Source organism: Elgaria multicarinata, chromosome 8 (genome assembly GCF_023053635.1).
Source record: "Elgaria multicarinata webbii isolate HBS135686 ecotype San Diego chromosome 8, rElgMul1.1.pri, whole genome shotgun sequence".
Classification (NCBI taxonomy): Eukaryota; Metazoa; Chordata; class Lepidosauria; order Squamata; family Anguidae; genus Elgaria; species Elgaria multicarinata.
The window spans coordinates 73,536,746-73,608,834 of NC_086178.1; the positions used below are offsets into that span (position 1 = coordinate 73,536,746).

Consider the following 72,089-nt stretch of genomic DNA (forward strand, 5'->3'; position numbering starts at 1 on the left):
TATACCACTGTTAAAAATACAGAAGCCCTGTCCTCGTTTTCATACGGTCACCCTATACACAATACAGTTGTGCAGTAGCCCCGTAATGGAGGAGAAAAGCGATTGTACACTGGAAGTGACAAAAGCACGTCTATGGAAGACTCATTCTCTCAGACAGGCTCTAAGGTCCTTGCTCTGGGTCTAAAATGCCACTGTGTTAGTACAACAACTATAGGATCAGTCTATAAAGTTGCAATGTCTAAAGACCCTGTTCAGGCACTTACCCAAGAAAAGCTCCATTAGGGCACCAGCCCTTGTTTCCACTACGCATTTACAGCAAGCGTGGTGAACTTGCAGTCCTCCATATGTTTTGGCCTATGACTCCCATCAGTCCTAGCCAGCATAGCCAATGGTGAGCAATCATGGGAGTTGTAGGCCAGATACCTGGAGAGCCCCCAGCTCCCCACTCCAGACTTACAGTCATGTGCAAATTGGGACATTGCAAATATGAGCCTCCGCATGGAGCACTTGCATCCCCCAGTCCTTTAAGTCAGTCCTCCCCAACCTGGTGCCATCTGGATGTTTTGGACTTCAACTCCCACTGGACCCAGCCAACATGGCCAATGGTCAGGAATGCTGGGAGGCATAGTGCAAAACATCTGCTTACAGGCATTGCAGTGGGCATGAATCACCATCTAAGTAAGTCTCTGAACTGGATCAAGTGTGCCTTTGTGTCTAAACATGCATTGAATATGCTGGTCCCTTAATACCTTTCCAAAAAAAGGTTAGCAGAGTCCTGCTCCTTCCCAAAAACATTCAGTGAAGACTCCAAAGCTTATACAAATGTCACTGTAAAATAAAAAAAACACCCAAACAAACCCTAAAAATATTCACAAAGAAACCCACCCGCATTCTCATTTACCATATTTTAGTCAAGCTTATTTCTGATATTCTTAAGACAATTCAGTATGTTTATAACAGCAAATACACATATTTGTTATTAAAGGCTCTGTCACTATTTGCAAATGTTTGACAAGAAAGGTACTGACAGTAGTGCATTTTAAAATGTAATACTTTCTCTGCAGTATTGATTGGAATATGCTCTCTGAATATATAGCAGGTAGCAGGAGAGAAATTGCACTCATGTAATATTGGGAAAAAGAAATTATCCATTTCCCCTTAGCAGCCACCGAGTAATCGTCTCCATATTTTGCCCTGCTGAAGAAAAGATACCCTAGGAACAGCAGTTTCCACCACTCTACTAGTCCAGTTTCCTCTCAGCCACTTTGGCAAAAAAAGGCCATAGGTAAGCCAGAGACTAAAATGCATATCTTCAGTTCAGAGTGCATACCCCTACTGGCTAGACTAAAACTGAGGTTTTATATAACCAGAGCTTCCTGAGCCCTACCCAGGGCTCAGCTGCAGTGCATTACAAGTCCTCCAGCAAAACTCCTACTCAGGAAGAGGGCCTTGTTCCCGAGGAGTCATCCTTTTGCAAGGCATCAGTGATGTCATGGTGCCATTTTTGGTGTTTGTTTTTGTTTCTGTTTCTTTGTTCATGCCCACAATCCTACAGAAACCACAAGGAGTAAAAGGAGGAGGCAAAATACATGAGATGGGGAGAAGAAGGCAGCATAAAATGTTGCAAAACAGCTTCAAAGCTACTCCTACCAGTAAGAGTTATGTAATACTGCTAGGTTGGAACATACACGTCTTTATAGCACACGGAAACTGTAATTTACATTAGCTCTAGTGTCTAATTGGATGCTGCCCATTGTGTCTTCATAGTGCTATCCAAGAGTACTCTTCTATGTGGTCAACAGCCAATTAGACCTGGCAATAAGGATATCCAAATTGAGACTATGGTTGCCCACTAAAAAAAAAGAAGAAGAAAAAGAGTGAGATTTTAAAGCAAATTCTAGCAAGCATTCAGAAGATGAGTCAGATGGTGTCTGGAGACCTAACCTGATATTTTATTTTCCTCCACAGTCACATTTTGTAGTTTTAATGGTTGCATTTTAATTAATTGGTGTTGTTGTGGTTACATGGTTCTGTTTCATGTTGCTCTTATAGCTGTAGGCTACCCTGGAGATCTTTTTAAGGCCATGTGCTGGAACATAAAATGTAACAAAATAAATAACAATAAAATAAATAGAAACCAAGAGACATCACCTCATGAGTTATACATAAAATCTGCTTTCTTACATAATACTTTACATAATATATTATAACATGTTGCAATCCTATAACATAATCATCTGCATGATTTTTACATGAGCAGCCCAAAAACAAAAAAGGGTACGACATCCCATCTCACAGCTGGCTATGGTCAGATCAAGCACATGATGTTACAGCTGCAGCTGCCTGACTTGAGTACAAAGCAGAGACAAAATTGTCCTTTTGAGACAAAATTGCTCACTTGACATTTACATGCCGTCTCCCGCCATGAGCCTATCTTTGTGCCCTGAGACAGTCCATGCTAGCGACAAGGATAAACTTTCTCCTCGTAAAGGTTTAAAGTAGAAGCAGTTAAGACACAGGCTTCATGGGATAGATTTCCTCCCGTTCAGGTGGCAATTTGCCAGAACAAAATAGCACGGCCTGTTTCACACCTTAGAGAAAAATGTTTGTCAGCTGTCAGAAATAGTTTGTGCTAATAGTTATCCAACCAGCAAGGAAGACAACATCATCATCATCATCATCATAAGTAAAGAAAGAAGACATTTCTAGGAAACTTGATTTTAATGAACCCTAAAGAGATTTGCTAATCAAAATAGTGCTGCTAATACCAAATGTTTCAAACTTGGGCTTGTAGGAGGATGCCACACTTCCCAAATAGCTAACTCAAACCTGCCTCACTTCAGCACTTTACTGACTACTTTACTTAGTCCAGAAGCTGCTTTGAGATACATATAATCCTGACAGGAAATCAGGGATTGGTCAGTTTTCTGGTAGTCAGCTGGTGCTGTGCTACTCCAATGGACTCAGAGAAATTTTAACAGAACTGAGTGATAGAGCTTTCTTTGAGTGGCCTCTGTGGGCTGTAGATGAGAATTTTCAGCAGAGCCAAGGGAGGAGGGAATCTTTCTCATCATAGAAAAATAGTCTGTCAAGGAGGAAGCTAAGCTGAAGCCTTTTCCCTGACCTGCTAGTGTTCTTTGTGCTAAGATATTGCTTTGTTTTTAGGCTGAAACCTTCAAGACATTATCTCCTTCCAGCAGCCTGAAGTAATACAGTCTACAAACAGGTTTACCACTTGAGTCTACCGAATGTGAACCTGACTGCAACCCTTAGTATTGTTTTCTCTTGCTTCTGCCTTTTTAGTTGGCATTTCTGCCATCTCTGGCTATAGGTTACCATACGATCTCTCCAGGCTGGGAGAATGGGCATCCAAATGGCAAGTGCAGTTGAATGTAAGTAAGTGAAAAGTGATGCATGTTGCGGGGTGGGGGGAGATCCCAACTTCAAGTACAACCTGACCAATCAAGAAAGAGACCTTGGGGTTGTGGTGGACAGTTCGATGAAAATGTTGACCCAGTGTGGACCACTGGAAAAAAAGGCAAACTCCATGTTAGGCATAATTAGGAAAGGAATTGAGAATAAAACTGCCAGTATCATACCACTTTTATACAAATCTATGGTGTGACCACACTAGGAATACTGTGTACAATTCTGGTGACCACACCTAAAAAAGGATATTGTAGAGCTCAGGGCCGGCACCAGACTATATTGCACCCTAGGTAGGTGCGTTCTGAAGCCTCCGCACCCGCCCGCCTGCTCCCGGCTTTGAAGCCAGGACGCTGGGGTTGGGGGGCAGGGCGGAGGCTTCGAAGCGGCGCGCCCGGAAGTGGCTTCCTGGAGCGCCGTTCTGAAGCCTCCACCTCCAACCCCAGCGTCCTGGCTTTGAAGCCAGGAGCGGCTTCCGGCCGGGTGCTGGCTTCAAAGCCAGGACGCTGGGGTTGGGGGGGTGGCCGGGGGGGCAGCTTTGGAACAGCGCGCCCAGAAGCCGCTCTAGGAGAGCACCTTCCGGGTGCACCATTTGGCACCCTCGTTTGCTTGGAGCTCTAGGCTGCCGCCTGAGTTGCCTCTATGGCAGCGCCGGCCCTGTTAGAGCTGGAAAAAGTGCAGAGGAACATGGGCTAGAGCAATTCTTATATGAGGAAAGGTTGGACCTGTTTAGCTTGGAAAAATTGCAAGTAAGGAAACACATGATAAACATGTGCAAAATTATGCATGGTTTGGAGAATGCAGATAAGAAGGCCTTTTTCTCCCTTTCTCATAATCCTAGAACCGGGCTCATCCCATGAAGCTGATCAGTGGGAGATTCAGGACAGATAAAAGGAAGTACTTCTTCACATAGCGGGTTGGATAAATTCCTGGAGGAAACAGCTATTAATCCTGATCGCTCTATGCTACCTCCAGTATCATAGGCATTAAGCCTATGTACACCAGCTGCTTGGGAACATGGGTGGGAGGGTGCTACTGCACCAGTGTCCTGCTTGTGGGTGCCTGGTCGAAAGCTGCTTGGCCACTGTGTGAACTGAATGCTGGACTAGATGGACTCTTGAACTGATCCAGCATGACTCTTATGTTCTTATGCTGTAGTTCTATCCATCTCTAATCTTTAATCCACATTACTCTTCACCTCATTCAGGCTAATTTTCCAGCACAGATGCTCCTTTTGCTTCAGATAGAAAAAAGTGTTCTATCTGAAACGAAAGCAGCATCAGTGCAGGCTGAGGATTATGGGAATTGCAGTCCTAGATATCTGGAGGGCACCAAGTTCGGGAAGGCTTCTTGAAGGCATGTGTATCACTTAGCGGGGTAATGCTTATTACGTACATGCATTAGCTATCATCTGTTTTTATCCATTTTTGAGAAAAAATTAATGAGCTGCTAAGACGATTCACATCACCAACCCAGAAGAGCATAGTCAGGATTGATATACAATCTTGCCAATTAACTGGTTCCAGAACAGAAAAGAGGCATCTGCAAAGCCATAAATTAAGAACTTTTAAACAGATTTAGAGATTCTTCGGGGAAGATAAGCTACCTGATAACAGATGTTGACCTTACATATTTTTGAGCAGTGGCTGGCCAAAGAATTGCCTGAGGAGGAATCAGATGTGCCGATATTAACCAACTGATTGATTTAAGCAATCGTGTTTTAAATGCAGAATGTAACAAAATGGAGCTGTTGAACAAATGAACACAGTAAAACCTGTATGTTATAATTTACCCATAGTGGGCCCAAATTTCAAAGTAAAACAGTTTTGGAAAGTCAGTTAGAGAAAAGGACAACGGTTGGGAATGTGGTATCAATGAACCACTGTGGTGTAGTGTAATGGTTAGAGTGCTGGAGGAGGACTGGAGAGAATTGGCTTCAATCCTAATTCAGCTCTGGCTGACTGGATGTTATTATTATTGTTATTATCTTCCATTTTTCCAATACTGAGACTCAAGGCGGTTTTACAAAATTAAAACCCATATGGTTAAAACATATACAGAGAAATATATAAAAATTAAAATAGAATTAAACCAGCTGTAATGTTAAACGTTTAAAAAATTTAAAAGACAAACGACAATAAAAAACCCAGCACAGTAACAGAGGTCCAGACTATTCCCCAAGGCCTGCTGGAACAAAAAAGTTTTTGCCAGTCTCTGGCAACATAGCAAGAAGGGAAGCAGTCTCACCTACCTTGGAAGGGAGTTCCAGAGCCTTGGAGCAGCCACTGAGAAGGCCCTGTCCTGCATTCCCACCTGGAGTGCCTGTGTTGATGATGGAACTGACCCGTTGGTTCTGCTGGACCTCTCAGTGGTGTTCGATGCCATTGATCATGGCATCGTTCTTGGCCACCTTGCTGGGATGGGACTCAGAGGCACTGTTTTACCATAGCTCCATTTCTTCCTGAAGGGGTAGACCGAAAAGGTGGTGCTGGGGGACTTCCGTTTGACTCCGATTTTGATCAGTTTCACTCCGAGTTTTCTGCCAACATCACTCTAGTCGCTTTTTCACTCATCTTGTCACTGCCAGCTCCCTAGAAAACTAGGGGCTGGTGTGGCTCCAATTCATGAGAGAGGTTGCTCAGGAACTATCACGTCCACAGCCCTGGTCATTTCTCCATTCCAGAGGTTGACCAGGGCTTCGACAGAATTGCTGAAGCAACTGGAAAATCCTCAAGAGCTGTCAGGAAACCATTCAGATCCATCAGCTTCCTGGGACCAGTTACTTTCCATCAGCCTCCTTCGGCCAGTTACTTTCTCTTGGCCTATTCTACCTTTCACAGTTGTTGTGGGCATAAAATGAGGATAGGAAGGAAATGGGGATGAGGAAGCTCCTTGGAAGGAGACAAAAAAAGACAATGAGTAACGGGTCCTGGTTGGGAATGTGCATCTTCATCTGCCTTAAAACGTGTATCCAGACAGTTCAGTAGGGACCAAATAAATATTATGGTGTGGATTTAGCCCTAAAAGTATTTTGAAAAATAGTGGACAGCTGTAAACTGTGACTAACTGACAACTATTATGTAAATCCTTACTGGTATTCAGCTTAATGTTAGACGAAGTATTGCTGCCACCACAGAAGTATCCTTTATAATGTGGCACCTTGGAAATCTCCTGTCCCTGCCGTGATCTCTTAGCTTCTTAGAGAAATAGGTCAGAGCTTGTTTCTGGCAGAAATCCCTCCAAGCCAGCCAGCCGTTGTACAGCATCACAGAAAATGTTAGCAAAGCAGTTAGTCTCTTCCAGGGTCACAAATTCAGTGAATATCCAGGACCCCAAACAAGAAACACCTTATAGGGGGGGGGGGTGGATTTTAAAAAGTAGCCTGAAACAAATTATAATGTGGCAAACACCATATGATCGTTAATTACTTGAGTAGAATGAGAAAATCAGGGAACAGAAAGTTCAGGAGTAGCTCCACATGGCAAGCAGTTGATAAGAAGGAGGCTCCATATGGCAGACTATTTCTGTGAAGTGCCTCCCTGTACAGCTCTGGAGATTTTAGCCATGTCACTGCAAATAGTCAGGGCAGGGGGGAAGAGGGATGGATTGTCTTAGGCCTCATCTACACCTAAGAGGCCTTCCAAGATGGGGGAGAGGACCCCAGGTTTACCTGCTTCCGGGATTGTCGCCCTGCATCTAAACGCCAGCATATCATCCTGGAAATGAAGAGGGATGTTCCTGGCACGCGGTTGTTGATGTTGTTGTTGTTGTTGTTTGGGAGACGTTTGCGCAATTGCGGGACCCTGATCCAGTGCTGTGCTGAGCTATTTTAAAAAATTGGAAAAATTCGGTGCCCCAACACACCAAGCCAAATGCTCCCCCCCACCCCCAATGGGCACGGCGCCTGCCCCCCTGCACAGCTCCATGCCCGTTTGAAGATCCCCGTTACTTACAGGGAGGAGGGAGGACCCAGGAGCCCATGGCTCAGAGTTGCCTCAGGTCCATGGGAAAAATCGGGATAACTGAGGGGTCATCCCTGGTTGACCCCGGAATCCCTTGTGCATCATTTGGATGCACAGGGACAACCTCGAGCTGACCCTGGGATAAATGGCAAGTGTAGATTAGGCCTTGGTTGAAATAGCCGTAATTGCATGGGTTCTTTGCCATGTGCAGCTTCCTCCATGCTGCTTGAAATTAAATTCATACCACAGTATGCATGAATTAGGTATGAATTGCACTGGATGAAGTAAGAACTGAGGAAGAGCTGTGCTGTATCAGTTCAAATGCCTATCTAGTCCAGCATTCTCTGCACACATTGGCCAACTAGCTGCCTGTGGGAAACTCACAAGGAGGCCGTGAATGCAATTGCACCCTCACAAAGGTGACTGAGGAAGCAGTGCCCACTTGGGCCTCTGGCCATGCCTGCTGCTGGCATGTGGGAGGAGCTGCAGCCCAGAGGCAGAACACATGGTTTGCATGCAGATGGTCCCAGGTCCGATCCTTGGCATCTCCAGATAGGTCAGGAAACCTCCTTCCTGAAACCCTGGAGAGCTGCTGCCAGCTAGTGTTGACAATACTGGGCTAGAAGGCCCAGTAGTTTGACTCAATAAGGCAGCTTCCTATGCCCCTATGTGGCCTCCAGGAGATTTCCCGGATGGCAATCCAGCCCTCAGGCTGAAAATGGTTCCCAAACATAGACTATTAGACAAGGGAGGGCAAACATGTTTGGTCCAGGAGTGGCTTACTCCCCCACCCCATCCCAGACCTAGCTAGTGGACTGGATGACATCAGGTTGATTTGGAGCCCAATCCACCTGGTGTCAACCCAAGCTCCACGCCTCTCTTTGCAAGGAGAAAGGGACTCAGCCGAATTGGGCTCCTCCTTCCTGCACCACTTGCATCTGGATTGGGACACAAGCAACGTGAGAAAAGATTCAGCTGGAGGTTTGCAGGACCAGCTCCTGCATAGCACTCAGTAGCACCAAAGTGGAAAATTTGAGTTTGCTACAAAGCTAAATTTGACATTTTAGCACTCTGTAGTCCCTACAGAGTGCCATTTTGGCCTTAGCTAGACCTAAGGTTTATCCTGGGATAGTCCCAGGATCATCCCTGCCTGCTCCCGGGATCCCCTGTGTGTCATTTACAAGAACAGGGATGACCCCGGGACGATCCCAGGATAAACCTTAGGTCTAGCTAAGGCCTTTGTTTCTTGAAAAAACTGGGGATTGGTGAAGAGCGGAGCTTACAATGTGGAAAAATGGAGACGGGGGCTGAAAAATCATCAATATGCTCAAAATAATTAACATTCACTCCCCTCACCTCATTTCATCAGATCCTAAAATGCTAGTGGAAACCTTGATCCACTGCTTGGCAGTGATGAAGGACTGGATGTGGGGCAATAAAACAAAACCCAGTCCAGATAACATTGAAATACTGTTGGCCAGCAGTCAGTTGATCTGGAGTTAGTTATTCAGATAGCTCTGTAAGAGGTTCCACTTCATCTAAGACAGGGATGAGCAACTTGTGACCTTCCAAACGTTTTGGCCTACAGCTGCCATCAGCCCTAGCAGCATTGCCAATGCTGAGGGATCATGGGAGTTGTAGGCGAGAACATCGGTAAGGCCACAAGTTCCCTAACTCTGTCCTATCATGTCTATTTGCAGCTTGGGGACATGCCTTCATCTGCTGCTGCTCATGGTGGTGGTAGTGACGAGGAGTGCCCTTCAGCTGGCGTGCCAGCTATGCCCTTTTCCTGAAAAGATAATTGATCCTTCTGCAGTCATTCCTGCTTTACATTCAGTATTGGGTTACTAAGGCCACAGCTAGACCTAAGTTTATCTTGGGATCATCCAGGATTCGCCCCTGCCTGAGCACTGGATCCCCTGTGTGTCACCTAGATGAACAGGTTTGACCCCTGGACAATCCAGGGATAAACCTTAGGTCTCGCTATGGCCTAAGTCTGGTGGCAGCATTTGGATCAGTTGAAATTTGCAGACACTTTTCAAGGGTCAGCTGACCCTTGAAAAGTGTCTGCAAACTTCAACTGGTCCAAATGCTGCCACCAGACTTTTGTCGGGAGATGGCCAGACATAATACATCACTCCAGTCTTTTAAGAACTTCCATGGTTTCCTCTGTTTCTGGGCTCAGTTCAAGGTGTTGGCTCTTAGTTTTAAAGCCTTCAGTGGCTTCACAGCCTTCCCCCAACCTGATGCTCTCCAGATGTGTTGGACTGCACTCCCATTGGCCATGCAGGCTGCAAATTGCAGTCCAATACATCTGGAGAGCACCAGGTTGGGAAAGGCGGGTTGAGGACTTTGAAAGACCACTAGAGTAATAGGAATAATTAAGTTAAATATTAAGCCTTCACTATATTGAGTTGGAGCTAAAGACACCACCCTCCAACTGTCCTTGAGTTTTACTTTACTTTTGCTGTTCTGTTTGCTTGTTCTGATGATTTGGGCCTTCAAACAGCTGGTGATTTTGGCCTTCAAAAAGTGCTGCCTTTTCTAAAAGTGAGGAATATAACAACTGCCTTACTCCATACATGCCTCCTTGCACACTTTGCTCATTGGTCTGAGGACTTTTTCTGAGTGCCTCTGCTGTAGGAAACTTGGTAGAAGGATACAAAGAGCAAGGCTTCCTCAGTTGTGGCAACAACATTATGGGATTTCCTTGGCAGGAGAGCCTACCTAATTTAGGGTAACCATATGAAAAGGAGGACAGGGCTTCTGTACCTTTAACATTTGTATAGAAAAGGGAATTTCAGTAGGTATCATTTGTATGTGTGCAGCACCTGGTGAAATTCCCTCTTCATCACAACAGTTAAAGCTGCAGGAGCCCTGACTAGCATGACCAGATACAAAAGAGGGTAAGTCCCCTGCAGCTTTAACTGTTGTGATGAAGAGTGAATTTCACCAGGTGCTGCATGCATACAAATGACACCTGCCGAAATTCCCTTTTCTATACAAATGTTAAATGTACAGAAGCCCTGTCCTCCTTTTCAAATGGTCACCCTAACCTAATTACTTCCTTGTTTTCTTTTTGACTTCATCAGGATTTCCTTATCTCATCAAGACTTTTGGAGAGGCTGATGGCTTTTTATGTAGATTCCATTGTGCTTAGTTTTTGAACTTGCTCTTCCTATTCTGTTCCTTGCTCTATTGCCAGTTTGGATAACAATAGCCAACAACAACAACAACAACAGTTTATTGCAGTCAATAGACCATTCCTAACAATAGCCATTTAAATTTGTCGTGTTCTTAATAGCTTTTTATGGTATTGTTTTTATTTTACTTTTTTTGTAAACTGCTTTGGATTATTTCTAAGAAAAGTGGGATAAACATGTTTTAAATAAATGGCGCCACATGACATTTGAATGATCTTCTGCAGCCTGTAAGATGTGCAATTTTTGCTTCAAGTAGTTGCTCAGAGATGTGTTTTTTAAAAAAAAAAACTGTACATCTCTAGACATAATTTTGAAACAATTTGAAATGTCAGTTCTTCAAAACAATCTACACTTTAAAAAATACCTCTCTCTGTTAGCCAAGCAACAGCATTTTTCTTTTACCAGGAGTATGTAATAATGGTGTTCAGAATAGCTTCACTCTTACCTTAATAGCAATTTTTAAAAACTGAACTGAATGTGCCATTTTTAAAAACTAATTTCATGGCTCTTTTCATGATTGCATGTTGAAATAAGCAGAGAGAACAGAAAAACCTTATTGATGGCTCCTTGGAACTCTGCAGACCATTTCTAAGCACATATTATTTGGAAGTAAATTCTTCTGAAATCGATAGGATGCTGCCATATAAATGGGGGAAGGAGTAGGCAATAATGCAAAAGGTCCTGCGGCACCTTAGAGACTGATTTAATTGGAGCAGGACTTTCTAGAGACAACAGCCTACTTCATCAGGTGCATCTAAAGGAGTATTTGAAGCACGGAGGATTGACCAAATCAATAGGGTGAATATTAGAAATAACAGGAATGAAATACACACATCCTGGAGTGCTAAGCAAGGGTATAACATATCATCGAAACATTTGAGCTTCAGAATGTTAACAATGTACAGTTAGTTTAGCACTAGGCATGAATGAAATTTATAAACAAATGGGGAGGTAATTACTTTTTGTGATGAATAGCCATTTGTCTAGACCAAAGCCTTTTCTGTTGTTATGGTCCATGTGATTACAATCATGTGGACCAGAAGAGCAGAGGTGCACCCATTCGTCATGCCCCCTTTATTGCGCTCCTGACAGCCCAGCCCCACCACTATCCACAGGTTAGCCCAAAGGTCTGAAGTGGTACGTGAATAAGTTCCTCATGCCATTTGGAGCTGTGCACAGTCAGGTAAGAGGCTCAATGCCCACGTAGGGCTTAAGAAGGAGCAGAGTCCTTGGAAGAGAAATGGAATAATCTTTCATATAACCATCTGCAGACACTTCAGCATTCAGTGCTTGGAGAATGCACACACAAACATCTCTCCTTCAAATTAATGGTGAGTGGGGTGTGGGGAATAACTAGAAATTAATCGTCAAATAAATGGAGCAAGGAGTGATCCAAGAAAGACACATCACCCGACTAGGGTTCATAAGAAGGATACGTACCCTGTTCTGGTCTGGAGATGAGTTGGCAAAAGCTAAGGGAAAAGGTCATAAGATGGCCTTCAGCCAACCTCATACCAGGGATGGGGAACCTCCAGTTTGTGGGCCAGATTCAGCCTGCGGAGGTTCCCCATCCAGCCTGCAAGCTACTTCTGCAGTCCCTGCCCCTTCTCCCTCCATCACTGTGCAAGAAACTTCCATCTTATTTCTGATAAGAGCTGGGATTTCCCCCCAAAAGTCAGTCTTTCTTCAGAACAGTGCGGGGAAACCCCACTGTTATCTCCGATAACTGATTGGAGATAACATTTAAATTTGAGAACTGAGCTGTTCTTTGCAGTACTGAAAGCTGCTGCACTGGGGTTTTGTATTTTTCTAACACTATAGGTAATGGCAGATCAGACCATCTGAAACTCTTCTAGCTGGTCCACTGACAAACACAATTAGTAAGTGGGTAAAATTATCCCAGATTACTTGTTTCATATCACTTACAAGAAAAATCCATTTTTCCAGATGAACCACTATTATAGAGGAGCAATCATACATGCTTTGCATATAGAAGATCCCGTTTCAATCACTGGCACATGCAGTTAAAATGGATCAAATCCATTGAGAGCTGCTACCCCAAGAGTATACTGTACTTTTCTCCATAGACAAATGGGTTGATCTGGTATATAAGAAGCTGTCTATGTAACTATTGCCCCAAAGGAGCTTGCTTCCTGGGAAGAATATGTCATGAGCTTGTTTTACATTTCATACAGCTGGCTTCCCTTTCTTTTCTCACTTCTCTTTTCAAACACAACCCTGACAACTGCCTGTGAATTAAATAACTGCTACAACTCCAAAGTAGATGAACAGGCATCCATGACGAAAACAAAAGCCCAATATTCTAGAGTTGGACATTCAAGTCCCAGCTTTTCAGCACCACGAGTAAATTTTTGACAACTTCTTCATTGTGTCCCCAGGCTCCCTTTTATTGGTGTCATAGATTAGAAGAAGCAAAGGCATACAACACATTTATTGAATTTTCTCAGAGGTAAACTTTTCGCCTTCTCCTCCTCCCACTCAAAGGAGTATTTTGACTACACCAAGCAGGATATAACAGTTTTAAAACGGTATGAAAACTGTATATGTAATGCATCCTGGGCCTGAACAGTTGTCATAACCATTATAAACCGTTATAAGCAGTAGTGTTGATCCTCACAGTGACTTTCTGTAAAGGGGGAAAAGAAGAAATACAAGAAAGTTGCACATCCCACATTTATTTCCTAGGCCAGATGTACAGTAGCACTATGAAAGCAGTATGAAAGTGGTATATGGCATGTGTCAATGGGTCCCAACAGTTCTCAGTGCACTACAGTACCGCTATAAAGCAGTAGTGTGGCTCCTGCCTTTTATATACTGCTTTCATACCACTTCCATAATGCTCTATCCCTAAAATCCCTAGCGTCTCAGAAAAGGAGCCAGTACTGGTACTTTTCTTTAAGGAGAAGATGCACAGTTCCATCTTGGGAGTTTCTAAGCTCCATCACACCGAGGGGAAACAGCTCCCTACCATCACTTCTCTGGCGTTGTTTTCCTTCCTCAGTTACTTCCTCTTTCAAAAGAGGAAGTACACAATGAGCATGAAGCCCCATTGAGTCTGCTGTTCTAATGGCGCTGCTTCTCCTGCCCACAGCAGGAGAGAGCAGCAATTCCATGTTTAAAAATACATCAGACTTAATGAGGGGGGGTTGTCACGAAAGGAAGGCACATGGGAGGCAGACAACGTCATGTGAGGGACCTGAGCAAACTCCGTGAGTGCCCAACGAGCATGCAATAAAACATTTTTGTGAACCGCCCAGAGAGCTCCGGCTATTGGGCGGTATAGAAATGTAATAAATAAATAAATAAATAAATAAATTTGTCAGATGGAACTTTCTGAAGAAATGATAGAAAAGGAAGCACAGCTCATTTGCAGGGGTTCATTGGCCCTGGTTTATTTAGAATGTCTGGAGTTACCCACAGTTCTGTTTTAATAGAGGAACCAGTGTGGACCAGCGTACATGTTGTTGGACCAGACCAGAGAGTGGATGAAGCAGGGCTGACTGAAACCCAGAGCGGATTCGCCGCCCCACTGACATCAGAGCCATCAGCCTCCATTGCTTTGCTTACTTCACAATATATGAAATCAACATGTGGTAAACTATCACATTTGGCAACCCCTCTGCTCATTCTGCTGTGTGAGGCCCATAAGAACATAAGAAGAGCCGTGCTGGATCAGACCAAGGGTCCATCTAGTCCAGCACTTCTGCTCCAAAGTCCTGCACTGGTTGTACAGTTCTAGTTTTAAAATATATTTTCTCAAGTGGACTAGAGCAGGGGGGAATGAACTGTACATGCTAATTTAGAAATGCAATTTCTTTTCCAGTTCTGGTACAGATTAATCCCACCCAGCTGTACCAAGACATACAGCAGATAAATTGTAGGCAAAACAACCATGGAAGGAAAAATGAATATTTCCATCTCAGTATTGGCTTTATATGAAATATTAGTGTATTTTTTCACCTGTAAGCCAGGAAAAATAACCTGACATTTGAGGTTCGTTCCTCTGTGCTGTGTTTGGTATAGTGTGTGCTCAATAAAGCATTTACAGTCATATTAGCTTCCAATGCTAGTTTTGGTGGGCACCTGTTATCCTGTGTGAGGGATACACACCTGTCATTGGACTGCTCTGCTCCTCATTGTACAGAAGAGGTTGAGAATGAGGTAACGTAACAGTTTCAACGCCCCATCCCCCGCCCCAATGCATGGATAAATAAATGCACTTGGTAGACAGGAAGATAGAATTATCTGTGTCAGGAACAAAACTAACAGTGAGCAAGAGAGATGGCAAACAAAGGATATATTTTTCCAGCCATTATTCAACCCCTTGGAGAAGTCCAATGAGCTACTGCCCCAAGACTATATTGCAGATGGCCAGATATGTACGCAGCCTATTTTCAGATCTTGTATCGAACTATCCATGTACTCAGTGCAAGTATTCTAATTGATGCAAGGTGAAAACCATGATAAAATCACCGGAGTGAAGAGGGGCTTTTTTTTAGGGGGGTGGGTTAACCACTTCTAGAGCCTTGTGTGGCGCAGAGTGGTAAGCGGCAGTTACTGCAGCTGAAACTCTCCCCACGGCCTGAGTTCGATCCCAGTGGAAGCTGGTTCTCAGGCAGCTGGCTCTGGTTGACTCAGTCTTCCATCCTTCCAAGGTTAGTAAAATGAGTACCCAGCTAGCTGGGGGAAAGGCAACTGCGACTGGGGAAGGCAATGGCAAACCACCCCGCTACAAAGTCTGCCAAGAAAACGTCAGCGAAAGCAGGCGTCCCTCTAGGAGTCAGTGACTCATGTGCTTCCACGAGAGGTTCCTTTCCTTCCCTAACCACTTCTAGATTGATGTGTGTTTGTTTGTTTGTTTTGTTTTGTTTTGTTTTCCCCATCAACGTGTCCCAATGTGCTCATCAGGAGGCTCACAACAGTCATCATAATAAATCATCAAGAGAAAAGCAAAAAAGAGGGGGGAAATGTCAAACCAGCCAAAATACTTAACACCGTTTAAAGCAAATGAATTGGGAGCATGACCCAATAATGCAGGGACCCTCCTGATAAATTTCACTATGTCCATACGAAGTGAGCGCATTTTGCACAATGGCTCTTGAGTGGTAAGCGAGGAATTCAGTTTGCTACACACAAATCTAAAGCAAATGTAACCCATCTGTACACTGATGGTGCTATATAAATAAATTAATAATAATAATAATAATAATAATAATAATAATAATAATAATAATAATGTTTACTAAATGTACAGGTCATGAAACTGTCCAAGGCTTTCACTGGTCGGAACAACCTGGGATAAGGTGTTTTTCCCTAGATATCTTTTTTATAGAATTCTACTTTTGTCTAGTTGCCAGAACTGGTGAACAAAAACCCATATATAATTCCAGCTAACACCTTTTTCTATGCACAGGAATGCTGCCAGAATGCACACATATGTAGGAAGGGGCCCCTTGGACACATAAGAACATAAGAAGCACCATGCTGGATCAGACCAAGGGTCCATCTAGTCCAGCACTCTGTTCACACAGTGGCCAAACAGCCATTGGCCAGGGACCAACAAAGCAGGACATGGTGCAACAGCACCCTCCCACCCAAGTTCCCCAGCAACTGGTGCACACAGGTTTACTGCCTTGAATACTGGAGATCACACACAACCATCAGGGCTAATAGCCATTGATAGCCTGTGCCTCCAGGAATTTATCCAACCCTCTTGTAAAGCCATCCAAACTGGTGGCCATCACTACATCTTGTGGTAGTGAATTCCATAATTTAACTATGGAACTCACTGCGCTGTGTGAAGTGCCTCCTTTTATCTGTTCTGAATGTCCCACAAATCAGCTTCATGGGATGACCCCGGGTTCCAGTACTTTGAGAGAGGGAGAAAAATGTCTCCCTATCCACATTCTCTATACCATGCATAATTTTGTACACCTCAATCATGTCTCCCCTTAACCTCCTTGTTTCCAAGCTAAACAATCCCAGTTGATGTAACCTTTCTTCATAGGGGAGATGCTCCAGTCCCTTAACCATTGAAGTTGCCCCTTTCTGCACTACAGCTGTGTTGGTAACATAGTACACTCTGCATGTGCTGTAACAATGATCACGTCATTGTACCATCATGACAGGTGCATGAAGGTGTCTCGCACATTTGGTGCATTTGGCAAGGTTGTAAATGTACACAAACATGTGTACATACTTGATCTTAGAGCTGCCACCAAACAGACAGCACGACCTGGCCTCAGCAGAATCCTTCCACTCAGTTGAACAACTGCCTGCTCTCTTGTCCCAGCCTGCCTCTCACCCAATACAGTTCCCAGGGGCCTGTTACCACTGTAGGCACACATGAGGAAGTCAAAACACAGGATATTAGAGAGCTGGACAATCTCCAACCAAATGAAGGAACGTTCCTTACATTAAGAAAATGCACTCCATATGTGTTGAAGGACACCTTGTCCTTAGATGTTTTCAAACTTCGTTCTCTTATTGGAAAAGAACACTGCACGTGCTCAGAGGCACTCAGCCTGTTGTGCCAGAATGTTTAAGATGCGATTGGCAACGTATTCATTTACAGGTTCCGCAAAACTAATTATAGTTCATGTTCTCTTCAAGATTTGATTTTTCACAGACGTGGTCAAAATAATAATGGAAGCTCATTTCGCTGTCTCTCAACATTAGTCTTTGGTACGATTTTTAAAATTACTTTTAGCAACCTCATTCTGTGCATTGATCAAACTCCAACTCAGTTGAACTGGCTAATAAGGTCACCCAAAATAACAGCAGAGACATCTGGCAGTATAAACTGATCCACAGTTCACTGTTCTCTTTAGCAACATGGTAATGTGGGTGATGTTCGCTGCATTCAAATGAGAATGCCATGCCGACATCAAATATTCTTCTCGCAGCACCATCTTGCTGGCCAACACTTTGTGCATTCATTAGAGAAATCTGCTGTATCCAGTTTTCTTGATGCATTAAAAGTAGGAGAATCACATCCTGCATGTTTTTGCTCAGTCAGATGCAAACCGTACTGCTTCTAATGAGCAATTTCAGTAAGCAGTAAACTCTAAACTGCTTCCACCACCTCATCCTGCAGTCAATTTACTCACATTTATCAAAAGAAGCATTACTGACTGGATTTAAAGCAGTCTGGCTGGGGGGTTGTTTTTCCCTCACCCACCTAGCTCTATGTGCATGGCTGTGCTTGCATTTTTAAAATTCAACTTTTTAGGAAAGAGGCAGTTTTAGATTTGTGCACATTTATATGAATCTACCACAGCTCAGTGGCGGAGCACCTGGTTTGCATGATAAAGGCCCCAGGTTCAATCCCTGTCGTCTCCAGCTAGGGCTGGGAAACACTTCTCTCTTAGAACTTATGTATATGCCCTGTTCAGCCCAGGGAGGCTGTGAGTGGGCGCTGTGTGATGCAGGCTTGCAGCCACTAAGCCCCACCCCACCCCCCAAAATGGCACTTTTTAAAAGTTGATGACTTACCACAAGTTTTTCCTTTCCTCTGAAGTCACCACCTTCTTTTCTCCATCTGTTGGTGGTGACTTTCCTTCAGATTGAGGCTGGGAGCATATCGAGGCACATGGTAGGTCGGGGAAAGCACGGGAAGGCCAGGCAGAGGGCACGGGGTGGACTCACAAGTGGAATGACCACTCTGTCTTGCTCGCTCTCCTGCCATGGAGATTTGCCAGCCCCACCCTGAAGCTGCGATGCCGCGGGGTTGTGAGGGAATGAGCGGCAAAGCAATGTCACCAAGATACTGCCTGGAACTCTAGACAGTTGCTACCAGGCAGTGTCAACAGTACTGAGCTAGATGGAACAATGGTAGGTGACATGAGCAATAGGAGGGCAAGGCTTCTTTTGAAAGGCAGTATCCCTACCCTTAGGACCTGTGTATGTTTAAGCTACAGGAGAGAAATGGAATATCCAGTCAAACATCTTTTATTTTTATTTATTTGTTTGTTTGTTTGTTTGTTTATTACATTTTTTTACTGCCCAGTAGCTGAAGCTCTCTGGGCAGTTCACAGTTCAAACCATAAAATACAACATGACAAGAAATACTATGATATTTATCGAAGTTTAAAAGTCCCACATAAAACCAAAGTAAAACCTAGCAGCAGCTACAGCCCAGGGAAAGCCAGCGTGAAAGGATGTGTTTTTAGAAGGCATTTAGAAGATGTCACTTTTTCTTAGGCTGACTATATGGAAAGGAGGACAGGGCTCCTATATCTTCAACAGTTGTGTAGGAAAGGGAATTTCACCAGGTATCATTTGAATGCATGCAGCACCTGGTGAAATTCTCTCTTCATCACAACAGTTAAAGCTGCAGGATCCCTGCCCTCTTTTGTATCTGGTCACTCTAGTATAGCTCCTGTAGCTTTAACTTGTGATGAAGAAGGAATTTCACCAGGTGCTGCCTGAATACAAATGACACCTGCTGAAATTCCCTTTTCTATACAACTGTTAAAGATACAGGAGCCCTGTCCTCTTTTTCATATGGTCAGCCTACATTTTCTGTATCCCAAACTGCACAAGGATGGGTTTTCCAAAGTGTGGGTACCGCTACAGCAAAAGCCCACTGTCAAGTTTCTTCATGGTGACAAGTTCTGTTTGTTTCAGAATGACCAGCAAGGACTGAAACTGTTTGAGAAGCTCCAGCTTTGACCATATGAAAAGGAGGACAGGGCTCCTGTATCTTTAACAGTTGTATTGAAAAGGGAATTTCAGCAAGTGTCATTTGTATATATGGAGACCTGGTGAAATTTCCTCTTCATCATAACAGTTAAAGCTGCAGAAGCCCTGCCCTCTTTTGTATCTGTTCAAGAGGGCAGGGCTTCTGCAGCTTTAACTATTGTGATGAAGAGGAAATTTCACCAGGTTCTCTGTATATACAAGTGACGCCTGCAGAAAATTCCTTTTCAATACAACTGTTAAAGATACAGGAGCCCTGTCCTCCTTTTCATATGGTCACCCTATTTTAATGTGCTTGTACAGAGACACACGGTAGAATTGTCGTTCCTCAGGCTTCAGCATTTACCCAGGTCTCTAGAAGTTAAATCTCACAGCAGTTGGGAATGCATGGAGATCTAGTATCAAGTGTGCATGCATGTAAATGCATGCAGATAAACACAAGCAGTGTGTTGTGATGTGATGTTAGTTTTGAACTATTAATGTTAGAGGGGGAATATATTTTCTAGTGTCTTTAACAGAAGAACAAATATTGTGGGATAAATTAACCATTTTTTAAAAAAAATAAAACTGCTGATAAAAAGGATCTGACTGGAATAGTAATAGTGAAACATGGAAAAAGCATGGGGAAACACAAGGAAACAACATCTTGGCAACATGTAGTTGCCCCAAAATGTGAGTGAAAAAAGCATTGGCAATTCTTGTATGGTGTGGAAGTATTACAACACTCTGCAAAACCTAAACCAGCCACCAAGGGATTAGGTACTTGTAAAACGGATCAAATTTGAATTTATATATTAATTAATTTATTTATATCATGCCTTTCCACCAAAAATGGCACTAATTTCCTTTCTTAAACTGCATGATAAATGGTTATGAGCACAGACATCTATAGCTTTAATTGGGCCTAAAGATTTGTGCCAGATTTTATTAAATACATTTTTAAAAATACCAGGAAGTCTGTAATGGAATTCCTCATTAGCTTACATTTCTCCTGCAAACAAAATATATGTTTTCTGTCACACTTAGAGGACTAGATGCTGCTTCTCTTAATTGGGTGCATCAGTTCTCTGGAATAGGCAGCCAGTTATAACAAGCCATGTGTCAACAGTGAGGAAGTGACTAATTGTGATCAAGTGAAGTTCATCTCAATCTCAGCCATCCAGACACATTGCTTAATTTGTTTGTAGAGCAAATCGTGTCTTGTTCAGCTAATTCTGAAAAGTACCAACTCTGAATTCATTTCAAGCACAGCTGACACTATGATGAATAAGAGCTGTTTTGCAAAAACGTTTCCATATCATGCTGTTCTGGTCCAGACCTTTCCAATCTTGTCTCAAAAATGTTCCTTCTACCACCTCCCAGTAGAAAGACAGCTTCTATTTTTCTGAAGTTTGCCTTTTCTAAACTGATCTCTTGATTTTTCTTGCTTGCTTTTCTCTTTTATATACTACAGCTCCTTTTCTATTGGCTAAGAGTGTCCTCAGACGAGCGTTTTATCACACACTTGTTACTGGCCACTCACAGATGTTTGTGAGTCCTTTTGACGACGACATCCATCTCCTGCTCCTTCTGCTCATTTTTCCATCAAAAAAAAAAAAGACCTGGAAAATCTATTTTTGGGAGCTGTAATGAAACTTGCCGCCATTTCCTACTGTGTGCAGGAGAAGCAGCGCAATAAAAACACCATGCTTGCTTCCTCTTTCTTTCCTGTGTAAAGAAAGAGGAAGCTGTTCATCCCTATTGTGGGACAGAAGCAGGAGACAAAGCAACAGTAGGGAAATGCAATTCCCGCCCCCTCTGCCATCGGATGATCCTCTAACTCTGTATTGCTTCTGCCTCTAAGCAAAATCTGTCTACAAGTGAACTATTTCCAATGCCCAAGACTCCAAAACAGAGACGACAACATTCTCATTTTAAGAAGAAATTCCTGTGAAATATATTTTGTGAGAATTAGCCTTTATTCAGCATCTGCATATTAATTTTAACAATCCCAGATGAACCTTATGAACGTGATAGAAATCAGAGACACAATCTCATGGTAACAATCTTATGTAGAAAATTGTCAGCATTCACTTTTTGATGTCCAATATGCCAGAACATAAACTAATAAATGCTAACATTTTCTAAATTTGACTGGGATGGTCAAATTTACATGTGAATGTCAGCATTCACAAAATTGTGGCTATTTATATCTAGATGGATTGTAATACCTTCCTCGTGTACTCTTCTGAGAAATGATACTGCTTCTGAAAAGGTCTTAGCAAAAGCCAATATTATTAGGACTGTCAGCCAAAGGGTCCCACAAGGAAAGTAAAAAGAAAAAGAAAGTAGAATTGAAGAACTGGATCATCCACATTTTTCTCTAGAGGATGAAAAAAGAAAGAAAAATGGAGCCATGGAGGTCTGTAATATCTAACTTCATGCCATTCTACCCTAGCAACAATATATTTCATATGTTGCTATTTGGGAGTGGGGAAAATAAGAGTTGGGTAGATGCTCAGAAATGCTAATTTCTTTCTCCCCTTTCTCTCTGATTGTACAAATTCCACATAGATTAGTAATTTGCTGCCATTTTTCATTCTGTTTCCTGTCAAAACATTCCTCAGTTGTTATTCGGTTTATTTTGGATGCACCATTTATTTATTTTTGACATCATTATATTTCTTTCCTTCTGTTTAGCCAGTGCGATTCTGGACATCTTAAACTCACAGCTATATGACTTAAATGTAGCAGGAAGAACATAATCACTGCTGTGGAAGAATAAATAGAGCATATGCCATAATGCCTCAAAGTAGTAATATATTATAGCTGACATACTAAGTAGTCTACATATGCTAGTATGATTAATTGTAGCATCCCTGCAGCGAAATTGGGCATCTTTCTCTCATTAGTTAATGTTGTTGATTTATGTATACACTGTACTTCAATTTTTCAAATAAACCCACACATAGAGGAAACTGGCTGTTATGCAATAGAGACACATGAAAACAAGGCTCTTGGTTTAGGTGTTTCCTTTTACATGAAAAATGATGGTCCAATAAAAGAAAAACAGAATCTGGATAAGTTTCATTTATGTTAATACACATCTGAAATTAGCACTACAGTATATATTGGGATATGCTTTACTTATAAGTAGATCTGTCTTGCCATTCCAGTTCCAAAGAGAGACTGCTCACAGCAGATTACACAAAGTACAAACAATGAAAGCCAAATACACATTAAACTGAACAACAACAAAATACTGTTAGTTTTAATCTACCCTGTGCCTGTTTGGTGCATCCTCTTCCCCTTCTTATTGTTTTATTATTATTCTATTAGAATGTAAGCCTATGCGGCAGGGTTTTGCTATTTTATTGTTTTACTCTGTACAGCACCATGTACACTGATGGTGCTATATAAATAAATAAATAAATAAATAAATAATAAATAAAACAAGAAACATAGCACAATCCTACATGTCTACTCAGAAATAAGTCCCATTGTGGTCCAGACCTTTCCAATCTTATCTCACAAATGGTACTTCTGCCACCTCCCAGTAGAAAGATAGCTTCTATTTTTCTAAAGTATACCTTTTCTAAACTGAGCTCTTGATTTTTCTTGCTTATTTTTCTCTTTTATCTACTACAGTTCTTTTTCTACTGGCTAACTCTTTAATTGCTTCTGTCTACACAAGTGAAATACTTCCAGTGCCCCAGACTCCGGAACAGAGACATCATTCTCATTTTTTATTATTATTATTATTATTTATTTATTTATTTATTTATTTATATAGCACCATCAATGTACATGGTGCTGTACAGAGTAAAACAGTAAATAGCAAGGCCCTGCTGCATAGGCTTACATTCTAATAAAATCATACTAAAACAATAAGGAGGGGAAGAGAATGCAAACAGGCACAGGGTAGGGTAAAACTAACAGTATAAAGTCAGAATTTAAGAAGAATTTTAAGAAGAAATTCCTATGAAATACGTTTTGTGAGAATTAGCCATTCTTCCGCATTGAATTGCAGCTTCTGCTCCTCCCCTCCTTTTCAGGTACTTCAAGCCTCCAGTTTGCTGCAGTTTGCAACTTGAAGAGGAGAAGCAACTTAGCTCTCTGAGAAGCCATTGAGCAACATTGACTAACTGCCATTGGTCTGTTTGAATTGCAGCTTCTGCTCCTCCCCCCTCCTTTTCAGGTACTTCAAGCCTCCAGTTTGCTGGAGGCGCGAGCCTTCGGCGCGAGCGGGGCGAAGCCGGTCAAGCGGATCCTCTACTCTGGAGGAAAAACCCCAGCCACGGTCCGGTCGCTGCCACTTTCTGATTCAGGTCATGATCTTCTCATTGTCTCCTCTCAGTTCTTTTCTCCTCATATCTGTTCCTTATGGCTCGTTCCAATCTCGTCTCTCCTAACTTAGTTCCTATCCGGTGTCTCCCCTCTTCTCAGCTGCCTTTTTCGTGTTCCTTATGGAACTGTCGCTCTCTTGCTTCTAAGGCCCCTGTCATCCAGGACTTGTTTATCTCTAGGTCCCTCCACCTCCTTGCTCTTACTGAAACCTGGCTTCCTGCCCATGATACTGCCATCTCTGCTGCCCTCTCTCTTGGAGGATTCTCTTTCTCTCACACTAGTCGCCCAGAGGGTCGGGGTGGTGGTGTGGGTCTTTTATTATCTAGTTTGTGCCAGTTCCAGCCTCTTTCCATTCCACCTTCACATTGCTTCTCCTCCTTTGAGGTACATGAGGTGAGGCTCTTCGCTCCACTGCGACTGCGGGTTGCAGTTCTGTACCGCCCCCCAGGCTCGTCCTCTAAATTTATCTCTGATTTTGATTCGTGGCTGTCCTTTTTCCTCTCTGACAACTGTCCTACTCTTATCCTGGGTGATTTCAATATTCATGTGGATGACCCTCAAGATGCTGCAGCTCTACGATTTCGCTCATTATCTTCCTCTTATGATCTTAAGCTTTGGTCTGATGCACCCACACATTCCCTTGGACACTGTCTGGATCTTGTTCTCACTCGGAATTGCTCTGTGTTGGACTTTTCTACTGCTCACTTTCCGCTGTCAGATCATCACCTAGTTTCTTTCAATATTACTCATAATCCTCCTCCTTCACGTCCCGCTTCTCGCTCTTGTCGTGACTTGCAATCTATCAATTACGAGGCTTTTTCCCAGTCTCTAGCCTCCTCCCTTCCTTCTGTCTGTTCGGCTGTCTCCTTCTTTAATTCCTCCTTATCTTCAACTCTTGATAATCTTGCTCCATCTACAACTCGGATAGTTCGCCCTTCTCAACCCCAACCGTGGCTCACCTCTTCCCTCCGCTACCTTCGCTCTTGTTCCCGGGCAGCTGAACGCCTTTGGCGTAAGACCAGGGACCGGGCAGACTTTGTCCATTACAAATTTGTACTCTCCTCTTTCTCTTCTGCCATCTCACTGGCCAAACAGCAGTACTACTCAACGCTGATCCAGTCAAATGCTAGGCATCCTCAGCGGCTCTTTGCGTCCTTCAATTCTCTTCTGAAGCCTAATCCACCATCTCTCCCCGCCTCTCTGTCTGCTAATAACTTTGCCTCTTTTTTCAATGCTAAAATCCAAACTATCCGCTCTGATCTGGCCAGCTCTGCTCCTCTTCCAGTTCCTGTTCCTCATCTGTCAGCTCCTCCTGCAAATTTCTCTGCGTTTCCTTCGGTCTCTGCGGATGAACTGTCTACAATACTGCGCTCTTCGAAGCCTTCCACTTGTTCTCGTGATCCGATTCCTTCTCGCGTCTTTATTAATCTTATTCCTGCTGTCCTCCCTTCCTTGCTACATATTATTAATCTTTCTCTGTCCTCTGGTTCATTTCCTTCTGCTTTTAAACATGCTACAGTCTCTCCCATTCTCAAGAAACCTACTCTTGATAGGCTATCTCTGTCTAACTACCGACCTGTCTCTTTGTTGCCGTTTGTTTCAAAGATCCTGGAGCACGCGGTCTACTCTCGCTGTCTTGACTTTCTTTCTAGTAACTCTGCTTTGGATCCATTTCAATCTGGATTCCGTCCTCTGCATTCCACCGAAACAGCCCTTACTAAGATCACCAATGATCTCCTTACTGCCAAGTCTAAAGGCCATTATTCCATTCTTATTCTCCTTGATCTAACTGCAGCCTTTGACACGGTTGATCATGATCTTCTCTTAGATTCCCTTCATGACCTTGGATTTTGTGGCTCTGTCTATAACTGGTTTGCCTCCTATCTAGCGGGTCGCTCTTTCAGCGTGTTGACTAATGGCAGCTCGTCTTCCTCCTTTCCCCTTTCAGTAGGGGTTCCGCAAGGCTCGGTGCTTGGCCCGTTGTTGTTTTCCTTATACATGTTGCCCTTGGGCAAGCTTATTCAATCTCATGGTCTCCAATATCATCTGTACGCCGATGATACACAACTATATCTGTCATCTCCGGAACTTTCTCCTGATGTTCACGATCGTATCTTGGCATGTCTTTCAGATATTATTATTATTATTATTATTATTATTATTATTATTTATTTATATAGCACCATCAATGTACATGGTGCTGTACAGATAACACAGTAAATAGCAAGACCCTGCCGCATAGGCTTACAATCTAATAAGTTGTAGTAAACAATAAAGAGGGAAGGAGAATGCAAACAGGCACAGGGAAGTGTAAACAGGCACCGGGTAGGGTGAAGCTAACAGTATAGAGTCAGAACAAACTCAATATTTGAAGGCTATAGGGAAAAGAAAAGTTTTTAGCTGAGTTTTAAAAGCAGTGATTGAGTTTGTAGTTCTCAAGTGTTCTGGAAGAGCGTTCCAGGCGTAAGGGGCAGCAGAAGAAAAAGGACGAAGCCGAGTAAGGGAAGTGGAGGTCCTTGGGCAGGCGAGAAGCATGGCATCAGAGGAGCGGAGAGCCCGAGCGGGGCGATAGTGTGAGATGAGAGAGGAGAGATAGGCAGGAGCTAGACCGTGAAGAGCATTGAAGGTCAGCAGGAGAAGTTTATATTGGATTCTGGAGTGAATTGGAAGCCAATGAAGAGATTTCAGAAGTGGAGTGACATGGTCAGAGCGGCGGGCCAGGAAGATGATCTTAGCGGCAGAGTGGTGGACAGATATCTCAGCTTGGCTGCTTCATCGTCGCTTGAAGCTTAACATGGCAAAGACTGAATTGCTTGTTTTTCCTCCTAAACCTTCTCCTCATCTCTCATTCTCTCTTACTGTCAATAATGTTACGCTTACTCCGGTCAAGGAAGCTCGTAGCCTTGGCTTTATCTTCGACTCCTCGCTCTCCTTTATTCCTCATATTGAGGCAGTAGCTAAATCTTGTCGATTTTTCCTGTATAATATTGCCAGGATTCGATCATTTTTGTCTGTCTCTTCTGCCAAGACGCTTGTTCATGCACTGGTTATTTCACGGTTGGACTACTGCAACCTTCTTCTCTCTGGCCTTCCTTCTTCTCACATCAGTCCGTTGGTTTCTGTTCACCACTCTGCCGCAAAGATCATCTTCTTAGCTCGCCGCTCCGACCATGTTACTCCGCTTCTGAAATCTCTTCATTGGCTTCCAATTCACTTCAGAATCCAATATAAACTTCTCCTGTTAACCTTCAAAGCTTTTCACGGTCTAGCTCCTTCCTATCTCTCCTCTCTCATCTCACACTATTGCCCCGCTCGTGCTCTTCGCTCCTCTGATGCCATGTTTCTCGCCTGCCCAAGGGCCTCTACTTCCCTTGCTCGGCTTCGTCCATTTTCGTCTGCTGCCCCTTACGCCTGGAACGCTCTTCCAGAACATTTGAGAACTACAAGTTCAACCACAGCTTTTAAAGCTCAACTAAAAACTTTTCTTTTTCCTAAAGCTTTTAAAACTTGATGTTGTGCAGACTTCTACTGTTACTTTCTACTGTTAGTTTTTCCCTACCCTGTGCCTGCTTACCCTTCCCTGTACCTGTTTGCATTCTCTTCCCCTCCTTATTGTTTTACTATGATTTTATTAGATTGTAAGCCTATGCGGCAGGGTCTTGCTATTTACTGTTTTACTCTGTACAGCACCATGTACATTGATGGTGCTATATAAATTAATAATAATAATAATAATAATAATAATAATAATCTGCATATTAATTTTAACTATCTCAGACAAACTTGGATAGCAGTCCCAGAAGAGAGGCAGATTTAGAACACACACAAGAAGCAGAAACAATGTTTAAATAATATTAAACACTTGCTGGAAAAGTAGGGTCATCAGCTGATGGCAGGTTGCTAGAATATTAGGTTCATTAGTTGATAGCAGGACTGTCGAGTAAGAGGTGAGCAGGTTTTTTTAAAAAAACAAACAAACCAAAAGTTCAGCTAGATACCAGCAAAGAAGGAACTAGAAATGGGCCTCTCAACCTGAGCTGGCCAGGAGCTGCAGGAGGAAAAAAGAAGGAGCCCTCTCAGAAGTTGCTGAGGATCTGAGTCTGAGACATCTCGTGGGAACAGCATGCTGGAATGCCAGTGAGGAGATGCAGGACTGCTAACAGAGGACCAGTTTCATGATGGAAAGAATGCTGTGGACTTCTGCATGAAAATCATGGAGGGACACCCAAAGACTTTGTGGGGAGCAATGGAAATTGCTGCTGAGATAGAAGATGCTGGCATAGTTGGGCAAGGTAGAGAGCATGACTCTGGAAGCCTAAGAATGGAGCAATTTCCTTTGCCTAAGCCGGGTGACTTCACAACTATGGCTGCTGAAAGCAGGGACAATACAAACGCACAATGCATTAAGAGGCCTCAAAAGCCAGAGGACACCCCAAGGAATAGAGCTCTGGGTTGGCTTACAGACTGAACTCTATCTTTGTTCTGATCATTCGTAGTGTTACTGGGATTTTTTCTGATTTTTGTTGGAACTATCCTGGTTTTGCTAATAGATTCTTCCATGTTTTTCTTAACCCTGTGTATTTGTGTCTTACAGGGAAAACTGTTATTATGAACTGGCTGTTCATTTGTTTTAGTGATTTTGGGTCCAGACCTCTTCAGAAGAGGGGGGATAGTGTTATATGTTTGGGGTCAGTTTAAATTAACTCCAGAGGCCCCTTATAACTCAGTTTCTCTGAGTAAAAGAGATTGAGCATTTCTCTCTCTCTCTCTCTCACACACACACACACACACACACTGTAATTCCTAAATGGGAAGCTTTTTGTTCTACAAGGATGAGGGCGTAGGGGAGAGAGAGAGAGAGAGAGACTAAAGGTGCAATGCAAGTTTAGAGAGGGGGGGGGAGGCCTACAATTCCCAGCATTCCCCAGCCAGCATGGCTAGCAGCAGAATGTTGGGAATTGTAGGACTTTTTTCTGGCTAAACATGCATAGGATTGCACCATAAGTATTTTAGAATTACTTTGTTACCCTTTTTTGTCAAGAACTAACATGTTTTTTGAACCACGTTCCAAATTTACAGCAAACCTCCACCTGATCACATCTCGCATATGGAATCATCAGATTTCTCATATTAAGCACAAAAATGTTTACAATTGTACATTAATAATATAAAATAGAGGAAAATATGCAAATACTAATTGGGCAGAACTAAAGAATTGTTCTCAGTTGAACTTGTCTGCACTTTCTGACTTTTATTTAGTTATTACTATGATTTTTATGGTGAAGTAGCAAAATCCCCTATTGGCATGCAAGGGATTGAACAAAATAGGAGCATCACAAACTGGTTTTTAAAACTGCTTCAAGTTTTGAGAAGCAGTTAGCAATGAAAAAGAGGACAGCTGCTGTTGGGACAATGACAACAGGAGCCCCAGCATAGGCACATATTTAACCTCATCCTTCTCTAGAACGAGACTTGCCTTATGGATAATTTATGGAAGTATTAGGCCTGGAATAAGGAAAAATGAAAGACCAATAGAGGAAAAAGTCACAAACGAATTCACTTGTGTCTCATTGTTTCTGAGGCGCCAAATTTTTCAAAGGGGAGCGGTATATAAATATAAATAATAATAATAATAATAATAATAATAATAATGGTTTTGTATCGAGGTTAGGAGAAATGCAATACATCTCAACATCATGAGGATGATTGTGAACACGTGAACTGTGCGCCTCAGGGATCCCCAACACGGTATCCCCGGGGACCTCTAAGGGCACCCATGAAGCTTTCGTCTCCTTGCCTCCTTCCCAAAAAATGTCTCCCTAGCCACTTTCTCCACACCATGCATCGTTTTGTACACCTCTATCCTTAGCCTCTTCTTCTCCATTTTATCCTCACAACAGCCCTGTGAGGCAGGTTCGGCTAGAGCCTTCTTGGTTATGAGTGTCTCTGGCCATATTCCTGAGGAGCGTCTGCCAGTCAGAGCATGCAGTACTTGGCTAGATGAACTAAAAGTCTGATCTGGTATGGCAGCTTCCCATCTTCTATCTTCATTTATTTCATTTCAAGGTATTTATTGCAATTTCTAACAGAACTCTCAATTTAAAGCTGTTTCCCAGCATTTTTTAAAAATCTATTGTACATTAACATTTTAATGGTATTTCACTGGTTTACACAATTCACATCCAGGCTTTCCACGTCATGAACATTCTGTATCATTATCCTCCTCATGACAGGTCTGGTTGAGAATAATAGAGAAATGGGATACAATATCAGAAACCATCAGCACACAGAAACAACTCAGTCTTTAATGTGGAAGGCATCATTTTCCTTTCATGTGTGCTGGAGGAATAAAAATAAAAAACCAAGGAAATTAAATCATTAAAACCCACAGTTAGTTGTCACAAGGGACCATAAACATAATTTTTCACTGTTCATATACAGTATGAAATCATGGAGAAGACGCAAGTGGGCAACAGGAACACACTGTTCTTTTCATGGTGTTATTTTGGAAAATCAAATGCAAACATGTTTGGAGTTTCTTGTTTGATAATCACTCCCAAATTCGACACTGGCTCATAAATAAGACGGGAAACAGCTGCGTAGGAAGTGAGGAGTGACATTGGTCCTAATGGCTGTAATTTTGAAATTCAAGTCCATTGCGCTTATAATGTCATTGGTTCCAATGTGATATGTCTTCTTCATGCCACCTCCCTCCAGCATGTTTTCTTCTTTCCTCCGCAGTGCCAAAGCAGCATTGAACACACACATTGACTGGAGGGGCAAACAATCTAGTAAGTCTCATAATTCCATTTCGGCAGTCACCTCCACATCCTTCTCCAGCCTCAGAAGCCTTGCCCTGAAGCTCCACAGAGAATCTTTCCAAGGTTGGAGTTAGGGATGGCCCAAGATATTTTGCTGCCTGACACAAAGAACAAGATGGTGTACCCTCCCATTCTATATAAAAGCCAAATGGACTAGCGGTTGACTGTTTCTTCAACACTGACAATGGGACAGTGTCCACCACCACACTTGAAGCCTAGCTTAAGGGCTGTAGGGCACATTGTGTGGGTCATAGCTCTCTCCTCCAACATCTTGCTGCCACCTCCCAGTATCTGCCACCTAAGGCAGGACCAGCCCTGACTAGAGTATTATTCTTCAGTGCTAGATGTTATCCTGCTCTTAGGATATCCTATGTGTCTTGGACAACTCATTTAAATTGACCTAATTTACCAGATTGTTTCAAGGATTGTAAATCACTCTAAACCTGCAGTCCCATGCCCCCTCAAAGGGCATCTCAAGGACTATAGGATAGAGCAGATCTCGATTTCTGACCTTGGCCCTTGATTAGTGGACACCAATGTCTGGAGTCCTGAGGCAAAATACCTAGAAGAGTTGCATGCAGAGAAGTGTCAGCGATATGCACTCTCTATGTGTGTTCATCTGAGAGGCTCTTTTATGCAATGTGCCCACCCTTATTCCAGTCACCAGAGTTCACCAGTAGCTGGTTGGAATGAAGAGCTTTTCCCTGCTAGTCAGTGAGAAAAGACATCTTTGTCACTAAGCAGCAGGGGAAAGCTCTTAGCTCCAATTAGCTGATCAAAGATAAGAGCTTTTTCCTGCTAGGAGAGGGAGGAAGCTGCTGAGTGATTCAGCCCAGCTTACATCTGAGACTCGCCCTGCTTACTTGTAAGGATGACATTTTGACCACAGCCATGCTGCCTTTGGTCACATCCACATTTCCTTTGCACATTCCCATAGATAGAATGCAGACCCTGAGACCATTCCCAGCTTGGAATTAAGACCATGGAATGAACAAGTTCCCCCACTTCTGTGTTAAAGGGATAGCCACAGGAGCTGGTTCAAAAGTTTAACAAGATAATATTTGCAGAAGACATGCTTATTGAGAAAACAGTGGTTCACTCAGGGTGGGATACTGGAGCAGGGCACAAGCCCGGTCCCAGACATTTTACTGCTTGAGGCAAAGAACAAAATGGTGCCCCTCCCATTCCAGGTACAAAAGCCTTTCTTCATGACTGAACATCTTTCTTCAACACCAATGATGGGACAGCGTCTTCTGCCACACCTGATGGCAGCAGGCTAGCTTAGGTGGCATAGGGAAAGCCACATGGCATACAATTCTCTCCTCCAACACCTTTCTGCGTCCTCCCCTGAGGCAACCACCTCTCTTTGCCTAATGACAGGACCAACCCTGACAAAGCAGAACAAGCAGGAGGGCCCCTAACCACACCTGGGCTGGCTTTTGAAGTAAGTAAAGCAGTGGTGCAAATCCCATCAGCTCTAGTCACCATAGCCAATGATGGGAATTGCAGTGCAACGACACCTGGAGGGCACATGTTCCCCACCCATGAAGTAAAGTAAGACACATTACCATCTAAAGAGCCTTTTCACATAAGACCATTAAGACCAGAGTCTAAAATTACCTCAGTTTACTACAAAGGAAAAAATAGTTAGAAATAACTGGACTAAGGAAAGGGGGGGAAGGCAGGTCTTTGTCTTGTTTGGAGTGGGAATTCCTCCCTAACCACACAAATGGCTGCCAGAGTCCATGTGAGAGCACAGCCAATCCAAAAGGAACTGAGAGCAAGAGGGCACAACTCTATACCACACAACTTCCTGTGTACAGTTCCTGCAGTCTCTCCCATAAATCCCCAAATAATATGGGAAAAACATCTTCTTGACCTCAGTGAGCCACAACAGATGACCAAAGTGGATAATCACATGGTATCTTTTCTAAATTTAACCAGCTTTTTCGTGAACCCAGCAAGGTTCTTTGTTCCCACCAGCGTTCCAGGCAGACTATTCTAGAAATTCTGTACATTAGCATCTAGTACAAGCTAAAGCTAGCAGTTTAAAATCTTCTGACTTATGCCTGAGTATAAGCCGCGTTGAACTCAATGGGACTTACTTTTGAGTACACTTATGAGATTGTGCTATTAATTGCCTCCATCCACAGGTCTTAATTGTCAGAAGTTCATACTTATTTGTCAAACTTTTCATTAGATAACAATGAAATATGGGGAAAGAGATATGGGGGAAATAAAGAAAGGGAGCTCTGCTAGAATTTTGCATCCGGTGTGAGTTCCCATAGCCATTCAAGTGATTGCTCTGGTCCGCTTGCAATGGCTGCCTGTATGTTTCCAAGCCCAATTCAAGGTGCTGGTTTTGACCTATAAAGCCTTACATGGCTTGGGACCACAATACCTGATGGAACGCCTCTCCCGACGTGAATATACCCGGTCACTACGTTCAACATCTAAGGTCCTCCTCCGGGTGCCTACTCCGAGAGAGGCTCGGAGTATGGCAACGAGGGACAGGACCTTTTCAGTGGTGGCCCCCAGACTGTGGAATGATCTCCCTGACGAGGCTCGCCTGGCACCAACACTGCTATCTTTCCAGCGCCAGGTTAAGACTTTCCTTTTTGCCCAGGCATATGGCGGCACATCTTAATCACCCACATGCTTAGTTTTTTTAACAGTTTTTAATGCTTTGTGTATGTTCTGTGTTTTAGAATTTTAAATTTTGTATACTCATTTTTATCTTAATTTTAGAATTTCTGTAAACCGCCCAGAGAGCCCTGGCTATGGGAGCGGTATATAAGTGTAATAAATAAATAAATAAATAAATAAATAGTGTTCTTAATTGCTTCTTTGGAAAATGAACTGTGAAATCCTTTCGTCATACAAGAGATATTAACTACAGGAGAAATAAATAATCAATTTCAAAAATTAAACAAGAACAATACAAAACCTGTGGGTCTTATTATCACCACTATAGGGAGAGTCTATCCATAGGAGCAATAGCAATAACAACAACAACAATAATAATTTTAAAAAAGAGAGAGAGGAGGAGGCATTTTTAGTGTGGAAGGTTGGGAGAGAAACAAATTTATTTTCATTGCTAATTGAGTCAATATGATACAGACTTGCTGTGTGGAGTCCCAACTAAGTTAATTGGACTTAGTTCTCATTGAAATCAATGAGACAAGTTAGTCATGATTTAACTTAATACCTACAGATTTCATTGGGAACTAAATTCAACTCATGTAGCCTGGATCCAGGCTGATGAGTCTTTCAGTGTGTAACTTTACAGAAACAACAAGCTTTTGTTTTGACTTCTTGGAGAAAAACCACATGAAAAGAGTGGTTTTACTCTCTGCTGAAAGTTATAAATAGGAAGGAATTGGCATATCGGGCAGTATTTTGTTTTGGTTGATAGGTCAAATGGACAAAGTTGAGGTGGGGAAAATGCCTCATCTTTATTCTGGTGCTAGGATCTCATTCAGTCTGTGAATTCTTAAAGACATATTGAATGAAGGCTGCAAGACGTTGGCTAGGCTGCGCTTTGCACAAGAGCAGCTTAAATAGCCCACTCTAGGCTTACGCTCTATGTCAGGCGTGTCAGATTTCTTTCAGCCTGAGGGTTGAATTCAGTTTTAGAGAAGTTCAGGGGGTGGGGGGCATTCCAGTAGTTAGCAGTGCAGTTAATTGTTAGTGAAGGCAAAATCAGCAGGCCAAAAATACTGGCATATTTTTGTTTAAAACTCGTACTGCCAGTAACAAAGTTTTAGGAGCAGCATTTCAGCAGTTTAGGGTTTCTGTAAATGAGCGATTTATAGCACACTCATGATTGGCCATTCATGGAAGTTTGCAGGTCATTTTGACGATGTCATGAACCTCCTGCCCATCTCCTGCTCCTTCCCTTGGTTATTCCATTAAAAAAAAACTTCGCTATCCCGATTCTTCTGAAATATCTCGGGATTTCTTACTGTGAACAGTCAAGGTTGTGTTACAAAACTCCCAGTAGAGGGCGCTGTTCCATTCAATACTATGAGCAGCAGATGTTTTCGATTACAGACCGCATGGCCGCCCCTCTCCTCCTGTGTAATTCAGCTCACTACAATTGTGCAAGAGAAGCAGGAAGCAAAGCCCCAGTAAGCAAACGCAATTTCCCTTGAATGTCTTACTTGTTCTTTATTCCAGTGATTTTAACATTAAGATGTTATGTGGAACAGGTTTGCCTTAATTGTGTGCTGTGAAATCAGACCTGTGCCCAAGGCCATGTTTGGGTGGGCATGCCCCTTTGGGGGCTGGACAAGTTGTCCGCCTTTTTGGTTTCCAAAATATGGTCACCCTAGCTCTATTCCTGTGACTAGAAATTTTACACCTACACTTTTCTGCTCTACAGCCAGAATAATTCCAATTCAAACACAGTGAAAATGCTCAAAGATAGAAGCACACACACACACATGCATAAAATCATGCTTTTGAGCATTTTTGCTTTGCTCCTGTCCTGAATGCATGGGGCTCTCAAGCAAGCGCAGTGGGCAGTATTCATAAATGCTGGTAGGCCAGGCCCTCATACTGCATGTTAGCAATTCAGATGTCAAAATGTTGAATTAGGTCATTGATTATGCCCACAAATGACTACACATGAAAATTTCAATGACTACTTATTACAGGGTGGAGGAACCATATTTCTGTGTAACAAAAGCTGTGCCGGCTTTTCTCCTTTGGCTCGGCTATGCCTAATAAAGGAGCAATAGCACTTATTTTTAAAACACGCTCAGTTTGTAAGAAATTGGTTTCTATATCCTGTGGTGATACTTAACCACACTGTGATTTTTTTTCCATTGCCAGTGACAATTATAGGAGCCCAAAGCTAAGTGGTAAAAATGTTTTCGACTGCCATTGCATCTGGCTCTGTGGCTGCCACTTCTATTGCTAGCTGCAGAGCTAACCTGCTGCCTCTCTTGCATTTAAATATTTGAATTAATTTTCCCTTTGCATATTATTATTATTATTATTATTATTATTATTATTATTATTATTATTGCCTTGCAACTGCTTTTGAAGAATTTTCTCACGTATTAATATGTTTTTTTGCAGGAATTTAGAATTGGCGCTTTCATACCTTTTCACAAGGGATTGGGGCACATTCTCCATACACAGAGAAGGATATAAGTCGGTGTGAACAGAATGCTGGACTAAACAGACCCTTGGTCTAATCCAGCATGGTTCTTCCTATGTTCTCTTTTGATGATTCACAACCAAATGGGGCTTACTTTTGAGTAGACAATATAGAGCAAGAACAGGGCCAGTAGTTTCCGGGAAAGAAGAGAAAAGCAGAGCCCTTCCTTCATAGCCAGACTTATCCTCTTGTAACTGAATGAGAACAGCATTTGTGTGTGGGTGTGTGGGTGTGCTGCTGAGCACTGTATCTGCCTCCCAGCACTGCACTGAACCAGACAACTAGTTACTAAAGCAACAGAGGCTTTGAAGCACACATTGGCGGTGGTGGGAGGGATGCCTGACATCCTCTTACGATTTGCTTCGGCCATTTAAAGGTAGCAAATTAAAATTGTTGGATGAGTAGTGTGTTCACCATGCTCCTTGAACGTCCTAAAAACAAAATCGGCCATACTGAGCAAGAAAAGGAGAGCGCTCTGCTTCCACCCCTAAGCAGAGAAACAGAAGCACCACTGGGGGGGGGGGAGGGAGTTGAATTCAGGGCCGCCTGCTTATGAGGCAGGTGCATTAGCCAGCTAAGCTGTGGTGCCTTCCAGCTGTCTGTTCCTCCCAGGCTCAGGCCAAGTCCCAACAGGCTGATGTTTTGGCCCACCTTGCTAGAATGGACATACACTGCCTCAGAAGACTAAACCACTAACAAGGGAGGAGTAGCACCCCTGCCGTGATCGTACAATGGTTAGTACTCTGCGTTGGGGCCGCAGCAACCTCGGTTCGAATCCGAGTCACGGCATGAGTTCAGAACTTTTAGGGATTTTTTCCCCATGTTAAGAAGTGGTGAAAGGCACTCAGCAAGCCCTACTGAACTTCAGCCATACTGACTGATCCCAAAAAGGTAGCTCCCAAGGCACCACTGGGAGTCGAACCCAGGATCTCCTGTTTACTAGACAGGTGCTTTAGCCAGCTTAGCCATGGCACCTCATGCTGCAGGCCTGGGCCATTCCCTGTGATATCACAGCAAAGTAGCAATTTGCACTGCTTTCTGCTAGGGAAGCACAGCAACAAGGGCATTTGTTGACTTAAACAGACAAGAGCCTCCTCTCTAGTGTGTGGTTCTAGGAGCATTTTCACTTAGGGTAGGAGAAGACTTTGGTTCAAATCCCAGACAAGCCCTGTCGACTGGAAAAAGGCTTGCTATACCTTTTCATTTATTGGAGCGGGTTTGTTACTCTTATTTTTGATTGGAAACCCTTTTTCCCATGCTAGGTAGGAAAAGGGAAGTGTTCCACTCCTGCCTCTAAACAGATAGACAGAGGCACCACTGGGACTCGAACCCAGGCTCTCCTGCTTACAAGGCAGGCGCTTTGACCAGCTAAGCTATGGTGCCAAAGTCAGATGCCCTCAGGCCTGGTCCTACCATTAGGCAGAATGAAACGGCTGCCACAGGCAGCTGATTTGGGGTGTTATGGACAGGCAGCAATTCAATTCTTGTTGCTGTTGTTGTTGTTGTTGTATTTCTACTGTCAGAGAGGGGAGAGGCACTTGTGGGATTTTCTGCCTCAGGTGCCAAAATAACTTGAACAGCCTTGGGTACTATAAATAATAATAATAATAATAATAATAATAATAATAATAATAATAATAATAATTTATTTCTTACCCGCCTCTCCAATTGGATGGAGGTGGGGAACAACAAGCATAAAATGCATAAAATACTGATTAAAAACATGATATACACTGATTAAAAACATCCTAAAAGCATCCTAAAAACATACTAAAATATCCTAAAATTCTACTGGATAGGCCTGCCGGAAGAGATCAGTCTTGATAGCTTTCTTGAATGCTAAAAGACTGTCAAGCTGACGAGTCTCCTCCAGCAGGCTATTCCACAGTCTGGGAGCAGCATAATCCTCTGGGTTATGGTTGCATGATGGTGCAAGGGTGGTGGTGGCAGTATTTGCTGCTCCATCTCAGGCAGCATGATGTCCCTGGCTGCTCTTCCACCTGCCCACTCCCCAAAGGCTCTTTCCAGCTCTCAAGAGGCCAGGCCACCATTTCAGCCATCTTGCTAGAAAAGTCCGCCCTGTCCTTGGACGTTCTAGCCCAGGAGTGGGGGGAAGGGGCCATTTTGATGCTGCGCAATAGTGGACCACAAAAAAGTCGGGGGTGGGCACATACATTCTTTGAGCCACATGTTGCTCCTGCCAGAAGAGACGTGACGTGCTCACTAAAGGAACAGCCACTTTCAGGGACAGCACTAGGTCAGCTGTATAGTAGTTAATGGTCTTCACCGTGGCCACAGCAACCTCGGTTCGACTCTGAGTGATGGCGCAAACTACGAACTTTTGTGGATTCCAGCCCATCAGCTATTGTATAGTGATTAGTCACAGCATGAACTTGGAACTTTGATAGCAAAATTTTCCTGCCTCAGGGCATAGCAAATGGCCCTCAGCAAGCCCCACTGAGCTGCACCCACACTGCCAGGGGCCAGGATTTCCTGTTTACTAGAGAGGTAATTTAGCCAGCTTAGCCTTGGCGCCCCATGCTGTGGGTCTGGCCCACACTTGCTGCCAGTAAACAAAGAGGTGTGTGTCAAATTTTGCCAGAGAGGTTTGGTGGCAAATCTCCTTCAACATGGGCGAAACAACTACCTTAAGCACAAAAGCGTCTCCTGTCTGGCTTGTTAGTCTAATGGTGCGATTCTTGCTTCAAATGTGAAAAGTCCTGGCTTCAGTTCTTGTCCATGGCAGGAAGGCTGCTTTTACATTTTGATTTCTGTGGGATCATTTCAAAGGCAACCAGAGAACACCTTTGCCTTTCTTGGTAGGAAAGGGGGAACACCCTGCTGCCACCTCTAAATAAGTAGCTTGAGGCACCACTGGGATTCAAACAGGACATGTGCTTTGGCCAGCTAAAGTGACTTTAGCTATGGTGCTAAAGTTCAGGTGCTGCTGCTCAAACCTGTACCCACAAGCTCTGGCCAAGTCCCAACAGGTGATATTTTGGCTCTTCTTGCTGGAAGAGACATGCCGTCCTCACAGAAGAAACAGCCATTTTCAGGAGGCAGCACCAGTTCAGCCATGACTGTATAGTGATTAGTACTCTGCGTTGCGGCCGCAGCGACCTTGGTCCGAATCTGAGTCATGGCACAATCGCCAGACTTTTGCAGATTCCTTTTTCTGTGTCAGGGATCGGCGAAAGGAATTCTGCAAGCTCCTGGTTTCTAGAATGCTTTTCTGCAATGATCTGCAACTGGTCCAGACCTGAGACCCACCTAAGTCTCCCAGCCTGCAACATGGGACCCACTTTCACAATTGCCCAACATGGCAGCACCAGCTTTGCCATGATCTATCTGGACTGATCTCACAACCCACTTTGGGTTCCCAACCCACCAGTCGAAGACCACTGCTTTACTAGATCAGGGCTTTAGTGCAGATGCCGTACAGCTTCCGAAGGTGGAAGCTCCTCATGGGCAGCACTCTGGGTGCATGTGCATGCAAACGAAAGTAAGCCAGCTGGCTGGCAGCCAAATGGGTGGAGCCAGCTGGGTTGGGAGGTGCATGAATAGAGTGGGGTGGAGCGGGAGGGGAGGTGTGTTGCATGAGGGAGTGAGCAAGCAAGGAGCTGCTTCTCGGTCCTGCCGGCTGCTTGCATGGCTGGCCGGATGGCTGGCCATGCAGGCGGCCAGCAGAGCCAAGGGGCAGCTAGGCAACCACCTGCCAGGGATGCTTAAAGGTGGATTCCTGCATTGAGCAGGGGGTTGGACTTGATGGCCTTATAGGCCCCTTCCAACTCTACTATTCCATGATTCTATGATCCAAGAAGCTGCAGACCCTTTCCTAGATTCCGCCACCTGTTGCACCCACAATGTCTCGCTACATGGCAGGACCAACCCTGGTGTCATGTTAGCAAAGTGCAACCCCTTGTGCAAAGGAGGCTCAGCAGTAAAAGCCTTCAATGTGGGTGACCCACCTGCCTTAAGCCCAGGACGTCTCCTGCCTGGCTGGTTGGTCCTATGGCAGGGGCCCAGAGCCGCTCGGAGCCTGTGGGCCGAATTCCAGTTCAGATAAGCTCTCAGGGGCTGCATTCCAGGGGTGAGTGGGGTCAAAGGCAAAAAGGGTGGGGGCAAAACCCCCAGAATACCAGCATATGTTACTGCCAGTAACTAAGCCACAAGACAGGCATTTCAACTGCTCCCATATGAGGGGATTAGCCTGCACAAAAATCCGGGAAAGCACCAAACCATTGGTGGTTGGAGAGAGGGGATGAGGGAAGGGGTGAGGCTTGCGGGGGCCCTGGAGGGACAGAATTGGCCCACAAGCCTGAGATTCTGCACCCCTGGGCTATGGGCATGATTCTTATTTAGGTTATGAGAGGTCCTGGGTTCAAATTCTGGACAAGCCCTGTCTACACTTGGCAGGAAGGTTGGCTGTACCTTTTGTCTGGACAGCAGGTGGTGCTAATTTTCTCACCTGTGGGCACCTTTTGGCCAGCTGAGTTGTGACTAAATAGCCAGATGTTCTCCCCCCACAAGTGGAAAACCACACCTCCCCGAGTTCTGCCTTTGATCATTTCTTCCATAGTGTGCTGTATTCTGGCTGCAGCAACCTTGGTTTGAATCCAACTTATGGCAAGTAGACTGGACTTTTCTTTTCTTGTTTCCTTTCCTTTCCTTTTTTCTTTTTTCTTTTTTTTTTTGCTTCAAACAGGTACAAACCAAAGTGGGTCCTTCTGCAGAGATAGCTAGGGTGCGGCAGACACACCTGGCAGGAAAAGGGGAACAGTCTGCTCCCACATCTAAACAGAAGGACAGAGAGGGTCTCCTGCGTATAAGGCAGGCCCTTTGGCCAGCTTAAGCTACAGTGCCCCAGTCAGCTGCTCTTCGGCCTTCCTGCTCCACTCAGGCTCTGGCCCAGTCCCAATTGGCTGATGTTTTGACTTATCTTGCCAGAAAAGACATATCTCAGCCTCAGAAGAAACTGTCGCTTTCGGGGGGTGAGCACCAGCTCAGCCGTGATCGTATAGTGGTTAGTACTCTGCGTTGTGGCCGCAGCGACCTCGGTTCGAATCCGAGTCACGGCACGAATGCTGAATTTTTATGAATTTCTTTTCCAGCCTCAGGGAATGCAAAAAAAGGCCCTTGGCAAGCCACGCTTTTTATTCTAGACAAACTGAAAGAATAAAAAGGGTTAGTTCCCAAGGCACCACTGGGATTCGAACCCAGGATCTCCTGTTTACGAGACAGACGCTTTAGCCAGCTTAGCCATGGCACCCCATGTTGCAGGCCTGGCCCACTCCATGCCAAAGGCCAGGCTAAGCAGCAAGGCCCTTTCAGGATGGTTGACACAACTGCTTGAAGCATGGAGGAGCCTCACCAAGTAGGGCCAAATCCCAGGCAAGACTTGTCCACTGTAGCTGCACTGTTAGAGTTTTATTTTTATGCAGGGTGTGTGGCTTTAATATTCCTTCACAAAGACACTGAGGGAAACCCTTTGACCAGCTGAATTGTGATGACTGGCCTTGCCACCCTTTTCCCCCCAGGCTGGCAGAGGGGCACCCAATTTCCAGAGGCCCTGACTGTGACCATAACGTGCAGCCCTTTCCAATCCGCCCCCTCAAGTTGTACTGGAATTCAACTCCCATCATCCCCAGCCAGCATGGACCACACACACTGCCTGGGGATGCTGACTGTTGTAGTCCAACATGGCCCCAGGCTGGGGAAGGCTGGTGTGGTGGTTAGTTCCCTGTTTTGTGGCTGCAGCAGCCTGAGTCCAAATCTGCGTCAAGACACCAATGCAAGACTTTTATGCATTTCTTTTTCTGCCTTAGGGAGTGGCAAAAGGCACTCACCACTGTGTTGGGGCCAAAAGGGTCAGATGGCAAGGCACCACTGGGAGTCGAACCCAGGATCTCCTGTTTACTAGACAGGCGCTTTAGCCAGCTTAGCCATGGTGCCTCATGCTATAAGCCTGGCCAAATCACTGCCAGATGACAGGAGCAGAGTGGCACCTTAGCAGTGTGCACTGCCTTCTACCAGACAGGCTTGTCAATGATAGGGTGATCATATGGGAAGGAGGACCGTGCTCTTGTATCTTTAACAGTTGATTGGAAAAAGGAATTTCAGCAGTTGTCATTTGTATGCATAGAGCACCTAATGAAATCCCCTCTTCGTCACAACAGTTAAAGCTACAGGAGCACTGCCCTCTTTTGTATCTGGTCATGCTAGTCAGGGCTCCTGCAGCTTTAACTGTTGGGGTGAAGAGGGGATTTCACCAGGTGCTCTATGCATACAAATGACAACTGCTGAAATTCCCTTTTCTATACAACTGTTAAAGGTACAGGAGCCCAGTCCTCCTTTCCATATGGTCACCTAACTACCTTAAGCCCAGAACAGCCTTTAGTCTGGCTTGTTAGTACAGAGGAATACTTCTGACCTGGGGTACAAGCAGCCCAGGGTTCAAATCCCACACAAGGCAGGTCCTGTCCATGATAGGAAGGTTTGCTGCACTTTTTGGCTTTGATTTGGGGGACGAACTTTCCATTTTCTTTGCAAAGACACCCAGGAAAAATCTTTGCTACATTTGGCTGGAAAAGGGGAGCCCACCACTCCCACCTCTAAACAGGTAGACAGAGGCACCACTGGGATTCGAACCCAGGGTCTCCTGCTTACAAGGCAGGTGCTTTGGCCAACTAAGCTATGGTGCCCCAGCCAGGCGCTCTTCTGCCTCCATGCTCCACACAGGCTCTGCCCATTACCCAAAGGCCCGATATTTTGGCCCATCTTGCTAGAAGAGCCTGGGCCTGCTCTTGGAAGGAAGAATCATTCTTCTGAGGCAGCAGCACCCAAGCCGTGATCGTATAGTGGTTAGTACTCTGCGTTGTGGCCGCAGCAACCTCGGTTCGAATCCGAGTCATGGCAGAAACTCCAAACTTTTATGAATTTCTTTTCCTGCCTCGGGGAGTGGCAGAAGGCCTACTGTGAGCCCTGTTGAGGCATACCCAAACTGCTTGGGCCAAAAAGGTTTGCTCTTAAGGCATCACCTGTACTCAAATCCAGCATCTTCCTTTTTCCTAGGATGGTGCTTTGACCAGCTCAGCCATGGCACCCTATGCTGCAACCTCGACCCATGCAGTGGCAGAAGACCAGAATGAAGTGGGGCGTTAGCCGCATGTATCTGCAACATGTAGTCTGTTTTTATATTTCTTTATAGCGTTTTATTGAACATTTATTTGTTGCCTTTTTTTCAAATGTAACCAAAAAGTGATCAGTCTCCTAACAACTGATGTCTAAACAGCTGTTATGTGAGAGGAAGAAAAATTAATGAATACAATTTGGGTGGGGGGAACAGTACCCCCAAAAAAAGGAGAGAAAAGAGAGGGGGGAGAAAACTAGAAGAAGAAAAAGAAAAGAAAGAGAAAGAAAGAAAAACTAGAAGAAGAAGAAGAAACTAGATTATTTATTACCTTTTGTATACTTTTGTATGTTTCTATTTTATCCTGTGCACCAGCTTGAGAGAGTTTTACCCTTAAAGACAGAATAAGAATCATTATAAAATAAATAAAATATCTATTTCTGCTAAGGGTGGGGGGGTCAGCACCAAGGCCTTTTTTAAGCATGTGTGGCATGACTGATTTAAGAGCAGACTCAGCTCCTGCCTGGCTGGTTGGGCTACAGGTATGAATCTTGCTTATAATGTGAGAGGTTCTGAGTTTGAATCCTAGATAAGCCCTGTCCACGGGGTGATGGCTGGCTTCATCGTTACATTTTTATTTTCATTGGCATGGCAAGCAACTCTGATTTTCCTAAACAAAGACATCTGGGAAAACATGGATGTGCTGCTGTGCTTCAGGGTATGGCAAAAGGCTCTCAGAAAACCCTGCTGTGCTGGGGTCAAAATGGTTGGTACCTAAGGCACCACTGGGAGTAGAACCCAGGATCTCCTGTTTACTAGACAGGTGCTTTAGCCAACTTAGCCATGGTGCCCCATGCTGCAAGCCAGATCCACTGGCTGCCAGATGACACAGCAAAGCAGTATTTTAGTAATATACCCTCCCTGTATCTCCATGCAACCATGTTTATTATATAGTCCTGTGAATTAAATTTCTCCTTATAGTCATCAAGTTCATTATTCATTTTACATATGGTGCAAAGTCCTTTTGTCTGGGAACAAAATGTACCACCCACATTTGGTTGAATAGTGTATCCATAAAAGTACTGGCATCTGCTTCAAATTTGTTTCTGCTATTTTCATCATGAAGCCTTCTACAGTGGAGAACTACAGTTGTCAGGAGTGAAAAGATTACTCCTTAGTGAATCATGAAGAAACAGGAATAACAGAGAATTAGTGCTGGAAAGGGCTGAATATAAACTGAAAAGGGCCAGCAAACAATTTAAGGTCAATGTTTCTCTTCTGAAAATTCAAACTATTATTTGAACTTTGGAAGGATTTTTTTTTTTTTGCCTCATTATAGGTAATCCTCCATTTAAATCTCTTGTATTACAGTGTCCAAATCCATGTATATATGGCTGAAATTAAGCCTCATTCCACAGCATGAACTCCTTAGAACGTTATCATCAAAACATTGCTACCATGATTAGTATATGAACACCATGTTCTTTCTGGCACTATTGAACATGGAAGCCACTGATTAATTAATACAATTTAAATTGCATTGAACTCCACTGAAGCAAGGAGTCCTTCGAGTCTGTTTAGCCCAATGGAATGTGCAGTATTTCCTGGGAACATAACACAGCATTTATTTATTTATTTAAAAGATATTAACATCCCTTTCAGGTTTTAATGCCCTAACTAGGTGACTTACAAACACACAGCAGCAGCAGCAAATGATTTTTAAGCATCAAAGGCAGAATGCTTTTGCCCATCATTGGGGAAAAGGCGGGATAAAAATAAAGATAATAATAATAACAACAACAACAACAAGTGATAAGGCTATGGATGTCTCTCTGGGGAGAGAGTTCAAAAGTGTGGGGCTGCCCTGCAGTGGCTGCGAATCTGTAACTGAGTCAATTAAATGACGCAATTACAGGACTTACCCAGACTTTTTTGGGTGGGAGTGAGGTCACCACAGCTTTTCCACCTTCTGACCTTACTCTGTGGCCAATCCAGGGGCGGTCCTGGCAGATGGTGATGGCGACTGGCCGCCGGAAGCAAGGAAGAGGGTAGGGGACGGCTCCATTACCCAGATGACTGTCAGAAACCCCTGGCTTCCTTCTTGTCATAGGGATTACCTGACAGCCCCTTGTCTCAGAGCACCATGAAGACAGCCCCTTGTCTCAGTGTTAGTCTGAAGGAATGGAATGGTATTCTGCTACTCTGAGGGAACGGTATTTTTCTACTGGCTCTCTTTAGTGTTTGTTGAATTTGCGTTTACAGGGATTCTTCCTTGAACTAGCAGAATGAGGCAACTGCCTCAGATGGCGAAGGCAGCAGAAATAGCCCACAGCTGTTTTTCCTGAATACCCCCCACACGCCCTATCCTGCATCCTCTAATCTAGGTCAATGATATGGAGGACTCTTATCCCATTGCCTGTATTGAAGGAAGACATAACTGCCAGTCCAGGGCCGTGTCTTCACAGCTCCACTTTGGCCGCACCTTCCCTCAAAACCTACGGGCCTTCAGCAGGGGCTTGGGGCAGCATGATAGGGAGAAAGGGAGCTCATGGCTGCCTGTTGACCAGAGCTTTAAACAAGGATCAATTGTTTGGGAAGAAAAGGAATGGAAATGGAACAAAATTAAATAAAATTAAAATCCTAGAGGAGCTGCTATTCAATGAAGCATTTATGAGCCTACCCCCTGCTCTCTGCACAGCCTTCCCATGCTTCCCACAAACTATCTGTGGCAGTGAATTGGGGGAGGGGGGAGCAGCCTGAACCTGAAGCCACTTCACCACCATCAGACTGAAGAAAGACAGTGGTGACATCTCAGCAAAGGAAAAAGTCACAGTAAGTCCATGACTTTTTAAAAGCACTGTTTTGGAGGAAAGACCGGTGGTATCTGTGAGTTGGTGGCTGCCTCATATATATACCAAGCGTTTAGACAGCCCCCAGTTGGCTTCTATATGTGGAATGGAGGAAAGAGGGAGCATCTTGACCTTTGCCTCAGGCAACAAAATGTCTTGGGCAAACCCAGGCCTTGAGAAAAATAATTGTTGCCTTTGCTTGTGGCTGCTTCTCCTTATTCCTTTCTCAACCCATATATTTGTATCAGAAAGGAAGGAAGGAAGGAAGGAAGATGTTCATGGAGTCATCATAACTCTTATGTTGTCTCTGCTCCCAAGAAAGGAGACCTCGTAAAGCAGGGGTGGCCAACTTTTGACCCTCCAGATGTTTCAACCTACAACTTCCATGATCCCTCACCATTGGCTATGCTGATGGGAGTGGTAGGCCATAACTTCTGGAGGGCCACAAGTTGCTCACCCTTGCTGTAGAAGTTGCCCTGAGCTTCACACTATGCAGGGGAAAGAGCCAAACTTATAGAAGAAAGAGGCCAACTGTTGTGGATCAGATCAGCAATAGGTTTTAACCTGGGGCTCGTCCACATGGGCGCTTTGCCCCTGGTTTGCTTCAGAGTGGCGGCAGGTGATCTACATGACGCAGCCACCACTCTTAAGCAATCCAGGGGCAAAGCCCCAAAGCTCCACATTACTGAAGTCGGGAACTTACCCCAACTTTTTTAGACTGGATCTAGGCTCCGCGCCTCTGAGGAGCCTTGTTTAGACAAAATAAAATTTAAAGGGGGGGTAGAAATCTCACCAGGGAGGGATCACCCCATTCCTTGCCCCCTTGTCCATCCCCCCCCAGTTAGCTGTAAATGCAATCCTTCGCATTTACAGCTAAAGAAACAACAACAACAAAATGTCAGCCCCATTTCCCCCTAAAAACTCCACTAACCAGAGACGAGGGGGCGTGAATGCTCCCAGGCGCCCCTGGATCAGCCTCGTGGGTGCTCTGGTGGGTGGGCGCAGTGCTGGAAAGCCCTCAATTGTGCTCCTTCCCATGTAGACGCTGGGAAGGAGCATCAATGCGGCTGCGCTTGGCTCACGCTGCCGGGCACAGCTTTACCGAAGTCATATGGATGAGAGCCTGGTGACTTAGGAGATTTCAGGCATAAATTTAGTTTCAGTGCCACCACCCAAGCTTAGGCCCAATGAGAGAATTGCAAGGGATAAGTCTTATCAACCCAAGAAGCCTCATTGAGCATCTCTACATTAAGGGAAATCGCATTGTTTACCTGTTGTGCTTCCTGGTCCTTCGTGCGATTGATATGAGCTGATTACACAGGAGAAGAGGGGCAGCAACGTAGAAGATACTGCTTTTTCCCTGGGCTCCTTTAAAGGTTTGAATCACAGGCATGCCTCCCTTCCTGGCAGGTGTGCAAAGGAGGGGAGAGGTACTCTTCTTTTTCATAGGTTAACTTGTGCTGTACTATTTCCTCACAGCTCCCAGGTAAGTCAGGACTTACTTCTGAGTAGATATTGCTGTAAATCTGCAATCCTAGGAACACTTACTTGGGAATAAGCCCCATTGACTACCATGGGACCTGCTTCTGTGTAGACATACGATCGCACCATAAGTTTGCAACCATCGGCACACTTACATGGGAAGAAGCCTCACTGAACTTAAAGGAGTGCTCTTGGTGGGGTGGAGGATCAGATATGCCATTTATGCAGGGAGGCATTTTACCCTCTTCTTCACCCAACTGCAGACACGGAAAGTCCTTCCTCAGCAAGTTCATAGCACAATGCCAGCTTTACATACTGCCAATTTCATACCATTAGAGTTTATTCCAGCTTATCTCTGATCTATTTTAAAATGGAATAAGCGGGTGGAGGAGGCAACCTTGGGAGACAATGTCGTCAAAAGGACACGCAAACTTCCATAAGTGGTCAATGACAAAGATGCTTTATTTTTCTCGTGTGAAGAAGCCCACTGTATCAGCAGGACAAAGTCACTCCAGTGATAACCTCTGGCCCCCATAAGAACTTCCAGGTCAGGTTGTTTATTGGCCCAAACACTGAAGAGTTGGTCTGGTTACCTGTTCAGGAGCCGACACCAAGTGAGAATGAGCAAACTAGAATACCTGCAGGGGCCTCGGGCTGATAAAATAAAGCGTACATTTCCACTGGCAGTGCTATGATAGCAGTTGTTCCATTATGCATGACTTTTTACTGCTTACAGTTTCAGTGTTCAAAGAAAAGATCAGTGGAGCATTGAAGCTTTTAACTCTAGTGGAGTTATATAGGTGTAATATATCACATAGTTCTTTTTTGGGGGGGTAGCAGTGGGGCATATAGTCTTTTGCCATTCAGAGATCCCTTGGGTATTCAGCAGTACTCTATTGGGAAAGAGGATAATGTAATATATCTGCTCCATAGAAACCACATGCTTTTGACTCTTCTGCTGAGAGACTAGTACTCTACTTGACTTATCTTTTCAAAGCGATGCAAGATGATGTGGTTATGACATGTTGTTCCAAGAGAAGACTGAGGTAGTAGGGCGGAAGACATGATAGCAGTCACAAATTAAAAGTAAAACTGGGCCTTGGGAACCCATTGGAGCCAAATGACAAAGTAAAAAAAAAAAGTCCTTCCTAAGATGACTTGGCAAAGGCAGGTGTCACGGATAAGCTAAGAACTGATAAGTTTAAGCTTCAGCGATCCATGATTGTTTTCTAGCATGCTTCTAAAAATATAGCTGCGTGTCACAAGAACTAGGCTTTCAACAACAATGGTGATGCATCAGAGTTCATATTATCTTGCTTCTCTTTTGACATCTGGTTTGCAGTCCTTTGTAAGGAAACAACAACAGACTTTAGGAAGTAATCTAGATTTCTAAATACGTTCAAAAAGATGAGAAGACTGTGCTCAGCAAAGAACAATTTGCAGTCAGCATCTATTGTTACACCCCAAAAAACCCAGGATGGAAAACAGGAAGTGGAATTAGTGCTTCCAGGAGTGTTTAAATCATCAGACTCCACCTATTGTCAAATTAAATATTTGTAAATGAACCCAAATATTACCCCCCCCCCAAATCCCATAATTCTCAAGCAATCTCTCCTTCCAAAGGAAGGAAAACACTGTTCCTGAAAAGTATCACTCAGAGAAGTGCGGAGTGTGGGTCTTCCAGGCAGACAGCTCCTAGCCCAGGGAGCTTCAGCTATTGGGCAGTATACAAATGCAATAAATAAATAAAATAAATAGTGCTAGCAATTAAAAGGCATTGGGAGGCTATTCTATCTTTTTTTAGTTAATTTTTTTTTCTTGGTAAGCTGTGAGAAAACATGGGATGGCTACAAATGGAAGATGATAGCATCTAAAAATCCCTGGTAAAATTCCATGAACGAGGCAGGGTGACAGCACAATACTCTATGAGCCTGTTCAGATGATATGCTAAGCCATGGTGATTAAGTATTCTGAGCTAAAGATAAAGAACCATCAGAAGGAAGAGGTGGGCCTTGAAATTGCCCATCAACAGCACCTGGACATCAGACTAAGCAAGCCACACAGTTTATTTCGCCACAGTCTTCCCCATTTGGTGAGATGTAATGTATTTCTATTTTCACTCATTCATTACATTTTTATACCGCCCAACAGCTGAAGCTCTCTGGGCAGTTCACAGCAATTAAAAAACATAAAATACAAGACAATGAAGTACAGATGACAAAATATAATATTAAAGTTTAAAAGTTTATAGTAACGATTTTTATGTTTGCATCTATACATATCAATTAGCACATGCAAATTTGCACATGCAAATCTGTATTCTCTTTTGTCCCCATTTTTGGTGATGTATTTCCTCTTTGGGGTGATGCATAAGCAGCGACCCGGTAGCTGCTTGAACTCATAGAGCAGCAGCCAATAGAAAGTAGAGCGTTAAATAAAGGTGAAAATTCTTCAAAGGAGAAATTTGCACTTGGCCTGACTCTCAGGAAATAATTTGGTCACACCTGCTGGATTTCTCATTGCGGGTCTCAATAGCTGAGAGAAGCTGATGGAATACTAAATGGCATGTACTGTGGTTATAAACCCTTCCTCTTTGAGATGGTGATGATGGGGGTGCTGAACAAGCACTGATTGTTACCTTCCCCTCGTCCCGGTTAAAATTATATCTTACTAGAGAACTATTGCGGATGAAATATGTATGAGTTTGAAATCACTTCCCAAAGTACTTGCGGCCCCTAGCAGAGCTGCAAAACAGCAGAAGGCATATGCAGCGATATTGTTCTGCATAGTGTTATCCCTTCAAAAATGAATGTGCTTAAATCATATTGCCACTATCAACCGTTGCTATCTAGATAAATCTTCCACTTGCCCTTTTATTGCTCTAAGCGAGCTGAGCACATTGTCCATTTCCAACTATTAGGTGAGAAGAAAGCAACGGTTAACACTATTTGGTTTTCCTTTAGCTGAATCCACTGGTGACTATATCATATTGGAGACCATAAAGGATTTAGTATGCTTAAATCTAATGGCTTGTTGATCTACTCCTGGATGTATATGCTTGGTAATTAAGGATATGTGAAAAAATTGCTCCATCAAGTTTTGGTTTTTTACAGATTTACCAATACACACCTCGTGGACCCTAATCCAATTTGCAGTTGGAAATCTGCACATTTCCGGGCTTGCAATGCATTCTACAAAACAAAACTATGATTTCGACAACATGTGCCTCTTTGGAAAATGCACAAAGACAAATGCATACATTTCCAAAATGCACACAAACATGCTTTGGTCAATAGGCGAATGCAGTGAAAAAAGACTTCATTTTAAAATGTGCACATAATGCAAGCATTAATGCACACATTAGAAAAAATGTGTCTTAATTTTTCTACATTTCCCCACCAAAACTGCAAGTTCCTGCAGAAACTGATCAGTCTTGGGAACACTGAAATTGACAGATTCATCTCTTTTTGTAATAAATGAGAAAAGGACCAAAGCCCATCCATTCTAAATAGAAGGCAGGCTACTTCTTTAAATTGCTTCATTTGCAATCTATATTTAATTCATTTAAATTAGTCATTAACTGCTTTCACCTCTCATTCATTTCAAGCACAGGCAGAATTCCCTGATCTGAAATACTTTGGGAATGATCCCATCATTAGTATCGATGTAAGTGTCTGATTTTCATTGCTTTGTCAGCAAAGAGTTTCATATCACATTCTTTTAAACACTGTTGTGTGTGTGTGTGTGTGTGACTGTCCAGTTCAGGGGGCTGTCTAAATGCTTGGAAAGCCCTGGGGGGTGGGTGCGCAGTGGCGCAGAATTGATTATATGCCACCGCTGCAATCGTGCACTCACCGTCGGGGCTTTACGCTGAAGCCACGGAGAAAAAAAGTCAGGGACTTATTCCGATTTTTTTCTCTGGAGCAAGGTGAGGACACGCAAGACGGAGTCAAGACAGCACCTCGCCTCGCTCCGGAGTCACAGCGCAGGCATGGCTGGGTGGTGCCTCGTGTACCGCAACCTGCGATTGGTCACCTTCCACCAGGAAGAGGGCAGGGGCAGCTCTGGCTCCTACATGGCTGCCCAGAGACCCCATGCTCCCTTCTCCGTATCAGGATTACCTGGCACCACCCCGAAGGAGGGAAAACATTTGAGAGGGAGGCGGCGTCAACCCAATGCCTTGAAGCCACTCCCCAGGTATCCTTTAATGAAGAAAAGTTACCAGCAATTCAAAACGCCTAGAGTCCAGGATGATGTAACATTTACATGTAGCTCCCTGAGAAAAGTGAATGGAAGTCATTTGGCAGTCAAATAATGCCCAATTACAGCCAAGTACTAGCTATACTACTCATGATAATAATAATAAAAAAATCATTCTGTTCATGGACAGAATGGATGCATTGGTAGTTTGCTGGCAAAATGGCACACAGTCATTATATGTGTTGGATGGAGAACTATGCATGTAAATACATTTTCCCATGCCTCTCTCCCAGTTAGTACCATAACAATGGGCACCATCACACGTAATTTCCCCCCTGCTTTGTCTCCACGTTTTTTACTTCTTTCACTTGTTTGCTCTTCCACTCCACCCCACCCCTTCTCTTTCTCCCTTCAGTTCATTGGTTGCTCCCCCCCCACCACCATCCCTTTAACAAGACAGTCCTGTCAGATGAGTACTTCAACCAGACTGCCTTACTGCCTGGCAAAAATGGAACAACCCTTTAGTCTGGCTCTTTGGGGGCATACAGGAAGTACAAATATGTCTCTGCAGAGATTTAGGCATTGTACAATTTTTTAAAAATGCTTTTGTGCCTGGGATGCAAGGTTTGGGTTTTATACTGAGGCTTGGAGCTGACTGCTGAGAGAGATCACTTTTCCCTGCCAGGACCTGGTGCAATCCATTCAAGTCAACAGCAAGGCTCTCATCACAGCACACGACCCCAACAAAGGAAAACGCACTTAGAGAAAATAATCTAGACTTTAAGTGTTCTCGGAAAAGTCGGAAAGGGCTGGGGAAGAGGCAGGGTGTCAGCAGGACAAGCACGGCGTCATTATTATTATTATTATTTATTTATATAGCACCATCAATGTACATGGTGCTGTACAGAGTAAAACAGTAAATAGCAAGACCCTGCCACATAGGCTTACATTCTAATAAAATCATAGTAAAACAATAAGGAGGGGAAGAGAATGCAAACAGGCACAGGGTAGGGTAAACAGGCACTGGGTAGGGTAAACAGGCACTGGGTATGCGAGTACCATGCTGCAAATCTGCACACCTGGCATGGGGAGAGTGCACTAAATCGCTGGTGAGATGGAGCTCTATGTCTCAGAGCTTTCTCCCAACATGCTGCTGATTTTGGTAAAGTCTAAACCAGCCTTGGTCACTGCGTTCTTCTAATGCTCATTTCTGAATAAATTGTTTGCCTAACCATCTAAAGACCTAGAAAGAGATGCAAGTGCATCTCCTGCTGGAGATCATTATGTAGTACTGAAGGCACTATTGCTCCCTGCTAGAGATGGCCCAGTGTCACGTATAGACATAACATGGAGCAAAGCCCTTGAAAGTGATCTCACAAAGCCGATGAGTTCTAAGACAATGAAATATGGCAGATGGTACCTATGAAGCATTTGCAGATCACCAGACTGTATTTGCCTATAGTTTTGTCCTTTCTGGAAGTTCATGTGACAATGGGCCAAGCTAGACATGAAGAGGCTGCCATCTGTATTTTGTCATGTGTCTGCCCTGTTTAAATATAAACTGAAGGGGTGAGTAGGTCTAATTTTTACATGAAATTGAAGACATGAATGAGGGCAGGAAAACATGCCCTCTCCTAACACCACTAACGGTGTTATGTAAAAATTAGACTGACTCTCTCATTCTCTCTCTCTCTCTCTCTCTCTCTCTCATGCTCTCTCTCACATGCAAACTCTCTCTCTCTCTCTCTCTCTCTCTCTCTCTCTCTCTCTCTCTCATATAAACACACACACACATCATTTTATCTTTGGATGGGGAAGACAGATGAAAAAATTACACATGGCTGCCCCACCACATCTACTTTGGCCCAAGTCACAAGAAGTTGGAGGAAGGAGAAACTATAGGTAAACACAGACTGACAAACTGCAACTCAGTTAAAATTAAAAATTAGTTAAGTCACACCAAACAAAATGATAGCGATAACAATTCTTTCACTGTTGTTACCTGAGGATGGGAACTCTCTATGCAACCCACTGGTATCTCATCCTTCAGATTCAATTTTAATTATTATTATTATTATTATTATTATTATTATTATTATTATTATTTGCTAAATTTCTTTGACTTTTTGCATAATTTACATCTTTTTGCATAGTTTGCCTTTCTCTTCAGTGAAACCTTCTCCCGTCAAATTATGAACAATTGGCTCAGCCCTCATAATAACACCATTATTATACCATGTATAGTAATAATACTTGCCTTTCAGAGCTGTTAAGATGATATATGTAGAGCACTCCAAATGCTTGCAATGTGTTACATAATTCCTAAGTATTATTGTTACCATAATATTCTCAATTTCTTTCCAGCAGTAAAATTGTTTCAGCTCCACTGACAGATCTCAAAACTCTGAAACTGGCCATCCATCACAGTTCTTGGGATCAGACATACAGTTTTCTTCCCCTGTCAATCTTCTTTTGCTGTAAGAGATGCTGGACACTAGGAAAGATATATTATCACAGAAAATTAGGTCTGCTTTGGAATTTAATTGAAATGTCAGTGTACTCCAGAACTACCCTCCCTAAAACATGACATGATTCCCCCCAGAATTTCCCTCTGTAGTTCAGCACATCACTGAACTACTGATTCAAAATTGAGCTTTACACATTTTAAGCAACAGCCATTATAAGGAGTGAATGTTAGAGCTTAAATCAGCTCTTTTTTTCAAGTGATAAGTAAAAAAAGGAGGAGCTAATGTGAGATCTGGGAAATATGCACACTGGATGCCTGGATGGCCTTGAGGATTACAATGTGCTACCTGTAGTCAAAGGCTGAGATATCCTGAGATGGAGGACAAAGTCAATGATGGGGAGACCAATGGCTGGTTAAGGTGTTATCAAGGCTTCTGAAGCTGCACCCAACTGTGGAATGCAGTTCACAAACAGAATTTGGAATTAAGAGGACTGGAACATCGTTTCTCCTTGGGCCATGATTCACCCAAAGGAAATAACAATTATAGAGAAGGACAAGGGAACTCAGGAAATCATGACCAGGATGGGATGCTAGGTATGTGTTGGGGTGCCCGGCAGGGTGGACTTGTGCGCTTTAAAAAAAAAAGAAAGACCTCTATTTGAAGGGTTGCCAGGGAGCTGTCTCCCCTTTGAAGGCATTCCCTATTTGAAGTACAGGCCAGGTCCAGTTTAAAGACAAAGAACCATCAGAATGAGCTGGGCTGTGAAGTTGCTCCTCAAGAGCATGTAGACCACAGACTGAGCAAGGCACACTGGTCACCTGTGTACAGTCTTCCACACTACCATAAGATGTACCATATTTCTGTATAAATTATAATAATAATGTCTAAATTTGCATCTATAAATCTACATTAATATATCCATTTTTATGCAAATCAGTGTTCTCTTTTGTCCTCCTTTTTGGTAAGGCATGTCCTTTTTTTAGGTGATTCATAAATGGCTACCATAACACCTGGTTCAAAGTTCTGTGGAAACTTAACACAATATCCTTGACTCTTAGCTTGGCTACAGAAGGGTGCAACCAATGTGCTTAAAGTTAACAGCTCATAACAGTCCCACTGCTTTCTCTCACTGCAAAGCATGGCTCCCTGAGAATCTGAGAGGCCCTCGGAAGATCAGTGGTCCTGAAATTGCAGTCATGTACTAAAAGAAGGAGGGTCTTTGGGTATCCCAGGCAGATAGGTGAGTTCCCAGTGTGATTGGATGGTCCCACTAAAATGGAAGTGGTTTGAAGGCAGTAACTGATGCTTCACAGGTGTGAAACTCTAGCTGAGTGTACCAGGCAGGTCGTGTACAGAAGGCAGTAAGGTAATGTAAGCAAAGGTGGGGGGGGACCTCTGGTCCTGCAAACATAAGTTAGGCCCAAGAGGAAGAAGTGGAAGTGCTAGAAACAGATCCCAAGGAACAGGCAGCAAGCCAGGCAGACCCTGGGTGGATCATGGCGCCCTGGGACAGAATGTTTGTCCACACTGAGTCCCACAATCAGGAAGTGTGCAGGGTGGCTGGAACCAAGAGTAATTACAGGTTCATCTGAAAACACATCAGGACAACTATGGGCATTCTGCAGGTAAAGTTAAAAGAAATGGTACAATAGTGTGATTCTGAAAGATGAATAGGAGCCTTTCAGAGAATTCTAGCCACTTCGTTGATTTTGGGCTACCATTACAAAAGCCATGCTTCCAAAAGACAATTAGATGGAAGTTCCTATAACGAAGGGTACTACAATGATGCTTTAATCTGTTGATCTAACTTTTGATGAGGACACTTCAGGACTGGACCATATTTCTGTTATGACTTTGGACTGGCCAATTCACAGGTAGCCTTGTGGGTTGCTTGACCAGTGGGAAGCCTCCTCATGTATCTAGAGTGCCCAAGCTTTGCATCCTGCAGAAGGGTAATTCCTCTTAATTCAGTTAGGGTAGAGAGGACATACAGGTCATCAATTTCTATTAGATAAAGTTGGGTGGCCTAGCAGACGGTGATAAGGCTCCTAGCTGCCATGCGCCTAGCCACCATTAGCCCTGTGCTCCTGCAGCCTTTCCCAGAACTAAAGATGCATTAGACCAAGTGCTAGGGTGATGAGGCCAGTAACAAAAATACAGGCTACAGGTGTACAAGCCATCATGGCTGAGCTTCTCAGTAACAGTTCACTGGCTGACCTTGTGCCACTCACTGGGCATGTCTACACCAGCCCTATATCCAGGGATCGTCCCGGGATCATTTCTGTGCATCCAAATGCCACATAGGGGATCCCGGGAGCAGGCAGGAATGATCCCTCCATTTTCCTGGGATAACCCTTAGGTTTAGAAAGGGCCCAAGTGTCTTAACCCTATCTCTCAGGACTGTTGTGATGATAACACAAAGGTGACATTACCTTCAGCTCTGTGAAGGTAAAGTTGGGCATAAGGGGTATTAATTAAATTCCATTACTCTCAATGCTGTTTAATTGTGACGACTCTTAAAGAGGAATGTTAACAAAAGAAAACTGCCAACTTAGTCCCTGGACCCCTGGGCAATTTGGAGGAGAAAGAACTGAAAGCCTGATCTCCCATCCTTTGCAACACATTACCCTGAAGATGGCCGGATGGGGCAATGCAGCTTTTCAGTGCTGCTTTTCAGTCCAGCAGGCAGTCTTAGGGGTGGATGAGTTAAGTTGCCCATGGCACCGAGCTGAGGGGGCATCAAGCAGAACTGAGGGAGGTGCCAACTTCAGACCTGCACCAGGCCTCATAAACCTTCTAGGTAGCCTTGCAAAGGTGTGGGGGGGGCACCAGAGTCACTCCTCACCAGAAGTGCTATTTAGCCTAAGGCCAGCCCTGCCACTAAATATGCCGAGGAGCCACTAAGGTCCTATCTGGCTCTATATAATTGCTAGACCATCAGTCTGAACAACTTCTCACTCTGCGCAGATTGAGCTGTCAGGAAGCCTGCCAAATTACTGCCTCACCTACTGGCTACTAGTCTAGGATGACCATATGAAATGGAGGACAGGGCTCCTGTATCTTTAAAAGTTGTATTGAAAAGGGAATTTCTGCAGGCGTCATTTGTATATATGGAGAACCTGATGAAATTCCCTCTTCATCCCAACAGTTAAAGCTGCAGGTGCCCTGCCCTCTTTTAAATCTGGTCACTCTAGTATAGCTCCTACAGCTTTAACAGTTGTGATGAAGACGGAATTTCACCAGGTTCTCCATATATACAAATGAGACCTGCTGAAATTCCCTTTTCTATGCAACTGTTAAAGATACAGGAGCCCTGTCCTCCTTTTCATATGGTCACCCTATACTAGTCCCATCAGGATAAATGGTAAACACACACACACACACACACACACACACACACACACACACACATATATATATATATGATTAGCAATGTCTTTCTAAAGAATAGTTTTAATTTGATATTTCTAATGAGACATTAAGGAAACATATTTATTTCTGAGAAAACAGTCATAAAGAAAAGTGAAGTGCAGGGAAATGCTATAAATATCATATTAGGGAAATGCTTTGAAAAGCACAGCCTGAAGCTAATTTCCAATAAACAAACCAAACTATGGGCATGGCTTGAACTGAAAGGATTATTGCTCTTTTATCATCCTTTGAACTAAATCCTGCTTGGCATTCTCACCACTTACATTGGGGAAAATATCCATACAAATCAAATTAGTGGAATTCAAACCTCCTGGCCAGATTCTAACCTCATCAACATCACTTTATTCAGTGGCATATCTCCGTTTTTTTTCTTCTTCTGTGTATGAATTTCTAATTTCTGCAGTGCAAAGTTCAGGTCTGCCGTATTGGCATGGATTTTTCTTCCTGTGTTTGACACTGCTGTCCTAAATACATGGATTTGGAATTAAATCCTACTTATTCCATTGTAATGGCATTCCAAATAAACACATTTATGATTAAGATATAGCAGCCCAGTTATATATAGCTGCTTTAGTTTCCTTGGCATAAATAGCCAAAAGGGTATCCTGGGGTTGATAATTAAAGGCTAATCTTGACTCTCAGCTGCTACCACCCCCATAGATTGGGAGGTGAGAATCAAATATGTGCAGAATAGGAAATATGCCCCGTTGGATACAATCAAACACCAGAAGTCAAATATTAATGCCTGACAAGTACTGTCAAGCATCAAACATCAAGTATCACATAGCAAAATAAGTTGTCAGATATTGAATACTGTCTGAGTTCCAACAGAAGTTGTCAAATACTAAATATAATGGTATAATACCATTCAATACTGTCAAATATCATAGAAACCTAGGAAACTGCCTTATATTGTGTCAGACCATGGGTCCCTCTAAGCCCAGTATTGTCAACACAGACTAGCAGCAGCTTTCCTGGGATCTTCTGCATGCAAAGTATACACTGCTATTGAGCAATGGCCCTTCCCAATTTTGCAATATCAAAATTGAAATTGAATGTCAAATCTGGATATCAAATACCTATGCTGAATATCAAACCTGCAGTTAAGATTTTGAGAAGAACTGAAGATGACAAATTTATTTCAGCTCCCTGAGTTCAGGTGTAAGCACTTGAACCATTAAGCTACTGGACTATCCATAGATGAGGTCACTCATTCCTCAGGTGTCACCCAATACCATAGGAAATTAACTATGAATCAGAATAACATTTTATACTGAATGCAGTAAACACCTCAGAAATGGACTCACCCCTTCTAAAACAGCATGCCTCAGAATTCACCTTCATAACCAAAAAATGTCCGTATCATGATTGCATCCTGTATTCTCAAAAGAAATTCCAGAGTATTTCTCATTTAATTACTTAATATCCCACCTTTTCACCAAAAATGGCACTCAAAGAAGCTAATGATAAAATACTGATTAAAATCAAAATCTTAATTTAAACATAACATAAAAAACAATTATCTCACTTTAAAACAACACAATAAAAATACACTGCACCAATTAAACTAATTAGTATTTTAACAAACTAACCAATTAGTACTTTAATTGTTTATTCAATTAACCAATTAGTGCTTTAACAATGCCTATATCCCACTTCTTGTCCCTTTTGAAAGTATGCTTAAACGACTTCTTGAATGAGCCTAAAGATTATGTTTACACCAAGGGTACAGGAAGAGCTAAGAAAAGTGCAACAGAAAGCAGGTTTACTCAGAAGGAAGCCCCATTAGAGTCCCTATTAGGGTCTTTATCCATTCTTATGATTGCATCCTTTGTTGGTCCCTATTTCCCATGGTTTACACATTTCTCATTTGATTATTGAACTAACGAATTCCGGAGGATTTTTCTTTAATTCTTTTGCTTGCTGACTCTGGCTCTGTTGTTGCATCCTTGTAATAATTAGGAAAGCACAGTGCAAATACATTTAAAAATACATTGAATTCTATTTGTACTTTGAGAGACACCAGAAAATTTAAATTTAACAGATCTTGACCTGACAGCAGTTTCTGGATTCGTGATCAAGGCCAAAGTGTGATCCTTGAGTATTCCCACATGTGCCAAAGCGTCTGCTGTTACAGTAACAAGTGGCCTTGAACAGAAGGTACCTAAGTATTTGAAGTGGAGCAACCAGCTGCTTTGCTTTTCTGCCTTTGTGCCGTACACAGAGGAGATAATGGTAGAAGACAATGCCATGACAAAGGAGCAGAACACTTCTCTCTGCTAACACGGCACTTGCAAAATGCCACCCAGTAGAACTGATTCAGAAGTTGGACAGCCTGATAAATTCAAGCAGTCCTACAAAATTGAATTTTTCATTCTCTGACTCTGTGATGAGTTTGGTTACTTTGTTGGGAGTCGAAGCTTCTTCTGATAGTTTACTGTTTCCATAGCCATGTACAGAAAGAAGCATTCTTTGACAAATATTATATTGTGATGTACTTGTAACGGTGAAGCCACGGCAGGAACAGTGCAGGTGCCAGGATAGGAGACATGGCCATGAAAAGGAGAAGTTTGGAGTGGTGGGAGGCAGGGTGGAATGGGATGGGTTTTGGATTTGTTTGTTTGTTTTGTTGAGGGAGAAAGTCTTTGGATGCAGCCCTAATATTAAAAACATTCCTAGACTAAGCAACGACGCAATGCAGCCCCAACTAAGGGCAAAGAATGGGTGACTTGCCTGGAGGAAAAAAAAACTGGGGATGAGGAGAGATCTTTTGTGTGGAGGTGCTAGAAAAAGGGTAGAGGGGTAATGCAGAGTAGGTTTCTGCGGAAGAGGATTTGGTTCTCTGATGGCACATATTGTCTGCAGCAAAGGAAGAGGGCCTTGCTTGCTATCAAGAAAAAGAGATGCTGGGCTTAGCCAGGGCCAGTGTCAGTGGTAGGTATGGTTGGGCACCAGCCTAGGGCTCACACCCCAGCAGGGGCCCACTAACAAGAACTTCCTCTTCACCATTGCAACCTGTTTGTTCACCTGCCTTTCACTCTGGGTGAGACTATGGTGGTGGTGAGAAAGAGGACCACAGTAGCTGCCACTGCCTAGTTGCTCACTGGTAGGGTGACCATATTTTGGAAACCAAAAATGAGGACAAAATGGCCGCCCTCAGGAGGCGTGGCCACCCCAACATGCCCACCCCCAAGGCGGAGCCAACTCAACATGTCCGGCCCCCAAGGGGGTGTGGCCTTGGTCACATTTATTTATTGATTAAATTTTTATACTGCCCAATAGCCGAAGCTCTCTGGGTGGTTCACAAAAAGTAAATGATAGCAACCAATGAGTGCCAAAGGCACACAACTACTATAATAATATACTAAATAATAAAAAAAGAATTAACACTTATATAAAACTATTTCTTTATTTTTATAACATAATAAACAACCACAACAGTCATAGAACACATTAGAATAGTGGTTCCCAATTGGTGGTCTGCGTAACCCACCCAGGGGGTCCACCATGGCTTGGCATTTGAAAAAATATATACAATTGTAGAAACATATAATCACAAAATCTCAACAATATTTTATCAATTGCCATAAACTTCTTTCAATAGGCTTTTAGCCTGTATTGGCACAAAAATTGAAACCATAAAAAATGTAATAAAACATCAAGACTAAAAACACAAATACAAAATACAATATAAAATACAATGCCTAATATGCAGTTTCAGAATTTAACATATTTTTATTTACTGTACAAATTCTAAGACTTATTCATATTAAAATCACCATGCATTACCACAACACCAGCAAGAGATGGAGCCTCATTATTAGCATCACCACCCATTATCAACAGCAAGAGAAGGAGCATTTTTAACATTACATCACCACCCATTATCCATTTTTCAGGGACAAAACTTGCAAAATAGCCAGTTTTAAAGTGGCTGAAGCAATGAAGCCCCCTCTCTCAAGCTCTAGCCTCCCCCCTCGCCTTTCCCTAGCCCTGCGTCCCAGCCTCTCCCCCCTCCACCTCACCACCCCCATGCCAAATTAAGAAGGATGGTGGCCTTGCCTTGGCCTACCTTTTCCCACGTTGCAGAGCTGCCTCCTCCCTGCTCACCTCGTGTCCTGCTGCTGCCTGGTGCGTGGCTGGTCGATGTCCTCCGCCTTCCTTCCGCTTCCGCTTGGCCTGTGCTGCTGCTGTCCTTTTCTTCCGGCCCACACCTTGCCCTGCCACGTTGTCCTGGACCTTGCGGCTTCCGCTGTCCTGCCCCCCTTGGTCCGCCACCACGCTGCTTCCCCCCCCCCACTGCTTCTTCTGCCCCCTTGCCTTGCCGATTGTCTCTGCCTCGCTTGTTCCACGCCGCGCCGGGCCGCACCGCCCCCCTTGCTTGTCTTCTACCTTGCCGCTTGTCAGCAAGGCCTGGGCCTGGGCCTTCTTGGCAGCGGCGGGCCGGTGGCGGCAGCGGCAGCAATGGCGCCACAAGCGGCGGCACTTGCTCCGCCAGCTCGCTCCGACCGTCCACCTCCACCTCCCTCCACCTCAGTTGTGCCGCGGCCTCGGGATGTGCCGCGGCCACGGGATCAGGATGTGCCGCGGCCTCGGGATGTGCCGCGGCCTCGGGTTCAGGATGTGCCGCGGCCTCGGGATTGGGATGTGCCGCGGCCTCGGCCCCGGTGTTTCAGTGGCCTACTCCGGATCCTCCGGATCCTGCAGTTTCCCCGGAGGTTTCCGGAATTATCCGGTGCCGATGGTCACCCTACTCACTGGCTCTATGAGAACCTTTCTACATGGGGCATTTATTGTGCACTCGTGCTTCCTCACAATAGTTTGTAGGTGATTTAAATGAAGTCATCCTCCTCCAGGGGCTCTCCCATACTTTGTAACTGTTTTAATTTTGTTGTTTTTTAATGAGGAAAGTCTTCTATATCCTGGATGGTGGCATGAAACCCTAGTATATTTTTGCAGTTCAACTATACCACAGTGCCACCTAGTGGTTGTGTAATAAAGCATCTAGAAAGGCAGAGAAAGAAAAACCCGGGGGGGGGGGGGGTGATGTGTAAAAGAGCCGATCTTAATCTCCCAAAAATCTGGAAGCAGAAGCCTTTTAAAAATGATGGGTTAAAAGCCTTGTGTAGAAAAGCCCTGAATGTCAAGCAAAGAAGTGATGCCAGTGATAAGGAGAAGGAGGAGCTAAGTGACAATGGCAGTGAGAAGTAGAATCCCTGACGAATGGGGGCCATTGAGGGTGTCTTCCCAAATCCCTCAAAAACCTGAAGCCAGCACTGGTTCAACATCTGAGTGGAAGCCATGCCAAAAGCCTTGTAAGCAGTAATATGAACTACCCTCTGCAAACTATGATGTGACAAAACACTGAAACAAAATACCTACCAGATTTTGGAGCGGCTGGATGTGGAGTGGAACTGGGGAGCGTTATATCATTGTCGTTGTCATATTGTTTATTTTCAGTCTTTTTTAAATTTTTCTTTAAAGTCAATACAACTATGAGTTAGAACAAAGGAAAAAGAAAGGTTTTTGAGCATAACCCTCTTATGGCCCCCACATTGGCATCTCACCATATTGAATTAAATTGCAGCAATGTCAGCAGCAAACGCTGGATAGATTAACCAATCTCACTGGTTTTTTAAGCAAGTTGTAAGAAGTTGTGAGTTTTCCATGATTTTACTTTTCCTATTTATTCCCAATGGTTTAGGGAAGCCAATGAAGAATAAATTGATTTAAGTAAGCAAAGCTCTCAGCCGGAAGAGTGCTTCATTAATTCAGAGGTGGTCAATAGCCTCTCAACCTACCAATAAAGCATTAAATGCAGTCTGGACCCTTTAGACTTCAGTCTTTGAATGAGTTTAGCTGTTAAAAGCAAATGGCTGATTAAGTGCAAAGTGACCTTCAGCGATTTGACCTTTGGTGAATCTCTATGCATGGATGAGTTATTTTCCTTGATGCATTATTCATATACATATTATCGCCCTGATGATCCATCAGCATTTTCCTCCCTTAAATCTTACTATAAGAGTTGGCCTATAAGAGAATAAGAACACTGTTTTGTCCCTCTGATCAATATTATTCCATCTGCAATCATCTCTTAACATTCTCTTTCATAATGCACAATTCAACCAAAATCAATATGATGAAGATCATAAATTGGATCAGAATGTAATGGAATCACATAGCCCTGATTTTAGTTTTCCCATAGCCAGAAAAATACTCATCATCAGAGAGCTGGTGTGGTTTACAGACAAAAGGGCTGGATGAGCAGAAAGTAAAATTACATGAATCACCCTAATTGGCTCTGGGCATCCTTAACCTGATTTTTTTCCACAGGGTTGTTGTGATGATAAAGTCACTTAACTTGAGCTCCTTGGGGGAAGGATGGAAATGTGATAAATAAATTTACTACAGCCAATCACAGGAGAGGGAATTGACAGATTTAGGGATTAGTTGAATCTTTGCCATCCACACTTCAAAGTTTCAGTCAGCTCAGCTCATATACAATTCTCAAAACAGCCACAAATCTTCAATATGAGATCAATTATGGATAAAACTGACCTCAGTCTTCAAAAAAAGAGGTTGATTTTTGGTTTTGAACTAACCCTTTTCTAATGAATTGGCACAGAACCAAGGCTTAAGAACCTGCTTCGATCTAAAATTGAACTATTCTAATTACTTGGGGGATTTCGATTATCCTAAGCAATCCATAAAATATATCACTGTACTGGCCTGGTAGGCTTTGAGCGAGGGATACTCCAAAACATAAAGCAATTCTTTTGAACCCATATAAGGTGGTGGTGGATGGTAGCCCTTCGCTTTGCAGCATGCCAACCTCCCAGTTTTAAAAAAGTGTCATTTAAAAAAGTCGTTAGGAAAATATCAAGATGGGCAGGCAGTCTGACAGCCAACATTCTAGTTTTTAAGGTCTCAATAGCCTGTGCATGGAGTAGGATAGTTCTCCTTAATCCTCTGCTTGGATAAATAGTCCGAAATACAGTTGTGGATTTCAATGCTACCATTTCCCAGAACTGAACAGTGGTCAGGAAACCTAATCTCTTTGTGGGAGACCTTTTCTGAAACTGACAATATAGGAGTCTGTAAGGTATTCGAAATCCTTGCACAAACAACTCTAGGCAAACACATGCACAAATGTACAAGGCTGGGTCCATAATGAAACATGGCAGTCAATATAGCAAGTCAATATAGAATACATTCCCTAAAGCTCAGGAGTTTGAAAATCACTGACTTAAGAGATCCAATATGTAACAGCACAAAAGCTAAATAGACTGGCAGTTGAATCAATATGTAACAGAATTACATATGAAAATATTTATGAATAACAGAAAGGGCAGGATCACAAATCGAGTCACTCAAGGGCCTTTACATTTTCATTCTGGATAGTGTCAACCCCATTCCTGTGTACTTCTCTATTGGATGTCAGCCTGTACAACTGGCTGGTTGGGATACATCAGAGGAAAAATTGTTTTCTGGTCTATGCACATGAAATGCAAGTTCCCCCTGCAGTGCTGGAGATGGCATCAGAAAACATTCTGGTTATGTTGTTTCAGCAATCCATGTTGATGACATTAACATATTGAGTTCGCCATCAAATCACATTGGGAAATATCCGGACAGTATATGACAAAGGACCTGTCTAGTTATGGACAATAGCAGGACACCACTGATTTTGCCCCCTGTAATTCTCCACCTTGCTGACAAGGCACACCAAACCATCTTGCAGACATTAGATTCATTTGTGGACCCTGCCATGCCTATGCAAGTCAGGTTTCAACAAGTTCAAGTATGAACAGTGGTGTAAACACAATCTGGAAGTGCAAGCACTCAGTCCCCATAACCTCAACCCCAAAGGAAGTCCAAAACTCCAGGCAGCTGCATCGATCCATATCAACTAACCAGTAATAGCAGTTTTCATCTCCACCAGGCACAGGTCTTTTGTAGATGCATCTTCACTGCACATTCAAAACCAAGCCATCCCAAAATAATTTGCATTACAGGGAACAATATATTGCTAGAGAGCCAGTGTGGTGTAGTGGCTAAGGTGTTGGACTGGAAGTCGGGAGATCCGGGTTCTAGTCCCCACCTCGGCCATGGAAACCCACTGGGTGACTTTGGGCCAGCCACAGACTCTCAGCCCAACCTACCTCACAGGGTTGTTGTTGTGAGAATAAAATGGAGAGGAGGAGGATTATGCATGCCGCCTTCAGTTCCTTGGAGGAAAAGAAGCGGGATATAAATGTAATAAATAAATAAATAGTTTCTGGGGAAATTAATTCTCCATTCCCGGCTACTGTGAGGATTGCAGCTAAGGTCAGAGAGAACAGAGAAATTGAGCTAAAAAAACTCTTGCCAGCAACTTTACCAAATGGAGTTCAAATGTAAATAAAGTCCAGAAACAGAGTTTATACCTGCTGATAATCCTTCTGCAACACCCAATGCAGGCCTATTGTTTTAATCAGGCCAAGCAGATTAGAGTTGAAAGCATAGTTTAAAACCAAGCATTTAATTCCTCTTTCATTCTTTTCTTCTTATCTCCCTTCTATCTCTAGATTTTCATCTTCTTCGACTATTTTTATTGCCCCCCGCCCAACCTGACACCCCATGTACCACCTTGGTTTTGATTAAATTCTTTCGAAAGACTTGGAGGAAAAGAAGCGGGATATAAATGTAATAAATAAATAAATGGTTTCTGGGGAAATTAATTCTCCATTCCCGGCTACTGTGAGGATTGCAGCTAAGGTCAGAGAGAACAGAGAAATCCGGGGTAGTGGTGGCAGATGGCACCAGTGATCCTGCTAATAAAAAAGTGCCGGTGCTGCTTTCCTGCAACCCCCTCGCTCCATGGCACCCTTGAATGTGAATGAAAGCTTCGGCCCATAAACATTGCACGAAATTGTCTAGTGGTAGTACATGCAGCATTACGATATGCCAATAAGATGCGCGCCCACTTCTGATGTAATGAGCAGAGGTGGTATGTTGAATGCTGCTGTGGTCCATGAAACATTTAAATTCTTCTGAGGCAAACTGTGGGCCACCGACACTTAACAATATGCAAGTAGTGAGTGGGAGGATGCTATTTTGCTCATGTCCCACGTGTGGATTCCCCACAGGCATGTGGCTGGCTATTGTGGGAAGAGAATGCTGGACTAAGTGGGCCCTTGGTCTGATCCGGCATGGCTCTCCTGGAGCGCTTGACTAATTCAGCTGTATGATAGAACGTTTTGTTAATTCATCCCAGCGTGTTAGCAGGTACCAGGCATCATAATAAAGCATACAGTTTGGGAATTTCATTCTGACCTAGGGCGGATCTACACAGCGTACTGAAGGCACTTGCGTGCGCCTGTGGTGCGCCCCGAAAACGATTGTGTAGATCCTGCCCTGGAAGAGGCGGAGGAAGAGGCGGAGGAGGAGGAAGCTGGGGAATCCGGCCACATCCTTGCCACTGCCGCCCACCTCCCCGCCGGCGAAAGAGCCACTCGGCGGAGCGGAGAGCGTAAGAAGCTCTCCGTCCCGGGTGGCTCTTTCGCCGGCAGCAGGAGACCGGTGGGGAGGTGGGCGGCGGCGGCAAGGACGCAGCCGGATTCCCCAGCCACCTCCTCCTCTGCCTCTTCCTCCGCCTCTTCCAGGGCAGGATCTACACAATCGCTTTCGGGGTGCACTGCAGGCGCACGCAAGTGCCTTCAGTACGCTGTGTAGATCCGCCCCTAGATAGAAGACTGGCCAGCCAAAAGAAAAAAAAAATTCTGAAATTTGTAAAGAGGTAGCATTACCAGAAATACTTGCAAGGGGGGGGGGCTTTTTCTATATGAAAGGCAATGGGTCACTCCACCCATCCACCTCACACAAATCCTGGCTCTAGAAAAGACAAGAAAAATCTCACTAAAACGCAGAAGGATCCTTTCCACTGCCTCCTGCGAGGACACAAAAGAAATACAAAAAGCAAAACTCTTGTCAATATTTAGAAAGTTTCAAGGTTATGTTTTCTTCCTGTAGTTTTGTTTTTCCAACGATAACCGATGTGAAGACAAGCAGTCAAGGCAACAAAAGAGGAATTTAAGGAAAAACAAACTGGATTGTGGGAAAGTACAAAATGGGAGGAAAATGTCAAGATGCAATGTTTATTGAAACCAACAGCGACCTGAGATTCAAGGCAACTTCTCAAAGCTTCAAAGAAAAAGTTCATCTGAGGATTGTATATCTGCCAATTTGTTAAAATCCAAGCAAAATTTGGACGGAAACCTTTCCCCATCCACCTCCAACTTCTAAAATGGGATTCAAGTAATGCCAATAAAACCATTATATATGTTTGTTTGTTTTTATATTTTCCCTGTTCACAACTTATATGACAATAGGTAGCTCTCTTCTCACATTCTATCTGCACATTCCACCAGGGTAAGGGGAGACATGATAGAGGTGTACAAAATTATGCACAGTGTGCAGAATGTGGAGAAGGAGACATTTTTCTCCCTCTCCCATAATACTAGAACCTGGGGCCATCCCATGAAGCTGATTGGTGGGAGATTCAGAAGAGATAAAAGGAAGCACTTCTTCACACAGCAGTTATTTATTCTTTGAATCCATTACCCCAACTTTTGTTCATATTTGTTCATATTTAGTATTGCAGTTCGTATGCTGGTTAGCACCACGTTATATTGTTCACTTCTTCACACAGTGCATAGTTAAACTATGGAATTCGCTACCACAAGATGTGGTGATGGCCACCCATTTGGATGGCTTTAAAAGGGGGTTAGACAAATTTCTCAAGGAGAAGGCTATCAATGGCTGTGTGCTACCTCCAGTACCAGAGGCAGTATACCTATGTACACCAATTGCTGGGGAACATGGGTGGGAGGGTGTTTTTGCATTTATGACATGATTGTGGTTTTACGTGGGCAGCTGGTAGGCTACTGTGTGAACAGAGTGCTGGATTAGATGGACTCTTTGTCTGACCCAGCATGGCCCTTCTTATGTTCTTAATGCATGGAAGGGGAGTGAACAGGGCATCAAGGGTAGGCATGTTTGGGCACCTTCCAAGGATCCATAGTAGGGTCCCATTGACAAGAGCCCCCTGGACCTGCTCCTGCTATTCGCCATTGCAACCTTCTTCTTCACTCTGGCCCAGACAATAGTGGCAATGAGAAGAAAGACCAGGAGATCCCACGGCCTACTTGCTCACTGGCTCTCTGCCTGTCCAGCAAGCAAGTGGTAACAATGGTAAGAAAGAGGAGGAGGGGGAGGAAGAGGAGGAGCAATAGCTGCTGATGACAATGGTGGTACAGAAGATAGACTAACTGAGGGAGGGAACCCATTGTGGGTGTCTTGTTCAAGGGCCTTCAAAAGCCTGGAGCTGGCACTGAGAGTGAGATTGTGACAACTGGTCCTGGCCCCCGCTTCTATTTATCCATTTGGCAGCTCCCTTCTGCACTTACAGAAGATGAAAACAGACTTGGTGCACACTGTGTGAGTGCAGGTTCTGTACTTGTGTTAAGAAATCCTGGTACAATTGGTAACTCCTTTTTGTTAAAGAAAAAAACTTTCAGAGAACAAATCATGAAACTGAGTATCAAGTGTAGTTTGACGCAAAGGCCTTGAGCTAAAAAAACTCTTGCCAGCAACTTTACCAAATGGAGTTCAAATGTAAATAAAGTCCAGAAACAGAGTTTATACCTGCTGATAATCCTTCTGCAACACCCAATGCAGGCCTATTGTTTTAATCAGGCCAAGCAGATTAGAGTTGAAAGCATAGTTTAAAACCAAGCATTTAATTCCTCTTTCATTCTTTTCTTCTTATCTCCCTTCTATCTCTAGATTTTCATCTTCTTCGACTATTTTTATTGCCCCCCGCCCAACCTGACACCCCATGTACCACCTTGGTTTTGATTAAATTCTTTCGAAAGACTCATAGCTTAACCAAGATTTATGTGGAGGAGAAAACCTGCTCTGCAGGCAGATTTCTTTGCCCTCAGCTTTCAGAATTGCATGTTAGCATTCGATTTCTGACCATCTGTTCATATTCAGGTTGAAATTCTTCTGAACTTAAAGTAACAGGCAAACAGAAGGGCTGTAAGGACAGCCAAAGCAGTAGACGTTAAAAGGTAAAGGCTCGTGAAGAGAACCTGGGTGAAGATACAGTACAGGTAGATTCTGGCTTCATCTGCACACCTGAACAAGCTTTTTGCCCAGATCTTCCTAAGGAAACTGATGGGTTAAAAGCCCTTTTCCTAGTGAAAAGGCATAGGTCAGGGGGAAAGGGTCACAGTGGCCAGAGCCTGCTATGAAATCTATGTGTTCAGTTCAGTGTCTGGATATTCACAGATCTGGGGCAGGCCTCCCGCCCCACCCTGCTCCCAACTCCATGTGGTTTCACTCAACCATGGTTACAGCACCTGATAAGGGTCAAAATTGTACATGGCTCTCTAAGAGCAGCCTCACAAACCCACAGTTCTCATGGTTCTTTGGGGAAAGTTTTAAATCACTCTAAAACCTATTTAAGTTTGGACCAGCATGGCTTGTTCTTTTTAAGTTTGTAAATGTAAATGTGCAAAGAAAAACGTCTGGACCTTTGTATGAAGAAAGAAACCCTATGAGGAATAGTTGAAAGAGCTGGTTGGGTTTAGCTTGGTGAAGAGAAGTTTTGGGGGAGACATGATGAGAAGAGTCTTCAGCTATCTGAAGAGCTGCCACGTAGAAGATGGAACAGACTTGTTCTCTGTTGCGCTGAAGGCAACAGCCTTCCTTGAAATTGCAAGGAAGCAGATATTAAACATTAGGAGAAACTTCCTATGGTAAGAGCTTTTCAGCAGTGGAACAGACTGTCTCAGAAGGTACTGGGCTTTCCTTTGCTGGAGGTATTTCAGCACAGGCTAAAATGGGAGCCAGTGTGGTGTAGTAGTTATAGTGTTTGACTGAGACTCGGGAGATCCAGATTCTAGTCCCCACTCAGCCATGAAGCTCATTGGGTGATTTTGTGCCAGTTACTGACTCTCAGCCTACCCTACCTTACAGGGCTGTTGTGAGGGTAAAATAGAGAGGAGGAGAATCATAAGCGGCTTGGGTTCCTTACAAGAGGAAAAAAGGTGGAATAGAAATGCTGTTTTAGTACTAGTAGTAGGGTGGATTGCCATCTGTCTGGGATTCTTTAGATCCTGCACTGTGCAAGGAACTAGATGAACTCCAATGTCCCTTCTAACTCTAAAATTCTATGCTGTTATGAAAGATTGCTAGTAATTTTTGCTGTTATATAGTTCTTTTTATCCCAGGATTTCCAGAGGGTTCCATGGAAGACATCCTGGTTATTGACAACATCAAGAAATCGATCCAAAAACTTCCATGAGTGCCCAATCATGAGCATGCAATAAATCAATCATTTAGAGGACTCCATAGAAAAAGCTGAAACAGGAGTGTGTGCGTGTGCGCACACATGCTTAATACATAAAAGGAAACTCATTCATAATAAAAAGAAATTTGCAGCACTGAAAACTGTTGGTCCATACCTGTATGCATTAATGTATACATTACCTCTTTGCATGGCCTGTGAGATTTTAGTTTCTAACTTTATAGGGAAAAATGCTTTATGCAAGCCAGTGCTGCTCTTTGTGGCTTGTAATGTCCTCATTTGAGCACCACAAGCAAAATAGCTTAAATCAAAGTTCTATACAATACCAAAGCAATCAATAATAGTGCCTGAAACCTTAAGCTCTAAATTTTATTTAGTAGTACAGCCCTGATGTTATCCTAACAGTTTGGAAGTTAAGAGAATACCCTATAAATAACAGTCCATGGCCCTGAAAAGCCCACAGTAAACATATAACCGAATTTGCTTTCAGTGTTCTGCCACTGTTCATAAATCACCCTGGCCAAACTCCCACGGTTTATGACAGGACCTATGTCCCTAAAGTGAATTTCAGTCTCATCTTCAGTATGCAACCACCTATTAGCTCATACATATTAGAAAAGAAAAGCAACACTCTAATTCACTGGGACAGTCTATATCGACATGTTTAGGAAATCATTTGGCAGGTCATCAAGAGAGAGATTTGAAGTTATATTGCTGTGGGTCAGGAAAAAGTCTCAGTCTACAGAAGGAAAATAATACCTTACATCTAATAAAGGAATCATGACTGGCAGTCAACCAGGGCTGCTTGCTTCACAGCTTTCAACAGTTATTTTATCATGAAGGGTAGCTCAGGTAAAGCAGAAAAAAGAATGATGTGGATTTTGGTTCAAACAAGACAGGAAAAAAAAATTCAATTCATATATGTACATCTTTAGCCTAAGAAGAACTGAGATGAACAGTGCACTCCTAGGCAGGTTTACTCAGAAGTAAGTTCCACTGCATTCAGTGGGGCTTACTCCCTAGTAAGTGAGCACAGTAAGAACTTTATTTTGCTTTTTTAATTTCTACCTTCCTTTTCCTACCTTATTTGCCGTGGTCAAGGCATCTACAAGGGTTGTAGTCACACCTTTTGGCAGGAACCCTGTTTCTATATTATAGAATCTGGTGATTTGGGAGGTTCTCCTGTGCACTGCATGAATATGTTCAAGCCTCTTCATGAGTTACGTCTATACTTATTGCACGTAACCTTCAGCAGTTTTCACACCTCTTCCTCTCCCACCCAATGGCCGATTATGAATTGTGAAGAATTCTAATACAGCGTTATAAAAGAAAGAAAGAAAGAAAGAAAGAAAGAAAGAAAGAAAGAAAGAAAGAAAGAATCTACACTACTGCTTTAAAATGGTTTATAACAGTAGTGACAAATGCTGGGGCCAGGACACACTCCATATACAGTTTTCAAACCGTTTTCAAAGTGTCATATCCTGTTTGGTGTAGATCTGCCCAAAGAAAGAAAGAAAATTTCAACATTGCCACTGGGAAACCATAAACA

The 72,089-nt window shown here is 43.5% G+C and overlaps 9 non-coding genes across 9 annotated transcripts; 3 read left to right on the forward strand and 6 right to left on the reverse strand.

Moving 5' to 3' along the window:
- Window positions 1–36,343: 36,343 nt before the first annotated feature.
- On the forward strand, window positions 36,344–36,415 carry TRNAP-GGG (transfer RNA proline (anticodon GGG)). Its single transcript has one exon. It is a non-coding gene; the product is annotated as a tRNA-Pro (tRNA).
- Window positions 36,416–36,527: 112 nt separating this feature from the next.
- TRNAT-AGU (transfer RNA threonine (anticodon AGU)) lies at window positions 36,528–36,601 on the reverse strand. The gene has a single exon. It is a non-coding gene; the product is annotated as a tRNA-Thr (tRNA).
- A 334-nt stretch (window positions 36,602–36,935) lies between these two features.
- Window positions 36,936–37,009, reverse strand: TRNAT-UGU (transfer RNA threonine (anticodon UGU)). The gene has a single exon. It is a non-coding gene; the product is annotated as a tRNA-Thr (tRNA).
- A 3,623-nt stretch (window positions 37,010–40,632) lies between these two features.
- Window positions 40,633–40,704, forward strand: TRNAH-GUG (transfer RNA histidin (anticodon GUG)). The gene has a single exon. It is a non-coding gene; the product is annotated as a tRNA-His (tRNA).
- Window positions 40,705–40,821: 117 nt separating this feature from the next.
- On the reverse strand, window positions 40,822–40,895 carry TRNAT-CGU (transfer RNA threonine (anticodon CGU)). Its single transcript has one exon. It is a non-coding gene; the product is annotated as a tRNA-Thr (tRNA).
- A 609-nt stretch (window positions 40,896–41,504) lies between these two features.
- Window positions 41,505–41,578, reverse strand: TRNAT-AGU (transfer RNA threonine (anticodon AGU)). Its single transcript has one exon. It is a non-coding gene; the product is annotated as a tRNA-Thr (tRNA).
- A 675-nt stretch (window positions 41,579–42,253) lies between these two features.
- TRNAT-UGU (transfer RNA threonine (anticodon UGU)) lies at window positions 42,254–42,327 on the reverse strand. The gene has a single exon. It is a non-coding gene; the product is annotated as a tRNA-Thr (tRNA).
- A 142-nt stretch (window positions 42,328–42,469) lies between these two features.
- TRNAH-GUG (transfer RNA histidin (anticodon GUG)) lies at window positions 42,470–42,541 on the forward strand. Its single transcript has one exon. It is a non-coding gene; the product is annotated as a tRNA-His (tRNA).
- A 991-nt stretch (window positions 42,542–43,532) lies between these two features.
- TRNAT-AGU (transfer RNA threonine (anticodon AGU)) lies at window positions 43,533–43,606 on the reverse strand. Its single transcript has one exon. It is a non-coding gene; the product is annotated as a tRNA-Thr (tRNA).
- Between the last annotated feature and the right edge of the window lie 28,483 nt (window positions 43,607–72,089).